At 35.3% G+C, this 64,821-nt stretch overlaps 1 long non-coding RNA gene and 5 other non-coding genes across 7 annotated transcripts; 2 read left to right on the top strand and 4 right to left on the bottom strand.

Moving 5' to 3' along the window:
• The first annotated feature begins 15,974 nt into the window (after positions 1 to 15,974).
• On the top strand, positions 15,975 to 16,046 carry Trnae-cuc (transfer RNA glutamic acid (anticodon CUC)). Its single transcript has one exon. It is a non-coding gene; the product is annotated as a tRNA-Glu (tRNA).
• A 9,551-nt stretch (positions 16,047 to 25,597) lies between these two features.
• LOC135202083 (uncharacterized) lies at positions 25,598 to 29,749 on the top strand. 2 transcript variants are annotated; one of them, XR_010311679.1, is made up of 3 exons: positions 25,598 to 26,193; positions 28,018 to 28,171; positions 29,694 to 29,749. It is a non-coding gene; the product is annotated as an uncharacterized LOC135202083 (long non-coding RNA). The 2 variants fall into 2 exon arrangements; XR_010311680.1 differs by lacking the exon at positions 25,598 to 26,193 and adding an exon at positions 26,452 to 27,753.
• Positions 26,066 to 26,137, bottom strand: Trnae-cuc (transfer RNA glutamic acid (anticodon CUC)). The gene has a single exon. It is a non-coding gene; the product is annotated as a tRNA-Glu (tRNA).
• Trnae-cuc (transfer RNA glutamic acid (anticodon CUC)) lies at positions 28,044 to 28,115 on the bottom strand. Its single transcript has one exon. It is a non-coding gene; the product is annotated as a tRNA-Glu (tRNA).
• Positions 29,750 to 32,832: 3,083 nt separating the features above from the next.
• On the bottom strand, positions 32,833 to 32,904 carry Trnae-cuc (transfer RNA glutamic acid (anticodon CUC)). Its single transcript has one exon. It is a non-coding gene; the product is annotated as a tRNA-Glu (tRNA).
• Positions 32,905 to 33,698: 794 nt separating this feature from the next.
• Positions 33,699 to 33,770, bottom strand: Trnae-cuc (transfer RNA glutamic acid (anticodon CUC)). The gene has a single exon. It is a non-coding gene; the product is annotated as a tRNA-Glu (tRNA).
• Between the last annotated feature and the right edge of the window lie 31,051 nt (positions 33,771 to 64,821).

Below are 64,821 nucleotides of genomic sequence, written 5' to 3'. Positions count from 1 at the left end.
CCTCTTCTTTATATCTCTAGATATTCCACCCAACCCATTCTTCTTAGGCTCTTTCACATGCATTCAACATCAACACTTCACTTACTAAAGGAGAGTTGATTTAACAGTGCCTCTGCTACAGTCATCTTTGTTGCAGACTCATCTTACACCAAACCGGTCACTCTCCCACCTGCACATTTTAATGCACTCTCCACTACCATGGAAACTTTCGATCAGATTCAACAATTTAATCTTCTACACCAATCACCCTCAAAACATGGATGGGATGGGAAAAGTGGGTGTTACATCACAAAACAAGGTCAGCCCAAAGGAGAGACGGCTGAAACACTGCGAACATCCTTATGTAAGTTTCTTTAATTATACTCACTTCACATGCATTTCAAACCGAGTTTACAACATCCTAGCCGTTTTACAGTTTTTTTTTTTTTTGGTGTCAATGTCCGACTGATGGATTAAAGATAGCCTGGCGTTGCCAACGCAAGAATCCTCTTATGTTCACACCAGCTCCAAAGACGTCGTTAAAACCATTTGTAGTGTGAACGTGGCCTTACATCATTTCCATTGCGCAACGAGATAACTTATGTAAGGCGCCTAAATATTACAATTACAACTTGTTAGAGACAGAAGCTACGAAAACTTGAAAATATAAAAAAAAATGGTTCTATAAAGAGGTCTTGAGTTATTCTATAAATTAGAGATCTTAATGGAAATTATGCCTGTTTAGTGTCTTTTCGGAAATTAGAGGAAATAAAAGACTGGAAAACCAAACAAAAACGTAAAAAAAAAAGAAACGGAAGATTTTTCAAGATTCCATTACTTGGTAAAATGTTCAAGAACATAAGTCTCCTTCATTGGCCAATACAACTTTTCAAGTGTTTCCATCACCTAGAATCCTTTCGTTTTCCAATCTTCGTTACCTCTTAAGCATTCCATGAACAATCGTAAATCAACGGGAGTAAGGTGTAATTACAAGACAAAAATGAAATTGTATCAAAATTACAATCAAACTTTTTTTTTTATTTTTCGATTTGGAGGAGAACAATATTTCAGGACCCTTAATGAAATATGGAGAAGCTCATCAGAATTAAAAGACACGGCACCTAAAGTGGTTATTTAATCGTCATTTTGCCATACAAAACTTTTTTCAACAAAGGAGAAGAATATAAATTAAGGTTTCAACTTGAAATAGTTTGAATCTGATTAAAAAAAAAACTAGCAAAGTTCTAGCGACTGAATAAATAAAGACCCCCCCCCCCTCTCTCTCTCTCTCTAACTGCTTACAGTTGGAATAAAATCGATGAACCTTCAAGGCTGTATTTATAGTGCATATTTAATCCCGGTAACAAACACATTATATGAACGTGCCTACTAACCAAACTCAGGGGAAAATCAGACCAAGCACATCGGATGGAAGCACCCTCAGAAGATTAATGGAAGGCACACACTCTAATAGAGCAAATAACACCTAAAAATAACGCTACAATAGCTAATGACTTCAAAGGAACAAACCTGCTCAAGAAAGAAGTTCAAAACAATTCAATTACGTGACCGTCATAAACAAAATTCTTTAGCTAATGACGCCTGACGCACGCCCATGTCTTAAATAATCGTTATATTTTTCATAGAGAGAGAGAGAGAGAGAGAGAGAGAGAGAATGTGATATGACACCCGAACGCCGATGTCTTAATAGTCGTTATATTTTTTCCTCGATCGAGAGAGAGAGAGAGAGAGAGAGAGAGAGAGAGAGAGAGAGAGAGTATGTGATTACAAACCGGAAGGCATTAGAAGCCACCTCATTTGGAGAAAAGGAAAAGAAACTAATATCACTAGTAATATTGTTACGACTGCTACTGATTACTAATATGCATAAAAAGCTAATTAACTTCCTAACTAATGCTACTCATATTTTTACAAATAATAATCGTAAACCTAATTACCACGTACGTAACAAACAAACCATAAAGTTTCTCAACACATAGAGGAACCTGTCAATATACCAAACACACAAACCACTAAAGCTGAAAGTGAGATTAAGGTCGCCACAATAAACTACTTGATAAAAAACTTGAAGTTCTAAAGTCAGGCCATAAAAGCGGTTTTAGCCTAAGCCGAAAATGGGCTAGATCACCGAATTCGTCTATCACCGTTCTGTCAAGTAGGCCCGTTAAACGGAGTGATGAACTCTACTGACTATGCAAAAAAAAGAAAGAAAAAAAAGTAACTGATTTTTGTCGGAAATATTCGAAAAATTTGTATGATGCATCACAAAATATGAGGAAATTCACTGTTATATCAGCATCTTTACAAAAAAGTATGAATTTTTATATGGTCAGTGCAAATGTTCTACATGATAGAATATTTCTTGAAGTTTTCATGCATTATGGTCCTACTAGATACGTCCTTTTAAACAACTGATACATCAGAACACATGATTGTCGCAGGGGAAGTGTCACACAATTAAGTCGATAACAATACGACATATGACAACATTAGCAATGCAGCTAATTGAAATCTTGAAAATAATACATGTAGTCAAAGACAATATTCCGATAGTATTCTTTTAGAAAAAAAGTCCAAATACATCGATGAAATGATTTAGTTATAAATTGGCATCAAAAGATGAATGATAGTGGACCACGAAATTCGCTTTGATAAAGTGAGGAAAATCACTTCCCAATAACAATTTCCAAACAAAAGTACGTTCATACAACACATGAATAAATAAATAACCCAAACCTGAAGTATAAATAATTCCTCAGTGAATAAGGCATACTTCCACACATCAACTTCAGCAAAACGAAAAAAAAGTGGAAAACAAATAAAAATCTTTTCTAGAGATTGTAAAAACAAGCCATAAATCCAAATACAGGAATTAAAAATAAATCCCCACACACACACACACTCAAATACACTCATTTTAAAAATATAAAAGCGATTTAACCACAGACCGAAACAACTGCGACGTCTATCGCAAATGTGCGACAGGCAAGCGATCCAGCTACTGACGTACTGACGAAGCGTTGTCCATCCGTCAAATGAAGTCAGCGGAAAGTTCCTTTAAGCTTGCTTGTGATATCTTGGCGCCTGGGCAACTTTCTCGCAACTGAATTTAGTTTAAAATATAAAGCAATCACTTTCTAAACAATGTCTAAGATTCCAAAATGATTAGCATTTGTTTTTGCGGGTATACATTGCCGGGAAAGGTTTTCACATAAGGAAGTGAACAAATTAATACCATCAGTCGTTATTTCGAAATATTTCATGTTCTGACGCTCTGACGCACCATGACGTTTCCGTAAATATGATTACGAAAACAGATTCCCTTCCCGGCTTTTGCTCTCACTTTTTTTTTTTTTTTTTTTTTTTTTTTTTTTTACACAAGGCAAATATTTCCACTTAATATGCAAAGCAAAGGAATATCAACACCAGCTATTTAATAATATTTTGACCTGCACAAGACCAATTAATCACAGCAAATGAGACGGAAGCTATTACAAGTAAGTCTAACACCGAACATTAAAATCCCAAAACGGGAAAATATAATATTCTTGCGACGTTCAAAATACGAAAATTTACTCATACTATAATTTGTCAAAAATAATTACTTACCCTTAATGAGTATGCATAGAAATGGCAATAAAGTAATTACAATATTAAAAAAAAACTTGAAATCGTGACTTACCCGTAATGAGTATACACAGAAATTACAACAAAAGTAACAATAATATAAAAAAAATAAAAAAACAATAAATCTAAATATCATTACTCACAAAATATGAAGTTTCGCTATGAATCAGCGCCACTTTAAAACACAAAAAGAAAGCAAAAAATATAATATTACATGGGTGAACACACACATCCTTCACAGTTAACCACAATATCAGTAATATTCACCAAAAAGGTACCCAAATACATATATCAACATCACTAATCCGCTTACGTCCAGTGAAATTCGCTCAACGCTCAAAGTGAAACAAATCCACAGCGAGAGACAATGAGACAGACAGCGTCTCAGACACCAACCGAAAGACAAATGGTGTCAGAGGAAAAGATGCCGAGAGAGAGAGAGAGAGAGAGAGAGAGAGAGAGAGGAAGGGGGGAGGGGAGGGAGAAGTGCAGTTAAACAGAGCAGTAGGGAAAGGACCGAATCAGCTCCGGCGTTCATAAAAAACACGAAGGGAGGAGAGATACTCCTTAAAGTACTCCGCCTCTCAACCCTAAAATGTCAACTGCCGTCAAGTGAAATGGGGTTTGACGAATGGTGGACTCTGCGATGGTGGACACACCATAAAAATGATAAGAAAAATAAAAAGTAATTTATATATAAATAAACAGGTTCTTAGGTAATTAGTGAGTAGAGCCAATTATGATCTAGCCCTCGATGAATACTAAAATCGACTATCTGTGGAACATGAGACAGTTTTTATTGTTCGCGGTTAAATGAAGCTAAATGTAAATAAAAAACCAACAAAACAAAATCAATACTGAAAAGTCACATAAATATGTGAACCGCTAAGTAAAATGTAAAAGCAATATCGTATAAAAAGACATTAAAAAAAACATCAGCTGTCAACCTTGCTCCAGATTCAAAACCTACCACTACCAAATAAACTGTTTTCCGAGCACAAGCCTTTCAGATCTCAACCTACAAACAAATATTGGAATTAACTCTATTACGACCTTCATGCAGAACTGAGTTTATTCAGGCAAGATCTTTGTATAGAAATGAAAATAAGATGTTTGCAAATGCAAAGTGGCGAAGAGAATAGGGAAACGTTTAATGTTGAAGCCTTATAACTAGAGAGAGAGAGAGAGAGAGGAGAAGAGAATAGGGAGAGAGAGGAGAGAAGAAGAGAGAGAGAGAGAGAGAGAGAGAGAGAGAATGAAACTAAATGCGATTCCGTACTCTCTACGATGTAATATTTCTAGGTAATCTTCCCGGAAAAACATCACTTACAAACATGGAAATAAACAAAACTTTGAAATTGGAGAAAAAGCAATCCCCCCCCCCCTCAACCCCCACACATTTCTTCGACCTCCAGTGACATTGGAAAAGCTAAGTTATTGTAAGGATTCATAAGCAAAATCACGACTCGGCACGAGTACGGGTGTAGTCAACATACATGGTACAGAATTAAGCAGGGTGTTGAGTGAAAGAGCTGAGAGTTGATGCTGTAGCATTAAACAATACAAGAGAGAGAGAGAGAGAGAGAGAGAGAGAGAGAGAGAGAGAGAGAGAGAGAGAGAGAATGATGGTAAATGATTAATAAGGGAGAAAAGAGTGAATGTTAAAGAATTAAGCATGCTACTCGTATGAGTGAGTGTTAAGGCTTAAATGAGAGAGAGAGAGAGAGAGAGAGAGAGAGAGAGAGAGAGAGAGAGCCACCGTAACCTGTAATTTGGCCTTGACCCTTCCGGTGCCGGATGGAATGCTATTTCCAGTCTATGCTTCAATATATTGCCCTTTTACTCTTCTTACGCCTACTTGCCGCTCAGTACCAAGAAAGCCAGTTAAAACCATATTCACCAACCACGCTCAAGAAGTGTCAAGGATAAACATTCGCTCTCACTGGTTGAGACTCTTTGCCTAGCTTCGGAAGGAGTTTTAACGACCGTGAATTTTATTCTTATTATGATTTTAAATTGTGCAATGTAAAGTTAAAGATGTTTGATCGCCAAATCGAAATAGACAGATGGAAACGGATAAACTGATGCATAGTTAGAGCAATGCAGATTGGTAAGGTGCAGGGCAAACAATAACACCCTCGATGGATTGCATAACGATGAAAAGTAACTATTTTCAACAGTAAGAAACTATCTTATTATCTACGAAGTAGTCACTTTATTTCAGTACTAGAACAGAATAAATAGACTGTATGTTAAAGGCACTGGAAATGTTAGTACTTAAAATAAGGGTTCAACGGACTTTGTCGCCAACAGATTGGAATGTGTAGCAACACAGTCGCAAGTGTTTGGGAAACTTTAAGACACCAGCGACAATTTATATCAAAGGCCAAGCGCTGTGACCTATGAGGTCAATAAGCACTGAAAGGGAACTTGAGAGTAAAAAGGTTGTAAAGGTGCAACAGGATGAAAGACCTCGCAGTTGCACATGGAACAATTGTCAGGAGAGGGTGAAATGAATGACAGAAGAATATATGAATAAATGGAGGCATAGTGAAATAATTGAAAGGGATTGCAGCTAAGGACCAAAAGGACTTTGCGGGGAACCTTAATTAATGACTGCAGGGCCCCGCATGAGGGGCACTGACGGCGCTAACCACCCCACCCCCCCACCCGGCCCCAACGGGAAGTGCAGTTATAGGACTGCTAGTTTGGAGTCAACGGTAAGTATCCAAGGTCGATATCACTGAACCTAATCGTGATTGGTAATATGAACACTCGTCACAGAATGGTGTATGATTCTTTACTTGCTTTACCACTTCATAATGTTTACCATCGTTGATTTTACTGTTAGTCTGACAATTATACACGATAGTAATACTAGGATGACATGTTTGGATAATTATCACGATAACAAAATTTCTGAAAATATGGAAATGAGTGTATTTACTTTCTACCACCGCAATACATCTGCGGGCCGGAAGCAAGCTAGAAACTTAAATGATATCGGCTGCGAATATTTATCGTCAGTTCCAAAACAAAATGGACCATAGCTATGGCTGAATGTAGCAACCATACTGCCATTCAACCTGATCACAGTTTAATACAATGGAAACGAAGCCTGGCGGTATATATCTATTACCTTATTCCATTTTTCTGTCTATCTATATTTATTGTGATTCTTCTAAACTCAATGTTTGATTAAACAAGAAAAACAAGATAACCAGCATTTCCTCTGTTGCTTCAATACTTTGATCATTTAACAAGTGCAAAACTAGGTAATGTAGATTTTAAAATTCTCTCATTGGTATGAAATTAGGTTAGAAACCACTCTAGGTAAAACAAATGAACCAGACTTTCGTAGCATTTTATATGCAGCTGGTGAAATGTTATGGAGGTCGGCACCAAGAACATAAAGATTTCTGTCAAAGCGACGGCCTTCTGGATGAGTGAGTAATAACTGTAACTGAGAATGAAGAAACTGAAAATGCATCTTTGAACTCATACTCTGTTATGCATGACATAATTTTATCAAACTGGGACCATTTACTGAGAAGGCTATTCTTTTGCAGACAACCAGCTTTAGAAAAATATGTCTTAGGTATTTCCTTTCCATTTTTCTCAACGCATTTAAGATACAAAAACCCAAATGACGATTTCACATGTTGCAAATGGAGAAATTGGATAACGGAACGGCCCTTTGCATCAGTTTTAGAAATGTAAATATCATCACTATCACAAACAATACGATAATCCTTTGAGATATGCTCCTGGATGTCATTACAAAATGAATAAAAGTCGCCGATCTTATCCACAACTTATTTCGGAGTCTTTCGTTTTCAGCTCGGGTCTCTGCTGAAGCAGTTGTAATTCTGGGTGCTGAGGGGACCTGCTTTAAGCATGACTTTGAAACTCCAGGGAAAATGGATGGTGGATGACTTGGTCTTTTCCCTCCTTTAACTGTAATCCATTCACAGTCAAAATGATGAGCACAGGCATAGATCTGCTTCAGCTGTAGCAAACTGGAACGCTCATTTGGCATAGCATCGATCCAACGGTTTCGCTCCACTTCATCAGTTGGAAATGATACTACTTTGGTGTATGGTTCATCCATGTAATTTCCTCGACATCCGTAGACATTACACTTCTTAGGCATTGTGCGTTGTTAGTAGAAACCCCTGAAACAAAATTAAATAAATTATATCAATTATGGTCTAAGACAGTTTTGGCAATTAGTTTATCAATATGTTGCTAGATTACATTCCTTTTTCGACTAAAACATAAACTCCTTAAATAGGCCCATTTTATGACTAACATACGGCACTAAAAGTGAATAAATGTAAAAAATGTTTACATACATTCAAATCATTGTTTACATACATTCAAATAATTGTTTACATACATACAAATCATTGTTTACATACATTCAAATAATTGTTTACATACATACAAATCATTGTTTACATACAGTGAACATATTACGTCATAAAATAGTGGGACCCAAGTTTCGCAACCCGAGAGTGCAAGATACTAGTCCTTCTATTTAAGGGGTCTATGTTAGAAACTATGCTACCGTAATAAGGCAACAAAATTTCAATTAAAAACTACGATCAAAGGAAGTTCCCAACTTTGTTCCTTAAGTGATAATCACTAAACAAAACATCTAATTCACAGAGAGTGAAAGCATGTGTGTACGCGCGCGCGCGCGCGCGCGAGAGAGAGAGAGAGAGAGAGAGAGAGAGAGAGAGAGAATGTAGATGCTCTGGTATTCTGCAACCAAACAACTGTAGCACTTTTTTTATAACCAGTCCTGACCCATAAGTACAAGTTCACCCCAGGGAATGTACTTCAGGAGAAGCAGTCCCTTTTAACATATGTAACATTTCCTGAGAGGGGCAATCGCTATATGGACCCAACCCACTACCACTTTCAGAAACGGATACTGATTTACTTTCGTTCCTTTACTGTTTACATCTGACATGGATAAACATTTCTAGAAACTTTTTTTTGTTTTGTTTTACTCTTTTATTTTTTTGGGGGGTGGGGGAGAAGGTAAAGTAAAAATCACCAATCGGATTAAAAACTTTATAGTGTTAAATAATCAATACGAAAACAAATTTTCATGTAGGTTTACAAAATGTATGCAGGCCACATTTACTTCTCTGAGTCCTACGACAAAAAAGAAGGGTAAAAAATAAAATCATTATTTCAAAATCACTTTAACGACCTTGACACAGATCATGTTGACAGCGTTCGATCCTCCAAGGGCAAGAGAGACTAGGATAAATAACAAAAGGAGGTGAAAGATATCGAATGCAATGCCTGAGAATGGCAATGAGGGCATTATAACGTGATCTAAGGACAAAACACCGGATGACCTGTGAAGTGTGAAGGTGCAGCTGATCAAAAAACAATAAACAATACACGTGTACAGGTAAAAAAAGGGAAAGGACAAGCACTGAAAGATAAAAAGCTAACTAGTACATCAAATGGGTTGAAATGGTGAACAACAACATTGGGACAAGTAATTCGTTAGTCTCTCCCTCGCAGGCAATATAGGCCTACCTGGACGCTTACTCCCCAGTATCACACACATACAGCATATATATATATATAATATATATATATATATATATATATATATATATATATATATATATATATATATATATACAGGTATATATAACACACACACATATTTATACATGTGCTTACGTTTGTTTACATATACGTACATAGAAGTAGATATATGCGTGCGAGCACGAACTGTTTACAAGAAGGTTAACCTCAGATACGGGCGAAAAGCTCAAGTCGTTGAAGATTAGAGGAGACAGAGCAGAACCAGTCAGTCACTAGGCTCTCTGGATGGAGACACTGGTTCAGAAGTGATGAGGGATGGAAAGCGTGAAAACAAACATACACAACAGAGGCGACGTTGCTAACACACGAGGAATTGAGCACCTATGAAAAGGAGCCAGAACACTGAAGGGTATAAAGTGTGTAAAAGGTGATGGTAAAAAATTAGATGATCAAAGCAGCATCAACTTCTTCAACATCATGCACTTCAACATAACAGTGAAGTTGTTTGAATATTAAAAATATGGGTAGGGCAGTTGTATTGTCAACGATAACAATGCCCGCCACCATCCTTGTAACTGAGCATCGTACATTCAACGGTACCGTCTGTTTCTCAATGTCTTTGTTGCATCGTAGCGCTTGTCACTGTCTCCATGTACTTTACCTTTCAGTGATAAACCTATGCAGAATATCTTTTGCATAATTAATTTTGTTCGTCGAGATACAAGTCAGAACACATACTGAATCCCACCTTCCTTTAACAGGTCAAACTTATTAAGGAAGTGTGTAACTACATCCCGTTGGAATTTGTTTTCCAACCCTGCAACTTGGTAGACCATTATGGAGACAGTTATAGTAGTCTGCCTTATCGATTTATTCCCCTATTTCTTCATGAAGTTAGATTGGTTAGGTGGCTCAATTCTAATTTCACCATATCTAATATTCGATCTGTTGTATTTAGGCGTTTCTCCATGATTACTTCAAAGTTCATATCGGTTTTGAACATTTCTAATTCTGAATTTCCTATTATTTTGCTATCTTAATATCAAGCACTTTAGTGGACTAGCTGTTTGCATTAATATCTTCAATCTCAAGCACCCATATTGTGAAAGGAAACGTCTGCATGTGAAAGTCATAGTTTCAAACAAGGTGTGTGTCAATATAGAATAAAATCTGCAGTCATATACACTGTCGGGTGCATTACCATTAATCAAACATGACTCTCCAATCGAATGTTATTCAAAATATTTATGTGATGTCAACGCGTAGTTAGCAAGAGTGCCAATCAAGATGTAAGTGTAGCGTGAGACAGTGACCACGTAGCAACGGAATAAAATATGTTGAAGTCGCTTGGGCATAGAAAATAAATGGGAGATCGGGACTGATGCCATTTTAAGAAAGGGTAGCGAATTAGCATAAAAAAAAATCTATATTAGGTTTTGAACCGTCGAGAAGAAAATACTAGGCTATTCAGTTCATAGTTGAAGGGTGACTAAAACAGGGGAAAATATCTTGTCCTTTTATACATACATACACATACACGCACGCGCACACACACACACACACACACACACACACACACACACACACACATATATATATATATATATATATATATATATATAATATATAGTCTATATATGATATATATACATATATATATATATTACTATATAATATATATTATGTATTAATATATTATATATCTATATATATATATATATATATATATATAAGCGAATACACACGAAAATAATAGGCTGAAATCCAAGCGCTTTCGTCTTGACAATGTCCTACTAAAGACGGAGGCGCTTTGATTTCTGCCTATTATTTTCCTGTGGTATTCGCTTATTTAATGAAGTACCGTGCATCTACTGTGATTTTTATATATATGTACATATAAAATAAAATAAAATAATGTGAGAGAGAGAGAGAGAGAGAGAGAGAGAGAGAGAGAGAGAGAGAGAGAGAGGTGTTTATGAAACTGAATCCATTAGCGCTGGAGTAGGAATAAGCACCTTTCCTTTATAATCACCAACCCATTATTCACCTGAACACAAGTCGCATATACTCCGGTATGTGACCTCGATCTCAATTAATATTTAATTACAAGTCTTATTTCCTTACTGATTCTAAAAGTTTTTTTTTCTGAATTTTTTTGTTAAAAATTACTTTTGATGCCCGACCCTGACAACCCTGGCGGTAGATCCGGCTTTAGTGATGGGAAAGACCTGTGGGGTAATCTCTCTCTCTCTCTCTCTCTATGAATATCAACTTATATATATCCAAAATCCGTTAAAAGAGTGATTTCTCTCTCATCACATCACCAACTTTTTATAAAAATATTTTTTTCTTGAAAGATTAACGAAAGCAAGTAATTTTACTCATCCAATAGAAATGATTGAAATCAACATAGCAGAAGGACAAAGTAGGTAGAATATGTTATCTAAACTTCAGTGTTTTACATTGGTTAAGCCACGATAATCTATAAATGTAGATAAAAAACATGCTTAATAACATAACAGGCCTCAAAGCGATAATTCTCTAATAGCGGTAACTGAATTCGCTTTGTAAGGATTGTAATTTATTTTCGAACTGGTTCTTACTGAAACTAACGGGAGAACAATAACTGATATCTCGGAAAGGATTAAAAATAAATAATTAAAACTATTTTCTTAATCAAACTATTATTTTTTTTTTTACTCACCCGTTAAAGGGTATGACCTAAACGCAGTTATAATACTAAGGGAATCAGTGCCACCAAATCAAGCAATGGCCCGATAACAAATGATACTGGATTTTTATCATTTGGTGAATTCATGAAAGAGGTAAGCTTCTATTTATAGATTACCACTTCGCAAGGGCTGACATTTGTAATATACCTTTCCCCATTTTATAAGAAATGTACAGCTGCAAGTTTAATGAAAAATATAGCTGCAAGTATTAATAAACAAAGAACATAAGTGGCCATAAAAGTCACAACTGGGTATCTCCCTTATCTTACTCATCGAAAGCATCTGATTTTCCTAAATTTCCCCCTCTTAATTCTAACCCAGAATCTCCTTTTTACTCCGACTGCGAACTGCTTCTGTTGCACACCAATTATTCTTCGCCTTCATTATTAATTTGGTATGCACTGTTTTTCGTGTTTTTCCTATTCGTGCACGAAGGAAAATTCCATGTGTTAGAGAGAGAGAGAGAGAGAGAGAGAGAGAGAGAGAGAGAGGGGAGAGATTAGCTGACACGCACATAACGAAAAAAAGGGCAGCTTAATCTAGATAATCATCCTAAAAAAAAGGCGAACAAATTTTCATCAGCAGAGCGATAACATAGTAATTACTTAAATGAATGTAAGTGGTCTTGACGTCAAAGACTGCATTACAACGCAACCAAGAGTCCACTGAGGTAATATCTGTTCCCCAGTGTTGTTAACTGTTAGTTTGAATAGATTCCTTAAAATATGCTAATATACTCTAAAATAACATTACATTTTTCTGATGCTTAGTTCAGAGCTTTTTTCCTTTCTTGGCTAAACAAGCAACTTTTATTTTAATGACCGCACTCAAAAGTGAATCGATTACTAAATTATGCCTCAATTAATGTACATTTACGAAATAGTACAACACTGGTATTAACCACATCACTAATTCAGAAAAAGAACTCCATAAGGAACAGTAATATAACACACACACATCACACACATACCACACACACACACACACACACATACACACACACACACACACACACACATAGACATATATATATATATATATATATATATATATATATATATATATATATATATATATACATATATACGATACACACACACACTCACACACACACACACACACACACACATATATATATATTATATAATTATATATATATATATAGGATATATATATATATATATATATATATATTCAGTTAACCTTCTTGACCCATTAAAAGGATTCCCTCCGGCTGTCAACCTTCTCTTCCTGTGCGTTTGGGATAAGGCTGCTACTCCCATACACCCCCATACACTTGGTATAAGGCATCTCTGGTTGATCACCCACCCGGGTACTGAGCCCACAAAGGTTGATTGACTTAGCTTACAGGAAAACCTACGGTAATCAGAACTAAATAATACTCGTCAAGACTGAATACGTATTATTCTATAATAATGGTAGGTTTCAAGGTAGTTATGAAAGTATTTGTCCCTGTACCATTAGCGAATGATCTTTCTCCTGGACTAGTGACGTATTTTTTTTTTTTTTTCATCTGAATAACTTCTAAACACCTTGGCTTGAAACGAGCACCATTGATAATAACAACAAAAACACCGGCAACACGTATTATGATCTGTAAATACATCTTGACAGTAAAGACAGTAAACGGAAAGGCTGATAGAACACAATAATGAATTACAAACTGGAAGAAAATCATACGACTAGCGGACTATATATGCATTTATAATATTAGCTAAAACCAGGTCTCCATGAAGATATCGATTTGCTATTAAATTCCAAAGTATTAGACTCCCGTTTTCTCTCTGGCACATGGTGCCATATGGTCGTTTTCTGTAATGGAGCAAACTTCATTTCTACTAATTTTATCTCGTGTGGCCTATTGGTTAGGCTAGTCGCCTCTCACTTGCGAGGCCCGAGTTCGTTTTAGCGTACGTGTAGTCGTTTTCCCTAATGGGCCACTTCTATAAAATGATGCCATCGCATATGGGTTTCAATATTCTGTAACAAGGATGAACTTTCATATAAATGTTGAGTTTTCTAAGCAGACATTCTGATTACTGGGTAGTTAATAATTAAGGATATTACTATAAGAATTATGGCTCTATCTGTTATCCGTAAATTTTACTAAAAGCTCACTAGGAAACACCATAAACAATAAAATTATTGACTATGGAAACCTTACAACATTCACATGAAAAACGTGATTTTCATCTTTACAAAAAATGAATAATATGATTATAAGCAATCCTGAGCAACGTATATACTTTGATCCTGAACTTCATAATGGTTAGGTTAGAAAAATTAAGCAATCTAACAACATTAGACACAGAGAATGACAATAAAATTTTGAGTTCTACATACAAATATTCATAGACTCAGTGAGTCTCTTCATCCAGAGTTCAATTAATAAATATTCATCTTACGAAAGAGAGAGAGGCTTAAAAATATTAATTTCTAGAGAGTAGCGTTCCAACTGCTGTCAGTGACTGACAAAAGTATTTATCCAAGTATCTACTAAACCCACGACGATTCCATAAATTAAACATTAAATAATAGTAGTATAAAATTCTAACAAATTCTCTGTCAGCAAAAACTCATGATACCATATTAATACCATTTCGGCGCCAATAAAGATGTTGACATCACCAACAACTTTTTATCTGCATTGTGGTCACAAGGCTTCATCCCAGAGGAGCCTCTACGTAAAATGACATTTAGGATAACATACAATTCCGACCTTCAAATCAAACAGCAAAACTGCTAAAATATATACATCACACTGAATTACGAGCCCGACAAAAAGAAATATGAGCTACGATCGATAAACCTTTCCATTTCCAATACTGTTTCTTCTCTCAGAGTTCAACCCGTACAATATTCATGAAATGAATGTGAAAGCTGTCCAAAAGCTGATCTCTCAATTAAAAAACAAGGTCCATGGAATAACTCTGTATCTACTGTCAGCGACTGATTAACTGCATTTATTTACTCTGAAAAATTATAAAACATTGTCTAAAAAGTAACTTTTATAACTATAAAGTGCCCAAAAAATATAAAATAGAAAAGCATTGACTTAAAAATCTGCTGTTTTCTAACTACAAAGCATCCCGGTTCCCGTTTTCTCCCCCAGCACAAGGTAGCCGTAACACTTTCTATTTTGGCATCAATTGGCACGAGGATCTCTGCGTCACTTGGAGTCTGACATTTCCCACGTGGTCTACTGGCTACGATATGTGGACCACGTTCGATTCCCGACATGGGAATTCTATCGCTTTAAAAATAACTCAAAAGCAGACTGTTTTCACACCCATTTCCAAGTCTATCTTAGACGGAAAGTTTTTTTTTCTTTCTTTCTTTTTATGCAGCCTGTCAAGAAATTATTGTTAAGTATTATACCATACTGAGACCAAGGCTCTCTTTTACCTTGACTAAGACGAGTTTCCAAGAACTGAGAAAATGCGGTCCCTTCATTAATGCTAATGACTAATCATCCATTTTTCTGGTTGTTATTACTTTAATAACGAATTCGACGGCCTTTTTAAATGATCCCACAAGGGAACATCAAAATGATAATGAAAATTACTTCGAACTGGGCGATTTGCGTGTGGAAAATGCATTTTTAAAGTGCATATTGTACAAGAAGTGTTACAAATTTATTATTGAATTCTAAATGAAATAACACGAGATTCCTAAAAACTATATTGAATGCAGAGCAAGAGAAACTCGCAACCCTTACTCTTACATGGAAGGACTCCTGGATTCATTTATGAAATTTTCTTCACATTACTTGTACAAGAATAAATACATTAATAACCAATTCCTTCACAGTGAATGTATAAAAAAACCATAGAAGTAAAATCAACTGTTCTCTAACAGCACACAAAAACAATTATTCTCTAACGGCACAATTAATTATTCATTTACTATGAAAGTACTGAAGGCCTAATTTCCCATTTCCTATTTCAAACAAGATGCCCGGATGGTCGTTTTCTCTGTTGGCAACATTTAAATTCTGGGCGTCTAAGCATGATTATCTCCCGTGTGGTCTAGTGGCTAGGATACGCGGCTCTCACCCGCGAGGCCCGGGTTCGATTCCCGGCACGGGAAAAGTTTTGTTCTAACAAGTATAATTATTATACTACTAAAAATGTATATTGGTTTTGCTACTATGGTAGATTCACAACAACCATGCATTTGATGTCTATGCCAGTACCTTACGATGCTCCTGATTGGCTGTTGATAAGACAAACATAGGGCTGGAAACTCTCAGTCTCTCGAGAGTGTTCACGTGGTAGGATCTATGTTCCACTTCTCCTGAGGGATACGTCTTTCAGGCGATGGAGAACATACATCCTACCTGTGTAAACTCTCGAGAGGGACTAAGTTTCCAGCCCTGTGATTGGTTTATCAACAGCCAATCAGAAGCGTCGTAAGTGACTGGCCTAGACATCAAATGCACGGTTGATGTGAATCTACTATAGTAGGCACACTCGCCTTTCACTCACTTTAAGCTGTCAAAATAGTAGTTCTGCAAAATTTGTTAGGTTTATGGATGTTACCATAAATATGAAATGTTTGTAGGAATAACTTCACTGGAAAAGTCAATTCTGGTACTTTAAATAGATACATGACAAATACACAATCCTTAAGGGCGGCACACTAAACGAGAGGCAATGTAAAAAAATGCAGACAAGATATGAAAAAACATTTAACTCCAGTTAAATGAAAAAGAGGATAAAATTTCAAAAGTATCCACGAGACAGAATGATGAAATGACGAAACCACAATCTTGGACTCTATCTTATATCAGTGAGTCTGTCACAAATACTGAAGACATCAAAACTTATCAGTTAAGAATGGAGTTTAACTTTTTCATGCAAAGCTTCAAAGTAACGGGAACTGGAAGATACTTTTTCATGCAAAGCTTCAAAGTAACGGGAACTGGAAGATACTTTTTCATGCAAAGCTTCAAAGTAACGAGAACTGGAAGATTAGAAGACAATGGCAAAGGTTGAGAGCAGAATGACAGAACCATACATCAGTAGACCCAGCTATCCCTTAATTGCATAATTCCAAAGAATAAAAGAAAGCAAAGAGTTATGTGGCAACCAGAAAGGGCGAAGAAATCTCCCTAATCATCTTAGAGAAGAAGTGATTAAATAGTACCTGCAGCAAAAGAAACAAGGCGCAATCCGACCACCTGCTTACTCAGGAAGAGTGCAAGATTTTCCTCTCATGCTGTAAACATTATACTCCTAACTTAACGTGAAGTGGTCTTCGTAATTAATAAACATAATTAGTCTACTCATAATATTAACAACAGGGATAAAATAAAAAGGACACAAATTAAACATGTTCATATATTTTCAGTTATAAGTGGAAACACAAAATAGTTGAACAGAAATACAGCATCTAAATTCAGTAATTCAAATAAATTAAAACGTGCTAAAATTTACGGACAAAAAGCCCCCTTATTTCACCAACGAATGTTTCAAGTGTTATATTTTATTATAAATAATTTTCTGTACTGTTTAACATGCACATTATTTATCTTTTACATTTTTATTCTAATAAATAAATCATAAATATCTTTAATTCCTGTCCCTTTTACTCAGACCATTTAGGCTTTTTTATCCCCCAACAAGGACAACAAACTACAAAGTAGTTTGTAGGCTTATTCCCAAAGTAAGGGAAAAAATGGAGAGCCAACTACCAGAGAAAGGACTATAGTTCGAAGTTGTACTGGCCATACATATACGGTATAAATTATTTATCTATACACTTTACCAAAACGTTTATGAGAACATGGATTTAGAGCTCCCTTCCCGCAGTCTCAAACTCTTCCTAAGAACACGCAATGAAGTCCCAAACTGGATTTCTGAACTCTTACTCATGCGTTGACTACAAGTAGTTACGAAATGTAATCACTTAAGATTCTATTATGATAGTTTTTTTCTCTTTATTAAGGGAATGTATTAGATCCCGTCAGTTTTTGTTGTAGAATTACTATTTATTATATAGTTTACATTTTTAAGGACATCTTGTTCCAGATTATATCGAGGTCATACAAAGTTTTGGATGAGAATGTCAATAAGTCATTGATGCTCCTACGTATTTTCTTAAATGCATAAGCATGAGGAAAACATTTTTTTAAAATGTCTCCCTCTGAGAAGTCTTGAGGGACCTTTGCTCAATACGTCCTCCCTCCTTATTCGACGGATCTGCGAGGAGTAACTGCGTCATTATTTCTATTTGGAGGTTTGAATTTAGTCATTACAACACTTGTGCATCATTACTGGCCTTGACTGGAATGTTTTTACAATAGTATCTATAAGTTTGGGCCAGTAATGCTACTTTTGGAGACATTCAGAGGCTTTTAATGAAGTTAGCCCATGAAGCAAAATCCCTCATGAAACTTGAAGCATTTCGAGAGGTAAATAAGTTAAAACAAATCTATTAGTATTTAGACATCTATTGCATTATGGAATTCAGTAATCTTAACTTTGCACTCACAATCTGCTTTTGGTTTTTCCATAAAGTAAGTAAAATCTTGATGTGCAGCAGCACCATCTGAGAGAATATTGCAAACATCAAAGTGTTTATGATCAGATGTAACTTTAACTTAATCCTTTGCACTAAGTCATAAATTTTCATGCTATCAAACAAAGCTTCATAGTCCAAGGACTTGGGATACATGTGCTATACCAAACATATATATTTCCTTTTGAATACTTTTTTTATCAATCTAGCATCCCGGGGTTTGGGTTTAGTCACGTCAATAATAGTGTAGATAAAATACCTGGGCCTTGACCTCTTGACAGGGGTTAGGACCATCTACAGAATGAACACAGGTCCAGAGCTGAGCAGGGGAAGAGACAGTGGATCCATAACAAGTTGAAATAAGAAAAATGTAAAGGATAACTTAATGAGAATATTTAAAATGTCATTAGGTATTCTGGAAATTCGCTGGGTCTACAATGGGCAGCGAGAGTTCACTATACCCTGATGGTCCACTCCATACCCTACCTGTAATTGGTAGCACTAAAACAGAGGAGCACAGGTGTACGCCAAACCTGCCTGGTAGGTCAAAGACCATGTGAACATGTAATCCTTCTCCCTTTATGCTATGATGTAATGGGCTTTTTCCCCCTTTGCTAGAGGAGATGCTAGAAAACAACAGACGTGACTCTATAAAGAATGAAAAGTTATAACTGTCAAGGAAAACTCATGAGAACGGGTGTTATGAGTAGTCTGATATGTTATGTTATTCAACCTGCGAGCAAGGAGCACAAACAGGAATAGTACTTAAGGAGATTAGGAAAAAAGGAGCCACCTGGTGAAAGTGAAAATGTATCGAGAATAAGGGAAAGCCAAAGTTATTGAGCAAAGAATTGCCTTTGATTCAATGTAGTCGAGCTAAGAGACAGATGATGAAGAATCCCATTTATGAAAGTAAGATTTACAATAACAAATCAGGCAAACATATCACTAGGATGAAGAGAACTTGTGGCATCTAAACAATGCAAGATTTTCTAAGAAGCAGATATAGCAATTTGAAAGAAGAGAAGTGGGTCCTGAAAGTCGTATAAATCTGATTTTCAACTAGTATTTTGGAAGATGCTGGTAGCCTCATGTCCATATTGGCTATGACTTACTAGTATATTCAACTAAGTATCAGGTACAAATTCACTGCTTAGATTAACGGAAGTCCAATAAATTTTAACGAAATGCTCCTATATAAGAGCCAGATACAGGCAAGACAGACAAACACTTAGAACATGTAGTCATAAGAAGATGAACTTACACTTCTAAGAGCAAGCACGAAGATTCAAAGACAATAAAAGCACCACTGCCATTTATACTCTAACTGGTTCACTTAAGGTAGATTCTTGGGTGATCCCTATGCCTACGAGACGTTAGTTTGGCGGCCGCTGATTGGCTGGAAGCTGCCTACCTCCCGGTACCAGCCAATCAGCAGCCATCAAACAAACGTCTCGTAAGAATAAGGCTCATCCGAGAATCTACCTTAAGTGAATCAGTTATCGTTGATAGAACATTTCCTGCTCCTTGTCCTTGGTACAGCACGATACTTACTTTTTTATTTTCTTTTGCTTGTTTGTTTTTGTTTTTGTTTGCAAGTAGACCTCAACCACTTGATAATGTCCCATCGAATTCATACAAATGGCAAATAAATAAGGCAAGCATCTATAGATGGTTCACTTAAGGTAGATTCTTAGATGAACCCTATGCTTAAGAGACCTTTGTTTGGTGACAGTTGATTGGCTGGTACCGGGAGGTAGGCAGCTCCCAGCCAATCAGCGGCCGCCAAACAAACGTCTCGTAGGCATAGGAATCACCCAAGGATCCTCCTTAAGTAAACCAGCTATAGTATAAGAAATTACAAATGTTCAAGATAAACAAAAATAGAAACAAAGGAAACAAAGTTTTTCCCGTAAACTATTTACATAAATAAAACCGAGAACTATCAACGCCCCCTTGTTCACTTCTTCCATTATCTTAATGCGCCCAGTAGTTGCCTGCCCTTGTCCTCTTAAAAGGATTACGCCCCGTGAATGATCTCCATTAATTAGCCCAATCATCAATTTGACACAAGGTCAAAAGATGATAGACGTTCAATGGAAGTGTATACAAGTTCTTCACAATGAAGCTGCACGGGGTCGGTAGTCGCAAATTGCAAGCAAATGAAGATAGAAAGTATATAATAAGTGTAACTATTACTCACTGGAAGACAACTATATTGCAGTATGGACCGAAAAGACGCTATGAACGAACCCATGGTTTTTACAGAAGACTTACGATTTGATACGTAATATTAACCCCAGTTACAGCAGGACATCTTAGCTAAGTTCATACACACACACAGTCAGCTGATAACCGAAATGAACTTACAATGAAACATGTATCCAACACTTTAATAATCTGTTCTACCAGGCCAGCTACTTGTTGAACCACCCCTCTAAAATTTGGTATATAACTTTTTTCATCCTTTCATAAAATATAAACTGTCTAAACAAATAATGACTGCAGAAACCTCTGACAGGGCAAGAGTTGTATAGTGAGTGGCTAAACATCTGTCATTAAATCTGAACTATAATAAATACTTGTTAATAAAACAAAATTAGGTCGTGGGAGGTATACTCTGTCCACTTCAACATGCAAGATGTACTGTAACAAGGCGTGATCCGACCTCCGGCTTACTCTGGGAACGTGCTAAAATCTAGGTAAATAGCGCCTTGTTTCACCAACGAAAATTAAAATAAATAAGCTATATTTTACTAGAAATAATTGTTCTGCACTGTTTAACATACTCATTATTTTTGACATTTTCAGTCTGATAAATATCATAAATATCCTATCCTAAAATTCCTGTGTCTTTAACTCAACTCGAAACACCTTTTTCATGTCTTTTTAGGCTTTCCTATCCCCCCAACAAGAACAAAAACGACAAGAAAAGCAACACCAAAGTAGTTTGTATGGAGTAGTACAATGCATCTCGCATGCATTGTACTACTCCATAAATAAGAGAGAATTACTGAACTGGTTTAGCATTATAAACGTCTCCAATGAAATACAAAAAAAACAAAAATTTTCTTTTTAGAATTAAGACTTGTAATTAGAATGCTTCAATAAAAATAGTCATACCTTAGGAGTGTTTTGCGCAATTGGGACGCGAAACAAATTCCATTACTATACCTCTTATGAAAGGTATAACGATATGCGAATGTAACATCTACTTGTGACAATATGGTATAAGCATCTGCTGTAAACGCTGTAAGTCCCCCAGCCTATATACAAAATGTTAAAACAACTACGCCATTAAAGGCTGCTCTAAATCGTGCTAGTAGCTGAAAATTTATGCTCTGGTCCCACATGGGTTGATTACAGCTGGACGCCCCCTCATTACGAGAAGAAGAGCGAGAGAGAAGGAGAGAAGAGAGAAGAAGAGGAGAGAGAGAGAGAGAGAGAGAGCGGCTGCAGTTATAAAGATGTTGACATTACTATTTAAACTATTATTTACATAACTGATCATAATACTTACTTTTACTCTAGTATACCCTGCTGCTAGAAGCTACTATTGCTGATATCACAACCTCCTGGTAATAAAACTAGAATTGTAGTAATGACAAGACTTTTAAGATTCGTTGACTTTTTATTTTAATTTCCTATATGTTGTAACAACAGGCTTCTTTGTAGTCCCAATTTCTCAGACCCAGCAGACAGATGACGTTTATGGGGATATTCGAGTCTGCACAGTTGCTTTCACTTAACTCGGTGTCCCATGAGAAAGACAACATTTGCATGAAACCCTGGCTTCACGGAGAGAGGAGAGAGAGAGAGAGAGAGAGAGAGAGAGAGAGAGAGAGGGCACGTTATCGTCAGCTTTCGTACAGTAACCATGTATTATCAAGAAGAATAACCGAGACTTAGCTTTAACAAGGAAGCAAATGGCATTTTTTACCTTGACACGTAAACAGATAAAGAATCATATTGATAAATTTGAAAGACTACTTAGGGGAATTACCTATCAGCATTCCTATACTATACTATAACATCTAATTCTAATTTCGAAGATACTGGCTACATCCTTATTTATGGTACTTGTGCTACTTCTAGTATATATGTACGTATTCACTAACTGCCCAAAGAAATTGTCTGAAATAAAGTTTGTAATTACTACTATAAATCTACTTGCTCTAAAACAGGCTTAACTAGTATATATGAGAGAGAGAGAGAGAGAGAGAGAGAGAGAGAGAGAGAGAGAGAGAGGATCTACCACTGAACCACATGCTTCACGATTACGAAAACAGACGGCTCAACAGAAGGAATTTGGTGCCACACCGCAGGGCGACCACTCTGTGCTATTTTGGCTCTGGCTCCAAGTGCAGAGGCACCAGAAGGAGCCCAAGGGTACTTTGACAAATAAATGCCAAAATACTTTATGAATAAGAGTCGTTTAGTTACTGGGATAGGCGGCTTTCATCTGCTAGAGAGCGGTTCGAGACCCTGCACAGGAATAAATTTTTAGTTAAGCTATCTGGATAAGAACACAATACATAACAAAAGGCAGTAGTATTTCACCTTGACGTTAACTTTCAATATCACTAAAAAACAACTCTTAAAAAAAAAGAAAAAAAAATTCGTTTTACTCTAACACTGAAAACGTTCTATCAACCAAACAAACTTTTTTCTTGTTTTCTTTAATTTTCTTTGTATATTAAAACGAAGTCTAGGGTATGAGACGGCACGAGATTAGTTTGGCAATAAGAGTTGTAAGTTTGTCAAAAAGATCATTCTTTTCCAAAAGATAGGGTTCAATCTACACAAGAGAGATCAAAGAAACACGATACAACTGAGCCGTTAAAATTCTTTAAATACAAAATGCACTGTTTCATTGCTGTAGACCAAGGGTCCCCAACCTTTTTCTTCTTCTGTACCCACTTAGGAATTTTTATAGATTCCTGTGTACAAATAAAAATTAAGGATGAAAAAGACAAACAATGAAATTGATGTAGTGATATAGTCACACCATTTACTAGGCGTCAGGGTCGGTAGGACTGAGTGACTCAAGCCAGTCATCATGCAGTCCGCCAAGGGTACAGATTACAGCCACGGGAAGTACCATAATAGTAAAAAATAAATGGCAGTCACACTACTCTTGATATATATTAAGTGAAAGCTTTGCTTACTAAAATGAGGAAATAGAGAAAAACAAACAAAGAAAAGACAAACTAATCTACCCACCTAAAAAGAAGAACAAAGAAGTTTGTACTTACTCCCCGAATAAGCGACAATTCTTTCCTTTAATTAACCAACAAAATTTCACTTTAACAAGGACTTTAACAATATTTAATAATACTAACTCTGAAATACTAAATCCTACTTTCTGGAGTTGTCAAAATTAGGCTGTACTTTGTAATTGGACTGTTTGGTTTATAATATGTATGAAAAATACTTTGATTTCTATTTCTCCCAATGGCTTAGTGTTCAGTTACAACTTGGTTTCTTGTCAGTCATAAGAGTATAGGCTGTAATTTAGTCCACTTTGTTCATTTTAGATTAAGCTAGCTGTGCGCTATCACAGGTATTGCTTCAGAGCATCTCTTGATTTTATTGTAGCTCATTCATGTCATAGGTGAGACGATATTCATAGCAGTTACATTCCTCTTTTATGTTATTAATGTACTTTCCACATCTGGATTTAGATCAGGTTCAAGTTTTATTACTTCCAGTACAGAAAGAAATGAAGGAAAAGATTTTCCAGTACCGGGAATTGAGCCAGGGCCTCACGGGTGAGAGCTGCGTATTCTAGCCACTAGACCACATGTAATAACGGGGCCACCGGCCCCCGTTATTCACTTAGGTAGCGATAAGCCAAAAGCGGTAGGCACTGGCAATACCTTGTCCCTCCCCCCCCCCTCTCTCTCTCTCCTGATACCCAACTCTGGCAATAGCCTTCCTCTCTCTCTCTCTCTCTCTCTCTCTCTCTCCTTCATTATCTAAGGTCACCAAATCAGAGTCGGAACTACAAAAATAGACATTTATTGGAAGCAGAGTATTAATTGAATAACTCAGATTCTTACAGGATAATTAAATGGAATGATAACTCAAAATTCAGATACTCAGAGAACCCCCGGTATTTTAACAGTCTTAATCAGTAATTAGTCACACCATTTATCCCTTCTCCAAAATATAGTTCCCCTACCAGAATACAGTCCCCTCCACTAGATCTGCCTGTTAAAAAGACAGGAGGGACAAACTGATAAGCACACACAGTTGTAAAGACAAAGTGAAAAGATTAAATGAAATAGAACATCTTTACAAAATATCAAAAATACAGTTAAGCCACATCTGAGTCTAAAGCAAAGTAATTCTTACCCATCTCAGCCCAGAATCTCACAAGCAGAAATAAAAACACGTTGTAGAGCCATCCAGGCTCTTTCTCTCCAAGGCAACCGTCTCCATCCTTCTGGCTAATTACCTGCCATTCTGAATGGACATAGCTTGTACCTACATACGAACTCACACTCAAAAGTTCGGAATGCACACGCCCCAGGTAACTGGTTGCAGCCAGTTTTCAAAGGCCCCTTGGACAAGCTCCCATGGTACTGATTTGCTAGGTAGAAACTTTGACATCACGCCACCAAAAAAGATACATCAGCATTCTTAACCTGTCGCTCAGACTCTCTGTCTCCAGGGAAGTTGAATGATGAATCACCAATTTCTAAGGAATGTCAAGGCACGACATACAACAATATCTCATACATCAGTCTTTATATAACACATGGAACTTGCGCGTTAACATTTAACACAAAAATTCTTTCCTTTTATTAACATACTCAATTTCTCTTTTCCTTTGGTACCAAAACTATTAACAATATTTAATGATACTAACACTGAAAAACTAAAGTCTACTTGCTAGTGTTGACAAAACTAAGTTGAATTTTATAAGTGTACAGTTAATTACAAAATGTTAAATAGATAGTTGCGAATTACAAAATAATTAATGTTCAAAAAGGATATAATATTCCTTAATGGTAGAAACCTGTTTTGTAAATTTCTTGTTATAACTCAATTTATAAATTTAACAGGCTAGTATAATAGGGCTCCTAATTCTTAGTCCCGATTTCCAGGACAAGTTCGAAGGCCACAGACTCCAACCCCTAGATTGTTTAATGTCATAACTTAGGCCATGAAGCTCTCCAACTCTCTTCGAAGAAGCCAAGACCAACAGGAAAAATGTATTCAGTCATATTCTTGACTGACGATTGTAGTAGTGGCTCTAATGGCGCTCAAGTGAGACTACTCAGGACCAGAGTAAGATCCCCCATCAGTGGGGCAGAACCAACCACATGGCAGCCCTACAACTTGTTTTCTTGTTATTCATAATATAGTATAGTCTGAAATTTACATCAATTTATTCAGTGTGCTAGCAAAGGTAGTAATTTAGAATATTAACTGATTTTATCTCTTTCATGTCAAAGTTGAGAAGATATTGATAGAAATTACATTATTCTTCAATGTTTTTAATGTAATTTCCACATCTGGAATTACTTAAGCATCATACTTCATTACTTCCAGTATGCACTTTAGTGAATGAAAAGGCTTTCCCGTACCGGGAATCGAACCCGGGCCTCGCGGGTGAGAGCCGCGTATCCTAGCCACTAGACCACACGGGACATGCTCATTAACATTTATCACAAAATAAATCGTGATCCGACCTCCAGCTTAGTCGGTAAGTGTGCAACATTATTCTCTCAAGCATAAGTTGTAAACAATATATTCCAAACTTAACATAATTGAAAACGTCCTCGAATGTACAAATAGATCTTTGTTTCAAATACAAAAATTAAAATATATAAATAAAATCTTATAAATAATTTCTCGGTAATGATTAACATTAACATTATTTATTTTTTACTTTTATATTCTTATAAACAGGTCATAAATATCCTATCCACAAAATCCTGCATCTTAAAATCAGTGCTAAACACATTTTTCACAACTTTTTAGGGTGTTCCTCAGACCTTTTCTACCCAACTAACAAGAACAAAAAACAACGACAACAAAGTAGTTTGTAGGCTTACTCCCCAATAAGCAACAATTCTTTCCTTTAATTAACCTATTCACTTTCTCTTTTCCTTTGGTACCAAAGACTTTAACAATATCTAATAATACTAACTCTGAAATGGTAAACCCTACTTGCTGGTGTTGACAAAATTAGGCTGTATTTTGAAATTGCACTGTTATCCAAAGTGATACAGTGATACAGCTTTACCTTAACAATCTTTCTCTTAAAAAGTTATGAAATATTACTTAATGGCATAAATTGTTTAGAAAATTCCCTGTTATAACTTATCAACGTAAAAGGAGTTTGATAATATATCTCAAAAATGCTTTGATTTCCATTTTTACCACTGGATTAAGGTATTCAGTTACAACTTGTTTTCTTGTCAATCATAAAAGAATAGTTTTAATTTTATTCCAGTTTGTTCATTTTAGATTAAGCTAAATTTGTGCTAGCACAGGTATTGCTTCAGAGCACCCTTAATTTTACTGTATCTCATCCGTGTCATAGTTGAGACGATGTTGATAGCGGTTACATTCCTCTTTTATGTTATTGATGTAAGTTCCACATCTGGAATTATCCCAGATTCAAATTTTATTATTTCCAGTACAGAAAGAAGGGAATGAAAAGCCTTTCCCGTACCGGGAATCGAACCTGGGCCTCGCAGGTGAGAGCCACGTATCCTAGCCACTAGACCACACAAGACTTGCTCATTAACATTTAACACAAAAAATTCTTTCCTTTTATTAACATACTCAATTCCTCTTTTCCTTTGGTACCAAAACTATAAACAATATTTAATGATACTAACTCTGAAAAGCTAATGTCTACTTGCTAGTGTTGACAATATTATGTTGAATTTTATAATTAGACAGTTATAAAAAATGTTATATAGATAGTTGTGAATTACAAAACATTCATGTTCAATAAGGATGTAATATTCCTTAATGGTAGAAAACTAATTTGCAAATGTCTTATGACTCAATTTATCAATTTAACAGGCTAGTTTGATAGGGCTTCTAATTCTTAGTCAAGAATTCCAGGATAAATTCAAAGACCACAGACCCCAACTTCTAGTTTGTTTACTGTCATAACTTAGGATATTAAGCTCTCCAATTCTCTTCGAAGAAGCCAAGACCATCAGGAAAAATGTATTCAGTCATATTCTTGACTGACGATTGTAGTAGTGGCTCTAATGGCGCTCAAGTGAGACTACTCAGGACCAGAGTAAGATCCCACATCAGTGGGGCAGAACCAACCACATGGCAGCCCTACAACTTGTTTTCTTCTTATTCATAATATAGTATAGTCTGAAATTTACATCAATTTATTCAGTGTGCTAGCAAAGGTAGTAATTTAGAATATTAACTGATTTTATCTCTTTCATGTCAAAGTTGAGAAGATATTGATAGAAATTACATTATTCTTCAATGTTTTTAATGTAATTTCCACATCTGGAATTACTTAAGCATCATACTTCATTACTTCCAGTATGCACTTTAGTGAATGAAAAGGCTTTCCCGTACCGGGAATCGAACCCGGGCCTCGCGGGTGAGAGCCGCGTATCCTAGCCACTAGACCACACGGGACATGCTCATTAACATTTAACACAAAATAAAGCGTGATCCGACCTCCAGCTTAGTCGGTAAGTGTGCAACGTTATTCTCTCAAGCATTAGTTGTAAACAATATATTCCAAACTTACCCCCAATAAGCAACAATTCTTTCCTTTAATTAACCTATTCACTTTCTCTTTTCCTTTGGTACCAAAGACTTTAACAATATCTATAATACTAACTCTGAAATGCTAAACCCTACTTGCTGGTGTTGACAAAATTAGGCTGTATTTTGAAATTGCACTGTTATCCAAAGTGATAAAGTGATACAGCTTTACCTTAACAATCTTTCTCTTAAAAAGTTATGAAATATTACTTAATGGCATAAATTGTTTAGAAAATTCCCTGTTATAACTTATCAACGTAAAAGGAGTTTGATAATATATCTCAAAAATGCTTTGATTTCCATTTTTATCATTGGATTAAGGTATTCAGTTACAACTTGTTTTCTTGTCAATCATAATAGAATAGTTTTAATTTTATTCCAGTTTGTTCATTTTAGATTAAGCTAACTGTGTGCTAGCACAGGTATTGCTTCAGAGCACCCTTAATTTTACTGTATCTCATCTGTGTCATAGGTGAGACGATGTTGATAGCGGTTACATTCCTCTTTTATGATTGATGTAAGTTCCACATCTGTAATTATCCCAGATTCAAATTTTATTATTTCCAGTACAGAGAGAAGGGAATGAAAAGCCTTTCCCGTACCGGCAATCGAACCTGGGCCTCGGGTGAGAGCCACGTTTCCTAGCCACTGGACCACAAGACTTAAGCATTAACATTTAACACAAAAAATTCTTTCCTTTTATTAACTTACACTCCTTCTTTTACTTTGGGTACCAAAACTATAAACAATATTTAATGATACTAACTCTGAAAAGCTAAAGTCTACTTGCTAGTGTTGACAATATTATGTTGAATTTTATAATTAGACAGTTATCAAAAATGTTATATAGATAGTTGTGAATTACAAAACATTCATGTTCAATAAGGATGTAATATTCCTTAATGGTAGAAAACCAATTTGCAAATGTCTTATGACTCAATTAATCAATTTAACAGGATAGTTTGATAGGGCTTCTAATTCTTAGTCAAGAATTCCAGGATAAATTCAAAGACCACAGACCCCAACTTCTAGTTTGTTTACTGTCATAACTTAGGATATTAAGCTCTCCAATTCTCTTCGAAGAAGCCAAGACCAACAGGAAAAATGTATTCAGTCATATTCTTGACTGACGATTGTAGTAGTGGATCTAATGGCGCTCAAGTGAGACTACTCAGGACCAGAGTAAGATCCCACATCAGTGGGGCAGAACCAACCACATTGCAGCACTACAACTTGTTTTCTTGTTATTCATAATATAGTATAGTCTGAAAATTACATCAATTTATTCAGTGTGCTAGCAAAGGTAGTAATTTAGAATATTAACTGATTTTATCTCTTTCATGTCAAAGTTGGGAAGATATTGATAGTAATTACATTATTCTTCAATGTTTTTAATGTAATTTCCACATCTGGAATTACTTAAGCATCATACTTCATTACTTCCAGTATGCACTTTAGTGAATGAAAAGGCTTTCCCGTACCGGGAATCGAACCCAGGCCTCTTTGCGGGTGAGAGCGAGTATCCTAGCCACTAGACCACACGGGACATGCTCATTATCATTTAACACAAAATAAAGCGTGATCCGACCTCCAGCTTAGTCGGTAAGTGTGCAACGTTATTCTCTCAAGCATAAGTTGTAAACACTATATTCCAAACTTAACATAAATGAAAACGTCCTCGAATCTACAAATAGAACTTTGTTTCACATATACAAAAATTAAAATATATAATTAAAATCTTATAAATAATTTCTCTGTAATGATTAACATTAACATTATTTATTTTTTACATTATAATTCTAATAAACAAGTCATAAATATCTATCCACAAAATCACGTTATCTTATAATCAATGCAAACACATTTTCACAAACCTTTTTGTTTAGTGTGTCAGACCTTGTACCCAATTAACAAGAACAAAAAACAATGACAACAAAGTAGTTTGTATGCTTACTCCCCAATAAGCAACAATTCTTTCCTTTAATTAACCTATTCACTTTCTCTTTTCCTTTGGTACCAAAGACTTTAACAATATCTAATAATACTAACTCTGAAATGGTATACCCTACTTGCTGGTGTTGACAAAATTAGGCTGTATTTTGAAATTGCACTGTTATCCAAAGTGATAAAGTGATACAGCTTTACCTTAACAATCTTTCTCTTAAAAAGTTAGGAAATATTACTTAATGCCATAAATTGTTTAGAAAATTCCATGTTATAACTTATCAACGTAAAAGGAGTTTGATAATATATCTCAAAAATGCTTTGATTTCCATTTTTACCACTGGATTAAGGTATTCAGTTACAACTTGTTTTCTTGTCAATCATAATAGAATAGTTTTAATTTTATTCCAGTTTGTTCATTTTAGATTTAGCTAACTGTGTGCTAGCACAGGTATTGCTTCAGAGCATCCTTAATTTTACTGTATCTCATCCGTGTCATAGGTGAGACGATGTTGATAGCGGTTACATTCCCCTTTTATGTTATTGATGTAAGTTCCACATCTGGAATTATCAGAGATTAAAAATTTTATATTCCAGTACAGAAAGAAGGGAATGAAAAGCCTTTCCCGTACCGGGAATCGAACCTGGGCCTCGCGGGTGAGAGCCACGTATCCTAGCCACTAGACCACACAAGACTTGCTCATTAACATTTAACACAAAAAATTCTTTCCTTTTATTAACTTACTCAATTCCACTTTTCCTTTGGTACCAACACTATAAACAATATTTAATGATACTAACTCTGAAAAGCTAAAGTCTACTTGCTAGTGTTGACAATATTATGTTGAATTTTATAATTAGACAGTTATCAAAAATGTTATATAGATAGTTGTGAATTACAAAACATTCATGTTCAATAAGGATTGTAATATTCCTAATGGTAGAAAAACTAATTTGCAAATGTCCTTTATGATTCAATTTATCAATTTTAACAGGCGAGTTTGATAGGGCTTCTAATTCTTTAGTCAGGAATTCCAGGATAAATTCAAAGACCACAGACCCCAAACCTTCTAGTTTGTTACTGTCATAACTTTAGGATATTAAGGGCTCTCCAATCTCTTCGAAGAAGCCAAGGACCATCAGGAAAAATGTATTCAGTCATATTCTTTGACTGACGATTGTAGTAGTGGCTCTAATGGCGCTCAAGTGAGACTACTCAGGGACCAGAGTTAAGATCCACATCAGTGGGAGGGGCAGAACAAACCACATGGCAGCACTACACCTTGTTTCTTCTTATTTCATAGTATAGTTATAGTCTGAAATTACATAAATTTATTCAGTGTGCTAGCAAAGGTAGTAATTTAGAATATAAACTGATTTTATCTCTTTCATGTCAAAGTGAGAAGATATTGATAGTAATTACATTATTCTTCAATGTTTTTAATGTAATATCCACATCTGGAATTACTTAAGCATCATACTTCATTACTTTCAGTATGCACTTTAGTGAATGAAAAGGCTTTCCCGTACCGGGAATCGAACCCGTTCCTCGGCGGGGTGAGAGCCGCGTATCCTAGCCACTAGACCACACGGGACATGCCTCATTAACATTTAACACAAAATAAAGCGTGATCCGACCGCCCCCAGCTAGTCGGTAAGTGATGCAACGTTATTCTCTCAAGCTAAGATGTAAAACAATATATTCCAAACTTAACATAAATGAAAACGTCCTCGAATCTACAAATAGAACTTTGTTTCACATACAAAAATTAAAATATATAATTAAAATCTTCTAAATAATTTCTCTGTAATGATTAACATTAACATTATTTATTTTTTACATTTATATTCTAATAAACAAGTCATAAATATCCTATCCACAAAATCCTGTATCTTAAAATCAGTGCTAAACACATTTTTCACAACTTTTTAGGGTGTTCCTCAGACCTTTTCTACCCAACTAACAAGAACAAAAAACAACGACAACAAAGTAGTTATAGGCTTACTCCCCAATAAGCAACAATTCTTTCCTTTAATTAACCTATTCACTTTCTCTTTTCCTTTGGTACCAAAGACTTTAACAATATCTAATAATACTAACTCTGAAATGCTAAACCCTACTTGCTGGTGTTGACAAAATTAGGCTGGTTGATTTTGAAAATTGCAATCTGTTTATCCAAAAGTGATAAAGTGATACAAGCTTTTACCTTAAACAGTCTTTTCCTTCTCTTGAAAAAATGTTTATGAAATATTACTTAAATGACATAAATTGTTTAGAAAATTCCCTGTTATAACTTATCAACGTAAAAGGAGTTTGATAATATATCTCAAAAATGCTTTGATTCCCATTTTTACCACTGGATTAAGGTATTCAGTTACAACTTGTTTTCTTGTCAATCATAATAGAATAGTTTTAATTTTATTCCAGTTTGTTCATTTTAGATTAAGCTAACTGTGTGCTAGCACAGGTATTGCTTCAGAGCACCCTTAATTTTACTGTATCTCATCCGTGTCATAGGTGAGACGATGTTGATAGCGGTTACATTCCTCTTTTATGTTATTGATGTAAGTTCCACATCTGGAATTATCCCAGATTCAAATTTTATTATTTCCAGTACAGAAAGAAGGGAATGAAAAGCCTTTCCCGTACCGGGAATCGAACCTGGGCCTCGCGGGTGAGAGCCACGTATCCTAGCCACTAGACCACACGGGACTTGCTCATTAACATTTAACACAAAAAATTCTTTCCTTTTATTAACATACTCAATTCCTCTTTTCCTTTGGTACCAAAACTATAAACAATATTTAATGATACTAACTCTGAAAAGCTAAAGTCTACTTGCTAGTGTTGACAATATTATGTTGAATTTTATTATTAGACAGTTATCAAAAATGTTATATAGATAGTTGTGAATTACAAAACATTCATGTTCTTTAATGGTAGAAAACTAATTTGCAAATGTCTTATGACTCAATTTATCAATTTAACAGGCTAGTTTGATAGGGCTTCTAATTCTTATTCAAGAATTCCAGGATAAATTCAAAGACCACAGACCACAACTTCTGGTTTGTTTAAGGTCATAACTTAGGCCATGAGGCTCTCCAATTCTCTTCGAAGAAGCCAAGACCAATAGGAAAAATATATTTAGTCATATTCTGGACTGACGATTGTAGTAGTGGCTCTAATGGCGCTCAAGTGAGACTACTCAGGACCAGAGTAAGATCCCACATCAGTGGGGCAGAACCAACCACAAGGCAGCCCTACAACTTGTTTTATTGTTATTCATAATATAGTATAGTCTGAAATTTACATCAATTTATTCAGTGTGCTAGCAAAGGTAGTAATTTAGAATATTAACTGAATTTATCTCTTTCATGTCAAAGTTGAGAAGATATTGATAGTAATTACATTATTCTTCAATGTTTTTAATGTAATTTCCACATCTGGAATTACTTCATTCTCATATTTCATTAATTCCAGTATGCATTTTCGTGAATGAAAAGGCTTTCCCATACCAGGAATCGAACCCGGGCCTCGCGGGTGAGAGCCGCGTATCCTAGCCACTATACCACACGGGACATGCTCATTAACATTTAACACAAAATAAAGCGTGATCCGACCTCCAGCTTAGTCGGTAAGTGTGCAACGTTATTCTCTCAAGCATAAGTTGTAAACACTATATTCCTAACTTAACATAAATGAAAACGTACTCAAATTAACAAATTCTACCCAACTAACAAGAACAAAAAACAACAACAAAGTAGTTTGTAGGCTTACTCCCCAAGTAAACAACAATTCTTTCCTTTAATTAACCTATTCACTTTCTCTTTTCCTTTGGTACTAAAGACTTTAACAATATCTAATAATACTAAATCTACAATGCTAAACCCTACTTGCTGGTGTTGACAAAATTAGGCTGTATTTTAAATTGCACTGTTATCCAAAGTGATAAAGTGATACAGCTTTACCTTAAAAAATCTCATTATCAAAAAGGTATGAAATATTAGTTAGTGGTATAAATTGTTTAGAAAATTCCCTGTTATAACTTACCAATGTAAAAGGAGTTTGATAATGTATCTCAAAAATGCTTTGATTTCCATTTTTTCCACTGGCTTATGGTGTTCAGTTACAACTTGTTTTCTTGTCAGTATAAGAGTATAGTTTAAAATTTAGTCCAGTTTGTTCATTTTAGATTAAGCTAATTGTGCACTAGCACAGGTATTGCTTCAGAGCTCCCTTAATTTTACTGCTTCTCATTCATGTCATAGGTGAGACGATGTTGGTAGCAGTTACATTCTTCTTTTGTGTTATTAATGTAAGTTCACACCAGGAATTAGCCCGGATTCAATTTTTACTATTTCCAGTTTGGAAAGAAGGGAATGAAAAGCTTTTTCTGTACCAGGAATTGAACCCGGGCCTGGCAGTTTAGAGCCGCGTATCCTACCCACTAGACCACATGGGACACTTTCATAATCATTTAACATAAATACAGGCGTGATCCGACCTACAACTTGCTTGGGGAGCGTACAAGTTTTTCACGTGAAACATGAGTTGTAAACATTATATTTCTTACTTAAGGTAAATGAAAACGTGCTAACATCTGCGGACAAATGAATATTTCTTTCATATACGAAAATTAAAATAAAGAAGGAATATCTTATAAATAATTTTTCTGTACCATTCAACATGCACATTATTTATTTTTTTCACATTTATATTCTTATAAATAAGTCATAAACACCCTATCCTCAAATTCCTGTAGCTTAAAATCAATGCAAAATACATTTTTCACACATTTTTAGGATCTTCCACAGAACCTTCCCACCCACCTAACAAGAGCAACAAGAAAGTACTTTGTACGCTTACTCCCACAACAAGCGTCAATTCTTGACTTTAATTAACCTATTCAGTTTCCCTTTACCTTTAGTACCAAGGACTTTAGCATTTTTTAATATTACTAACTCTGGAATATTAAACCCTATTTTTTGATGTTGACAAAATTAGGCTGCATTATGTAATTGGACTGTTATCCAAAGTCATAAAGTTATACAGTATTACATTATAAAATTTTACTGCTAAACATGTATGTAATATTACCTAATGGCATAAATTGTTTGGTAAATTTCTTGTTGTAACTTACATTCGTAAAAGGGTAGTTTATATGTATGAAAAATACTTTGAATTCTATTTTTCCCAATGGCTTACAGTGTTCAACTTGGTTTTTTGTCAGTCATGGGAGTACAGGCTGTAATTTAGTCCAGTTTGTTCATTTTAGATTAAGCAAACTGTGTGCTAGCACAGGTATTGCTTCAGAGCATCCCTTGATTTTACTGTATTTCATTCATGTCATAGGTGAGACGATACTGATAGCAGTTACATTCCTCTTTAATGTTATTGGTGTACTTTCCACATCTGGAATTATCTCAGGTTCAAGTTTCATTACTTCTAGTACGGAAAGAGGTGAATGAAAAGATTTCCCCGTATTAGGAATCGAACCCGGGCCTCGCAGGTGAGAGCCGTATATCCTAGCCACTAGACCACACGAGACTTGCTCATGAACATTTACCACAAAAAATTCTTTTCTTTTATTAACCTACTCAATTCCTCTTTTCCTTTGGTATCAAATATATTAACAATATTTAATGATACTAACTCTCAAAAGATAAAGTCTACTTGCTAGTGCTGACAAAATCAAGTTGAATTTTACAAGTGGATAGTTATCCAAAATGTTAAATAGATAGTTTTACCTTACAAAACATTAATGTTCAAAAAGTTGTAATGCTTTTTAATCGTAGAAAATATTTTGGTAATTTTCTTGTTATAACTTAATTTATCAATGTAAAATGTTAGTTTATCTTGAAAATGCTTTGAATTCTATTTTTTCAGAGTTTAAGAATTATGAAGGGGCACTCATAAGGAGGACTTTTACCCCGTCCTTGTCACCAATTAGGATATTCAGGAGTGGAATAACAAAAGTGTTCTTCCACCTAAGGATATATCACTAACAAAATTTATAAAGTTTTATTTTTTTTTTTCAATTTCACGATGAGCTTATTCCCTTACAGTGTTCACTTACAACTTGTTTATTTTTTTTTGTCTGTCACAATAGTATAGGTTGAACTTCAGTGCAGTTTTTTCATTTTACATTAAGCCAGTTGTGCTAGCTAAGGTATTGCTACAGAGCAATCCTAGATTTTATCTTATTCATTTTACAGGTGAGACGATATTGCTATCAGTTACATTCCTCTTTAATGTAATTTCCACATCTTGAATTAGCTCAGCTTCATTTTTCATTATTTCTAAATGAAAGAAATGGCTTTCCTGTACTGGGAATCGAACCAGGGCCTTGCGGGTGAGAGCCGCGTATCCTAGCCTCTAGACCACTCGGGACTTGCTCATTAACATCTAATACAAAAAAAATTCTTTCCTTTTATTAACCTATTAAATTTCTCTTTCCCTTTGGTACCAAACACTTGAGCAATATTTAATCATACTAAATCTGAAATGCTAAAGCCTTCTTTCTAGTGTTAACAAAATTAAGCTGCATTTTATAATTTGACCGTTATACAAAATGTTAAATATATAGTTTTACCTTACAAAACATTAATGTTCAAAAAGTATGTAATATTTCTTAATGGTAGAAAACGTTTTTGTGAATTTCTTGTTATAACTTAATAATGTAAAAAGGCTAGTTTGATATATCTTAAAAATGCTTTGATTTCCATTTTTTTTCCAGTCTGTGGACTATAAAAGGACACTCATATAGCAAGACTTTCGCCAGGTCCTTCTCGCCCATTAGGACACTCAGGAGTAGAATAAAAAAGTTATCTTCCACCACAGGAAATATCACTGACAAGATTTGTAGCCTTCTAATTTTATGATGTGACATTTCTCTTAGTGTTCACTTAAAACATGTTTTCTTGCCATTCACTATAGTACAGGCTGAACTTGAGGGCAGCTTGTTCATTTTAGATTAAGCCAGCTGTGTGATAGTAAAGGTATTGCTTCAGAATATCAATTGATTTTATCTCTTTCATGTCATAGGTGAGACGATATTAATAGCAGTTACATTCTTCTTTAATGTTATTAATGTACTTTCAACACCTGGAATTAGCCGAGTATCCTAGCCACTAGACCACAAAGTATATGTTCATTAACATAACACACACAAAATTCTCTCCTTTCATTAACCTATTCCATTTCTTTTGGCCTTTAGTACCAAGGACTTTGCCAATATTTAATTATACTAACTCTGAACTGCTACATCCTACTTACTGATGTTGACAAAATGAGGCTGTATTATGCAACTGGTCCGTTATCCAAAGTGTTAAAGTGATAGCTTTACCTAAGAAAATATTAGTGTTGAAAAGGTATGTAATATTTCTTAATAACTAAAAGTTGTATGATAAATTTCTTTTTATAACTTAATTTATCAACGTAAAAGGCTAGTTTGATATATCTCGAAAATGCTTTGATTTCCATTTTTCCCAGCTTGTGGACTATGAAGGGGCACTCATACAGCGGAACTTTAACCTGGTCCTTCTCAGCCATTTGAACTCTCAGAATATGAATAAGAAAGTTATCTTCCACCGTAGCAAATATCACTACCGAGACTAAAACCCTTTCTTTTTTATGATATGCTTATTTCTATAGTGTTCATTTGGATCTTGTTTAGTTGTCAGTCATAACATTCAAGGTTGAAATCTTTGTCTAGTTAATTCATTTTAGAAGAAGCCTACCTTGTTCTGGCACAGGGTCTTGCTTCAGACCATTTCTTGATTATATATCTCTCATGTCTTTGTTGAGGTGATGTATATAGCAGTGGCTAAGATAAGTGGATATCACCAAAAAGCACTGAGTTACAGTCCCATCCTAGTACCTGCTCTCAACAACTGCAAAAAAAATGGAACAAAGACCTTTTTCGAGATATTCTATCAAACTTTCTCAACCACAGAAAAGTACATGAAAAGCATAAGTCTACCATACAGACTCCTATAATTATGAGATTATACACACTTTAAAGGCAGAGAAATGTTTTGTAAAAGTTCATCATTTTCACCCTTAAAAACATGGCCATTATACAAACCAAGCCTAATTTTGGCAATACCAGCTGATAAACTTTCGCATTTCACATTTCATCATAAATTATTGTTAAAGTTTTGGTAGTTAAGATAAAGGCATTCAACATGGTAATGAAAGTGAATCTTTTTTGGTGATGATTGTTAATGATCTTATCCCATGTGGTCTAGTGGCTAGAATAAGCTGCTCTTACCAGCGAGGCGCCCAGGTTCGATCGCAGTATGGGAAGACTTCCTCAAGCTGTGCAGTGCAAATTGGTACGAACAGCAAACAGGGACTTATCTTCCTCAAGATCTCAGACGAACTAATGACTGAAAAGAGAGAGTTATCTATTCTTAACAAAGTCGCATCCATAAAATGAGAAAGATAAATTCAAAGAACAGACAAAATTTCATCTTTTAAAGCTATCATTGGGCGTTAAAACATGATCAACATGAACTTATTTTGAGAACAAGCATAACGTTAAAGTGTTAGCATTCTGTGTTGGGGGCTTATGATTAAGATTTGCTGTTTTTTTTTTCTTCAGAAAATTCACCTTACGCAAATTCACCTTCTTCACAATAATGCAAACACATTTGAAACCATCTCTCCCTTTTCCCTTTATGAAATCGCTCACTACCTTATCCAATCAAGAACTTCATTTATTCATTCTTCCTATTCGTCAATACCCTAAAGCGTTCGATCACTTTCACTTACTAACACATCAGTATATAAAAGCTTTACACATTTTTTAGTCATCCCACAGCAAGCTATTCTATTTTTTTTTTCTTTTTATCACGCTCCCTGGTTTTGCTTACATTCAAGCCATATTCTAAATCATTATTCGATATTAGCATTTTTAGCTCAGAAGTACAACAGTTACATATCTTGGCAAATTCATGTATCTACTGCTCTATTGTGCCATAAAAAAAATAGTAGAAGCCTATAATATTTCATGGAAAAATTAAAATATACGAAAATCATGTGATCATATCTTACCTCTACTAAGCAAGCAATAAACAGAAATCAATTAATATCGAGAAAATAAATGGTTGAAAATAGTAAGGAAAAATATGCCGTCCTTTTCCTTTAGGACTTAATGAAGAAATACCTACTTTGATAAAACGTTCTTTGATCAATATTGGACATCTCTCCTCTCTCTCTCTCTCTCTCTCTCTCTCTCTGACAGGGCCGATTTTTCTCCCAGATTTCCTCAGATCGGCATAGTTTCAGTAAGAGAAAAAAAAATGCGCCGAAATTTCTTCGGCGCAATTGAGTTTTCGTACATAGTATAATCAAGGCCAACGAAAATAGATCTATCTTTTGGTGGTCTCGGTATGGTGCTGTATGAGCCGCGGCCCATGAAACTTTAACCACGGTCCGGTGATGGCCTGGCCTATATTGTTGCCAGACGCACGATTATGGCTAACTTTAACCTTGAATAAAATAATAACTACTGGGGCTCGAGGGCTGCAATTTGGTATGTCTCATGATTGGAAGGTGGATGATCAACACTTACCAATTTGAAGCCCTCTAGCCTCAGGAGTTTTTAAGATCTGGGGGCGGACAGGAAAAAGTCCGGACGGACAGCCAAGGCCGACACAATAGTTTTCTCTTAAGAAAACAAAAACTACGAATCGTACCAATCACCACAATGAAACCTATTCAAATAAAACGAAGGTTATCGGAACCAAAGAACGCGCATAAAGAAAGGAATGAAACCCGAAGGGAAAAAACACAGAAGCATAGAAACAGGTGGGATAATTGTGTCCTGAAGGGGGGGGGGGGTCCCCCCTTTGATAAATGGGGGTCACCCCCCTCCTTGATAAATGGTTCGCACGACGTGCTATTTTCACAAGCGCCGCAATACGGCAAAGGTTGTTACACAATGGTGATTAGGGTAAAGGTTCTAGATGTATAAGTACATATAGATTATAACAACCCTCCTATAATTGTGTAATGTGCTGTTACTGGTTGTTATTTGCACGCTACATAATGGCTTATGAAATTCCTGCTTTTTTTTTCTTTTTTTTTTTTTTTGCTCTGTGTAATCTTTGGAAATGTTCATTTCCAAGCTATGTACAGCTAAGTCTTTTGAGTTCATTGTCCGGTGGCTTACGATTCTCTTGTTTACTGCAGTTAATGATTGACAATTAAAACTATTTTTATAAATATTCGTTCATAATTTGCATTAAGTAATGCTTTTTTTCTGAACTGTTCATTCAAATCGTAAATCTGACTTAGCTTCGCGAAGTGCTACCCTCATCATAGAGAATAAATGAATTATTCAAATGGAAAGTACAGGTCGTTCCATTTTACATACCAGATGGTATAATCATCGTCACCCCAGTATCTGCTGATGAAAGATACCTTCTGGAAGCGAATGAGGTTATGAACGTCATTAATCAAAGTCGGGCCACGGAACATTAACATTTTTTTTTATAGCGACGCATTAACCATGATTGATGTAGTGAGATGGCTTAATTGAGATATGTACGACGTACTCCGCTATTTACAAAATGATTCTGGGACTGCAATTACCAACAAGGAGGAAAAAACTAGGTCAGATAAGTCCACACACAATTAATAATGCAATTCACAGTAGGACAATAAAAATTCAGAACGTCAAAAATGATATGTATACATGAGAACAACTTACCAAAGGAACTCAAATGGTATATACACACACACAAATGCACACACACGCACGGACGCATGCACATATAGGCATGTGCACAGACGAGAGCACAGACACACACAAACACACAATGTTTATAATATATATATATATATATATATATATATATATATATATATATATATATATATATATATAACTATATATGCGCGTATGCGCGTGTGTGATTTACAAAAAATCGCCGTTAGGATAAGTTTCCTAAATCTTAATGTATTTCTAAAAACTGTCTGTAATTATATTTCGTCAAACCTAGCAAAGCGGAAGGGTTCGATGATTTGAAAACTATACGTATATATATATATATATATATATATATATATATATATATATATATATATATATAATAAAAAACTTATTCCTCAGCTAATGTAAACTCATGTTATATATAATATAATAAAAAACTAAAAAACTTATTCCTCAGCTAATGTAAACTCATGTTTGACTACGATACTTGAAGAAACTCGGTAAAATGAAACAATTAAGATAAAGATTAAAAGTGGTCATCCATTCAATAGTGCGTCTGAAATAACAGGAATAAAAGGTTTATTACACTGAAGTAACATCGCTATTCTCGTTTACTAACAAATCTGTACAAATAAACAGTTTTCATGAGTCAGTTATGGGCTAGATCAGACAAAACTGTCAAAGTACAAGAGAAACTTTTCGTATTTATAGCAATGGAATATCAATTACACACTATAACGGTTTAAGTTACAGTTCCGGAGCGAGAAGGTTTATGGCAGGATTTGTGTTGGTAGCCCAGACGGAGAAAGGTAAATTGGGGCTTGGACCTTGGGCCTTCAATTTAATCCTTGAACCTAAAGCAGTCGCTTAAATATAAGAAAAGAATTGAAATTTACTTCTGTTAATAAATTGAGTGAGATTTTACTTCCACGTAATTATGTGAACTACATAAACAAACCTTTCGAAAACTTATCTATAAGGTGTTTGAAGACAGTCCAAATTTTGCCAATATCTTCTTATAAGATCTCTAGATTACGTTTATGTATCAAACCTAACCAAAGTTCGCTCTCTGTATGGTGTTGGGACTGAAAATAATAGCAAGCCAAAGCTCTAGCCACCAAACATGCACCTCCTCTGGCGACAGACAAGAACATTTAGCCGAGGTAAATTTTAAAAGAGTGTTAAGAACATTTAGCTAAGGTAAATTTTAAAAGTGTTAAGAACATTTAGCTGAGATAAATTTTAAGTGTTAAGAACATTCAGCTGAGGTAAATTTTGAACATTCAGCTGAGGTAAATTTTAAAGGAGTTAAGAACATTTACCTGAGGTAAATTTTAAAAGAGAGTTAAGAACATTTAGCTGCGGTAAATTTTAAGAGTTAAAAACATTTACCAGAGGTAAATTTTAAAAGTGTTAAGAACATTCAGCTGAGGTAAATTTTGAACATTTAGCTGAGGTAAATTTTAAAAGAGAGTTAAAAACATTTACCCGAGGTAAATTTTAAAGGAGTTAAGAACATTTACCTGAGGTAAATTTTAAAAGAGAGTTAAGAACATTTAGCTGCGGTAAATTTTAAGAGTTAAAAACATTTACAAGAGGTAAATTTTAAAAGTGTGTTAAGAACATTCAGCTGCGGTAAATTTTGAACATTTAGCTGAGGTAAATTTTAAAAGAGAGTTAAAAACATTTACCCGAGGTAAATTTTAAAGGAGTTAAGAACATTTACCTGAGGTAAATTTTAAAAGAGAGTTAAGAACATTTAGCTGCGGTAAATTTTAAGAGTTAAAAACATTTACCAGAGGTAAATTTTAAAAGTGTGTTAAGAACATTCAGCTGAGGTAAATTTTGAACATTTAGCTGAGGTAAATTTTAAAAGCGTTAAAAACATTTACCTGAAGTAAATTTTAAAGGAGAGTTAAGAACATTTAGCTGAGGTAAATTTTAAAAGAGAATTAAGAACATTTAGCTGAGGTCAATTTTTTACTTTTATTTTCGCGACCGCTCCAGCTCCAGCTGACTTATATTGCTATATATAAGGTTCTTTATTTCAGAAAGAAGGCCAAGTCCACGATTTACCTTTCTCCATCTGTGCTACCAACACAAATCTGGCCACAAACCCTCCTCGCTCCGAAAACTGGACCCGGTGGAACTGTCCGGAAATTATACCGCGTGCAAGTATAATTTCACGTAAATCGAACAAGACCAACAAACAACGATCATTTTTTAATTCCCCAATCAGGCTCTTTACATTGGCTATTACGAATACAAGATTAATACTGCGCTATCTATGTTAAGAGATCGTTTCAATTGGTCAATTTTGGCAATTGGGTCAAACCGCCAGACGTACAAATGTTACCAAAATACCGAAGTAGTCAATTTCGAAATTATTTTGATAACTTACAATGGGATAATGGTCAAGTACAGCAATATGTTACTAAACTGAAGTGGACTGAAAAATCGTTAATATGCATAATTGAACTGATGATTTCTGAGAAGACCGCAATCACAAGAGAGAGAGAGAGAGAGAGAGAGAGAGAGAGAGAGAGAGAGAGAGAGAATATACATGAAAACCTAGGTATGTGAGAGAGGAGTTGAAAAGGAAAAGAGAGAGAGAGAGAGAGAGAATATACATGAAACACTAGGGATGTGAGAGTGGAATTGAAAGAACAAAAATTGAGAGAGAGAGAGAGAGAGAGAGAGAGAGAGAGAGAGAGAGAGAGAGAGATGAAAACGCATGAATATACAGTGTATCAGCCCTTAAAACAAAATAACATCAAGAATCACAGAGGCAATTTCTAATAAATTCTGGGTAATTCAGCAACACAGTCTACAGGGGTCATCAACCTTAGAAGGTAGAAGAACCATTTATTCAGAGAATCATAAAAATGCAATACTGTCAGAGCCGCAATGACAAAAATAGCCTTAGAAACAATTCATATCTCATTACAAAAATCAAACAAATTGATGCCTATATGCTTTTAAAACTGAATAAAATCTAACCAAATTCTGTCTTAAGTGTTACATAATTTCTTTGATTTAAATTAATAAAAAGGTATTTGTTCAGCGATTGTAGCCGTACAAGAGTCTTGAAAGAGCCGCAGTTTGGCGACCCCTGACCTAATACCATCGCAGACTTCGCTGCTGCAGACTTAAGAGGCATTAACTCATGAACTCTCTGACACAAAAAAAAAAAAAAAAGCATTTGCTTCCAAATCCATATTCTGATGGTATCGTAATCTTCATGAGCTATATAATAATATCCGCGTTCCCTCTGTAGAGGTTTTAATAAATAATTAATATTTCTTATGAATTCCGACCTCTCTAATCATTATCTCGTTAATTTTAGAATTTCGGTACGCAAGTCTGATATCGAATACTTCAAGTAGGGAAAAACTGAATTTTTTCTGTCAGTAAAGAAATCCAGCATTACTGATGGTTTGCTTGTCTTAAGATACCCCAGTATAAGTAAACTTTTTCAACTACTAGCTAAAATAAACTTGGAGAATATAAGTCAGCATATATTTATAAAGCACAGTTGTCATCATATGTATAATTATATATATATGTGTGTGTGTATGCAAGTCTGTATATATATATATATATATATATATATATATATATATATATATATATATATATATATATATGTGTGTGTGTGTGTGTGTGTGTGTGTGTGTGTGTGTGTGTGTAGAGGAAATCAAACGTTCTGCAGAGTCAAGAGAGGAAACAACACAAGTAAGCATGGTGTGGCCACACCTTCAATATTTCAAACTGACTACAATACTTCAAAAGATCTCGGAACCGAAATGCCGAAAAATGTAATCATTGTCGAGTAAGGTAAGATGAATTCATGCAGCCATATACAGGAAGTAACAACCTAACCACACAAACAATTGTATAGTCATTTCCGAGCCTCAGCATCAAAGCTACCATTACAGGAGTCTACTACTAATGCGAGAGTTGAAACCAAAACGTGGCCATAAAACTGTAGTTGGAATAGATATGGGCAAAGATACGAACCAGCTGTATCCCAAAGCGATTTTAGAGTTACAGACCTTACAATTAGGTAAAATGAAAATACCTTAATAACACTGGTAAACAAACCGTGCAGTTTATCAATCCTTGAGGTAGAAACGAACCATATTCAAATGAGCAAATTAAGGGTCACTATCGATGCTTAAGTAGATCCACAAGTCCTTGTTACCGGGTACTAAAATTAATCAACTGTGAAGTAACCCTCCAAAAATTAAAAGGCCTTGAAAGACAGGATGGTAAGACCTTCAGACATTTCTTTCCGCACTGTTCCCTTTCACTCTCCCTCTAACATACATACATTATTCATCAAGATTGGTGACACTCAAGTAATATTTAGATCAAATCCTGGCCATATTACCAGTAATATAGTTTTGGTTTTGCTTGGGGATATGAAAGGCAGACCAACAAACTATCAATTTCTAGTTGAATTACCTTTGCTCATTTTTTTAAAGTTGTCTAAAACAGTTGAATTTACTTTTTAATCCTTACCGGTACTTACTGTCATTTACCTTTCTCAGGTAAGACCTGCCTTTTGGCTAAGCCAGAACAGAAAATCTTGACAGATTTTTCCAAATGAAAACGGCATTTCCATGTAGTATGTTCGTCGTTAGTTTCTTCAGGTATGGTCTAAATAAACCAGAAATGTTGCTTATTGAATTTTACGAAAGTTCTGGTTCCCATGAGGTGTATTCTCAAACACAGTTGGGTAACACAGTCACAGTGTATACTACAGACAGACAGCACTAGCGGTGCAATACTACAGACAGTCTATACTCTACATTCTACACTACTCGCACGAGGTGCAGAATAGCTTTATTCCTTTTTTATTTATTTATTTATCTAGAATTTTAATCATCGTTAGCTTTATTTTCTAATACTTCAAAATATTTATTTTAATTCTTATCCATGAATGAAGAATCAATCTGAAATTTTAATTTGTAGACCTACAAAAAACGCTATTAACCCCCTAAGCATGGCTGGTCATAAAATAAATATAATAAAGAATGAACCAAACAAAAACTTCTTTCCATTTTCTTCTTAAGATTGAAAAAGAAACCCAAAAAATTACTGTGTATAATGTGTTTCCTTATAAGTATTTACATTTCATTTTTACTCAACACTCGAGTACTTTCAGGCCCTATCTGTGGCCCATTTTCAAGAGATGTGTAGGTTTTCAGCCTGAGTCAAATAAAATGTAAATACTTATAAGTAAACACGCTATACACAGTCATTTTGAGGGTTTCTTTTTCAATAATGAAGAATACAAGAAATGAAAAGGATATCTGAAATACTGAGCATTATCTTTCACCAAAAGGTCCAATGTCCTCGACTACTGACAAATGATAGGGTGTAAGATTCAGGAAAGTAATAAAGGCCCCTAAAGCAGGAGGAGAAACCTGCAAGAATGAAAAAAAAGCAGTCACTGACGCAACTGGTGCCTTCGAAATAATAAGTACGCTTTATGCAGAAAAAAAGGGTTTCATAGATAATTATGTAAGCTATTAGATCAGAATACAAAAAAATGTCCAAGTCGAAATCAAGACTAGGAATATCCAAGTACTTGATCTTTCGAATTGCCCACGATTCATGTATATCAATTTTGGACAATGGCCTGTTAATTTCAACAACTCGTTTGAATCAATATGTTAAAAACCATTAGACCACAAATATCGTTTAATATCAAACTAAACACCTATATATATATATATATATATATATATACTATATATATATATATATATATATATATATGATATATACATATGTATATGTATGCAATATATAATATATATATATATATATATATATATATATATATACATATATATATATATATATTATAGATATATACAGAGTATATGTAGGTGTGGCAGTAAGTCTCTGTTGGTATGCAGGTGACCGTTGACCCTTCCTGAGTCAACGGTCACCTGTCTACCAACAGAGACTTACTGCCATACCTATATATGCTTTGTATGTACAGTATACTCTTGTAAGACATCATCTGTCCATATTTTACCAATGAAAAGGGGCACAGAAGGAGGTGCTCTAAGTATATGGCTGCAAATAGTGCTTTATGGCCCTTTAATCTCCACATTATAGTGCTGTATTAGCGTAAAAAAGACATTTATATATATAATATATATATATATATATATATATATATATATATATATATGTATATATATATATATATCAACTACATACACACACATATATATATATATATTATATACTAATATATATATATATATATAATTCATAAAACTGTAGGCGAATGTATAATAATAAGGGAATATGGCAGTGGGCAGTATATGCGCAAAGAGAGTTAAGTTGCCTGCCCTTTGCAAACAATTTTTTCGTGAAAATTAGTGGAAACAACCAAACTATAATGCTCCTCTCTTCTCACTTTGTTTTTTTTAATCTCTTTATACGTATAAATACATATGTACAATACGCAGATACATATGCAAAATATATATATATATATATATATATATATATATATATAGATATATATATATATATATATATATATATATGAACAAGGTTTGCAAGTATAGTCTAAGTTTCCACCTTATACCTGTAATTATATGAACTTGAGTACTCTTTTAACAACTCCGTAAATGTTCACATGTACTACAAAATACAGCGTCTGATTAAGGCAACACAGAAGAGGCAAGGCACACTTGTCAAAATTCACATACTCCACGCAATTAGCGAATGAAAATAAGAATTTCTTTTACAATAAAAGGATGGGTGTCCACAGCTCAAATTCCTTTGGAACTTACTTAGTAACAACGTACTTCCTTGAAACCTCTTTTGGGCGTGACCTCTCTCTACCCGAACTCCAAACGGCATACCCTACTAATGCCTTCCGACTATACCCTAGAGACTTCCCATTTATCCTCTCCTTGACAGAGTCACGCCATTCGTATATATATGAGAGAGAATAATCCCCCTTCAACATCCCCCTAGGGATGAGTCTCATTTGTAAAAATTAAGTTGATGGGGCGACGCCCTCTTCCTCGAAAACCCCTGGGTAAAGCGGGAGATGGATGAGAAGGTCCCTTGGACGACTATTTCTTTCAGACCCCAATTTTTCTTCACGTTGAAAGGAATGTTGCCGGAGCCCCAGGTTGAAGTGATGTTACCTGCGTGATGCGCATTAGCCGACTGGGACAACTAAAGGCATCTGCGGCAAAGATAAGCTCATCAACGTTGCGCATATGAGTCAAATATACTTCTATCTCAACGCTACATGGAAGAAACTTATTTCCCTACATCTGTCTATAATTAACAACGATTATATCCATGAATGTAGATACTCGTTTTTCGAAGTTAGTTATCATACATAAATGATAGATTCACTGCCATTCGAATAATAACGCGAAGTTAAGAACTGATAACATTTCTCAACGTTCGGTATAAAAAATAAGTGATGAATAAAATCTTATAAGAAGAACAAGTGCAAGGTTAAAAACAGTTATATAACAATACCATTCAAGAACGCTGGGAAGTCAACGTAGAAAACCTTCACTATTTTTGATAGCTTAAAAAACTAAAACCTTCAATCTATCAACACTCGATCATCGGTGGTATCAAAAAGCCCGGTCAAAAGATAGTAAAAAACAAAGCTTCTATAGTCTACTCGTATTTCCGCTGCGTTGCTATGCACAAAATGATAATTGGGAGTGTATTCAAGTCACGAAGTCATATGGTCGTAAATAGAAGGTTAATGAAGTACTAGGGCTGAGTATCTCCTTCATCTTACTTTTTTAATTACCTTTAAGAGGAATTCACCCGTGAATGATGATGAAGTTATACGGAGTACAATCGTCTAATTGCACTTACGAGGAATTCTCGCGCTAATAACTAGGAAATACAATGAACTCATTTCTTTATTTGTTATTTTCTAATTATTCATCTGGACAGTAATCTATGAAAATCTTTTAGCAGCTAGTTATCTCTTCATTAAATTGCCTACATAGATTTCATTTAAAGGTCAACAGTCTTCTCATTATTTCCATGTCATGTGACTATCAAATATAAGTTACCCGTAAATCCTGCCCGCAGACTCTTCAAATTACTTTTATACAAATTTCTCCAATAAAGCGGCAACGACGTGGTACCTACATCTTGATTACTGTTTTTAGCAGCACTTGTAAGGAATTCTTCAACTCACTAGATTCAAGGGTAATATATATATATATATATATATATATATATATATATATATATATATAATATATATTATATATATATATATATATATATATATATATATATATATATATATATATATATATATATATATTATATATATACATATATTCATATATACATATAACTATATGTATACATTTAGGTGTGTGTGTGTGTCTGTGTGTGTGTGTGTAACAAAGGTATTTGTGTTATGTTCATACCTTCAATGTCTACTATTACTCTTCTCATTGTCAAACGACTACAGATGTTTTATTACGACTGAACTATGTATTTGAAGTACCATTGGTGGAATATTGAAGAAATTGGTCATGGTACACATTGAGTAAACGAGCAAGAAGAATAGTACACCCGCAGAGTCATGCTTAACATTCCCAAGAGCCAAACCTTGATTTTTAATGTTTTCTATTTCCAAGCTGAATCAAGAGATGCAATCAACAATGAAATTTGCAGCTTTTGATACTGAGTAATGGGGCTTTACATAATAAACTTCGCAAAGTTCTAATGATGTCCTCATTCAGAATTCAGTCAAGAATATTTATCTCACCCTAATATGAATAAAAACAGAATAAACAACACCGGGAAATATTACAACTCACAAAAGGAGCACGTCGTCACTCCGTGAGCCAGTGTGTAACTCCATGCTGTACAGAAATTCGAATTCACTCTTAAATAACAAGAGCAACATAACGCGTCCATATGTCAAGAAAAATTAGCAAAGTGAGGAAGCTATAGAAGTATAATAAAATAACGATGAATACATATAATCAGTGCAATTGAGAGCATAAAATTCAGCTTAACCTACTTATTACCAAAGGAATAAATCATTCAATGAGAGCCATAAAGCTCAGGACAATAAAAAGGGGAGTTGGACGATATGATAATGAGGTCGAGACAATAAATGAAATGCAATGCAAGGACCTTAAGATGACAAGACCAATAAGCCGGTCTTTATGCAAATTTGTTTGAACAATGGAACTGTAAAAGAAAAAACAAAAACTAAAAACGACGGAAAAAACAACAACAACCAAATATAAGCAGTCTTAATATTATGCAATTATCACTGATACTTAAAGAAAGGAATTACATAAAAAATTATGTAACCATTACTGCTTTGCATACTGTTCTGTTCGCAGTGTGTGTGTGTGTGTGTGTGAGAGAGAGAGAGAGAGAGAGAGAGAGAGAGAGAAAAGGGGGGTGGGGCACGAACTCATCTCCATACCTTCACATACAAAGGTTTCTTGGGATGAACCATCCCCTATAATTGGAGGCAATATAAAATTACTTCCTTATGGCCTCAGGTAAGTGGTGAAGGATGACCTCCTTTCGAGATTAACTTTAACATGTTCATAACAACTTCATTACTAACTGGTGCACAGACGCACACACACACACACACACACTCTCTCTCTCTCTCTCTTTCTCTCTCTCTCTCTCTAGATACACACATGTATATATATATATATATATATATATAATATATATATATATATATATATATATATATATATATATATATATATACGAATAACTTGATCACGAGTATGTAAAACGTGATGCTATGTTTAGATAAAGGTGGCAAAAACTTATATACACATATATATATATATATATATATATATATTATATATATATATATATATATATATATATATATATATATATACACAAACAATTATCTAATAGAATATTCCAAACAAGCTTTTAACGTCCTGTTAAATAGTGTTTAATATATTATTTTAATAAACATCTGGGTTATACGCCAATCTTTGTGACTTTGTTATTCATTCAGTAAAGAGCTTTCCTAAAATCATATAACAATAACGTTACATTTTCATACATATTTTCAATCGACATCGAGAAGGTTCTTAAAAATTACGAGTTCTTGATGCAGCGGTCATTAAATTCAAACAAGACCGTCAAGGACTGACAAACACTTTTTATAAAAATGATACGACACCAAATCCCGGTTTTTATTCTAGAAAATTGCAAAGAACTCTGTTTGCGTAATCACATTCACAGAATTTTCCCAAATAACAACGCAGAAAGGTGGTAGGCGAACGAGGAAAAAATATATAGAAATAAAATAAAAATAGATAAATAAAATAAAATAAAATAATGACATAAATAGATTTGTTAATATCATTCACTAGTCGTAATTTTCAGGCAAAGACACCAAACAAATTACGAAGAGACGCACATTTACGAGCAAGTCAAAATATTCCACAGGGTAAAAGAGCAATTAGCCGTTGTTCTGCACACCTGGGATCCAAGCTGTATGTTTTATTTATTTATTCAACTCGTACTCAAAGCGTTACTTCATTACGTTCTGGCTTACAATTAGGAAGTTTTGCACAGATGGACTCTCATGAATTACGTATACGAATGCACTCATTCTAAATTTCAATTCTTGGCTTCTGTTTTAGTTACGGTTGTACAATGAATCGAATTTAGATACAATGAAAACATTAAAATTAGTCAACCAGCTAATATTTCTTTTATTCCATTAATATCAACAAAATAACAAAATACAAAAGAAATAAACAAAATTCAGAGGGGCCCCTTCAGGGTGTTATACTGCAGCAAGTTTTAGCAACGCCTCGATGCCTTAATACTGAGTTGAGTTGAATATAGAATTTAGGCCAAAGGCCAAGCACTGAGACCTATGAGGTCATTCAGCGCTGAAATGGATATTGACAATAAAGGGTTTGAAAGGTGTAACAGGAGGAAAACCTCGCAGTGGCACTACGAATCAAGTGTTAGGAGAGGGTGGAAAGTAAGATGAAGAAAGAGAATATGAAAGGAGGTACAGTAAAAGGAACGAAAGTGATTGCAGCTAGGGGCCGAAGGCACGGGGCAAAGGACCTTAAATGATGCTTACAGTGCACCGCATGAGATCCTCTGACGGCATTAAACCCCCTACGGGAAATGCCGTTATAGGGCTATCCCTCAAGATCTAAAGGAAAGTTTTCATTTGCGATTGCACATAACAATAAATACAATAACAATACTGAACTTGAGTTATTGTATGGCCAAGGAGACACAGCAAAGGCACAAACATGCAATGTTCGCTCATGATACAAAGTATAGGAAAATGGAATGATTTCGAAAAATAGCGGTAAAATTAAATCTTTCATTTTCGGTAGGTAACTTGAAAAATGGAAATAGGTGTTGACTATAGTAGATTCATATCAACCGTGCATTTGACGTCTAGGTCAGTCCCTTACCACGCTCCTGATTGGCTGTTGATAAGCCAATCACAGGGCTAGAAAGCTCTCAGTCTCTCGAGAGAGTTCACAGTAGGCAGGATGTATGTTCCACCTCTCCAGAAAAACGTATCCCTCAGGAAAAGTGGAACATACATCCTGCTTATGTGGACTCTCTCTGTGTGGAACATACATCCTGCCTATGTGGACTCTCTCTCGAGAGTCCTGTGACTGGCTTATCAACGCCAATCAGGAGCGTCATAAGGAACTGGGCTAGACGTCAAATGCACAGTTGATGTGAATCTACTATAGTGGACTCAAAGTAAACTACAATTGTTTGCCCATTGATGGTTGGAAGGTTACAAGGGGCAGAGAAAACGGGAATACGCAAAGAGATAAATTGAAAGGATCTTAGAAACATAGGTAACAGGAGTATGTATTTTATATATATATATATATATATATATATAGATAGATATATATATATATATATATATAGTATATATATCTATATATATATATATATATGTTATATAGGTATGTATCTATATATATATCATATATAAATATATCTATATACATATATATATATATAGATATATATATATATATATTATATATATATATATATATATGATAGAATATATATATGGTAGATATAGGATGTACTATATATAGATATATATATATAATATATATATATATATATATATATATATATATATATATATGTATAATATATATATATAATATATATATATATATACAATCTACATTATTATATATCTATGATATATATATATATATATATACATATATATATATATATATATATATATATATATATACGGGACTGGTTAAAAAATGTTCTGTAACAACAGAATTCCATCTAATAAAAGGAGCCCATAAAAACACCAAAATGTAGAGAGGAAAAGTACTATATTTCAGAGACTGCTGTCTCTCTCTTCATATTATGAATGAGAAAAGTTTACCAGAAAAAGGTTGGTATTTATACCAGAAGAGATCCGTCCACAAGTAAGCCAATTTAGGTCACCCCCGCTGATAATTTTCCTTTAATCTTCTTAAGCGTTGGTTGAATGAAAACTGCGTCAACGACATCTGAGATCCACCCTCCTTTTGAGATGTTCATTACCTGCTTCTCTTTTATTAAGGCCGATTCCATCATTTGACTCTTGTACCGGCAGTTGCTGCTATAAATTACACGTGACAAATTCCAGTTTATTCTATGGTTATGTTAATTTATATGGTTGAAAATAGCCGAGTTCTGTTGTCCATACCTAACTGACCGTTTGTGTTGTATTAATCTCTGGGAAGTGATTTACCTGTAAATCCGATGTAAGATTGGTCACAGTCCTGGCATGGGATCTCATAGACCCCAGAGTCTTTGGGAGCTGTCTTTTGTTGGACGTTTAATCAGGGATTTGGCTAAAGTATTTTGGGTAGGTAAATGCTAAGGTATTTGGGTAGTTAATGCAAAAGGTTGAGAAAGTAATTCAAAAGCAAACGTAATTTTCTACTGACCCCCTAAAGACAAGACCAGAGACACACCCAACAATAAATAAAAATTCCTCACCTGGAGACGATTAAGAGAATAACCCACACCCTTGGGAAATCCAACCCTTTGCATTTTACCTACCCAAATACCTTAGCCAAATCCCTGATTAACGTCCAACAAAAGACATCTCCCAAAGACTCTGGGGTCTATGAGATCCCATGCCAGGACTGTGACCAATCTTACATTGGATTTACAGGTAAATCACTTCCCCAGAGATTAATACAACACAAACGGTCAGTTAGGTATGGACAACAGAACTCGGCCTATTTTCAACCATATAAATTAACCCTCTTACGCCGGGGCCTAAAAACAAAAATCAAAACGTCTCCCGTATGCCGGGCCTGGTTTGGAGTGAGCGCGGAAGTGGAAAAAATAATTTTTCAAAAATTTACAGCGCGCGTACTTTTTAAGATTAAGAGTTAATTTTTGGCTCCTTTTTTGTGTCATTGCCTGAAGTTTAGAATGCAATCATCAGAAATGAAAAAATAAAAATATCATTATCATATATAAAATAATGCGATATATGGTAGCTGAAAAAAAAAAAAATTCATACATAAGTTGTATTCAAATCGCGCTGTGCGCCAAACGGTTAGAGGTAACAAGTTACTTTTTTTTTCGTTGTAATGTGCACTAAATTGCGATCATTTTGATATATAAACACATTGTAAAACGATAAAAGCAACACAGAAAAGATTATCACAAATGATGCATGAATTCGTAGCGCGCGGATGTAAACAAATAATTTTTTTTAAAAAATTTTTTTTTAAAATTCACCATAAATCGAAAATATTGTTATAGAGACTTGCAATTTGTTTTCGAAATGAAGGAAAATGATTGAATATTACGATACTGTAAGAGTTTTAGCTTACAAATGCAGTTTTTTACCATTTCGAACGAGTTAAAGTTGACCGAATGTCGAATTTTTGTTAATTTAAAGTTTTTTTTTTATATGCAAATATAAAAAATATGAGAAATGCTACACCTTCCCAATAATTTTTGTTATATTGTTCATGTTTTGCGCACATTTTCATATATAAAAACTTTAAAAAAAGCGTATATAAAGGCTCAAATATTAGGAGACTTTTACCTACCGTTTCCGAGATTTTCGGTCCGAGAATCGGCGCGCGGACGAATAAAAATATTTTTTCAAATATTCACCATAAATCGAGATATTGTTCTAGAGACTTGCAATATGTTTTAAAATGAAGATAAATGATTGAATATTACTAGACTGTAAGATTTATATGTTATAATGCGTTTTTTTACCTTTTCGGTTGAGTCAAAGTTGACCGATCGTAGTTTTTTTTTCGTACTATCGACCTATATGCAATAAATAAAATAAAAAAAAAATGAGAAATGCTACAACCTTCCAATAATTTTTGTTATATTGTGCATGTTTTTGCGCACATTTTCATATATAAACCTTTAAAAAAAGCGTAATATGAAAAGGCACAAATATTAGGAGAATGTGACCTACGCGTTTCCGAGATTTTCGGCGAGAATCGCGCGCGACGGAATAAAAATATTTTTTTTTCAATATTCACAATAAATCGAGATATTGTTCTAGAGACTTGCAATATGTTTTAAAATGAAGATAAATGATTGAATATTACTAGACTGTAAGATTTCTAATGTTATAAATCGTTTTTTTTACCTTTTGTCGGTTTGAGTCAAAGTTGACCCGATCGTAGTTTTTTTTCGTACTTATCGTACTTTATATGCAAATATAAAAAAAATGAGAAATGCTACAACCTTCCAATAATTTTTGTTATATTGTGCATGTTTTTGCGCACATTTTCATATATAAAACTTTAAAAAAGCGTATATGAAAAGGCACAAATATTAGGAGAATGTGACCTACGCGTTTCCGAGATTTTCGGCCGAGAATCGGCGCGCGGACGGAATAAAACAAAAAATATTTTTTTCAAATATTCACCATAAATCGAGATATTGTTGTAGAGACTTGCAATATGTTTTAAAATGAAGATAAATGATTGAATATTACGAGACTGTAAGATTTTTATGTTATAAATGCGTTTTTTGACCTTTTCGGTTGAGTCAAGTTGACCGATCGTAGTTTTTTTCGTACTTATCGTACTTTATATGCAAATATTTCAAAAATGATAAATGCTACAACCTTCCAATATTTTTTGTTATATTGTGCATGTTTTTGCGCACATTTCCATATATAAACCTTTAAAAAAAGCGTAATATGAAAAGGCACAAATATTAGGAGAATGTGACCTACGCGTTTCCGAGATTTTCGGCCGAAAATCGTCGCGCGGAGGGGAAAAAATTATTTTTTTCAAAAATTCACCATAAATCGAGATATTGTTCTAGAGACTTGCAATATGTTTTAAAATGAAGATAAATGATTGAATATTACTAGACTGTAAGATTTTTATGTTATAAATGCGTTTTTTTTACCTTTTCGGTTGAGTCAAAGTTGACCGATCGTAGTTTTTTTCGTACTTATCGTACTTTATATGCAAATATTTCAAAAATGATAAATGCTACAACCTTCCAATATTTTTGTTATATTGTGCATGTTTTTGCGCACATTTCCATATATAACCTTTAAAAAAAGCGTAATATGAAAAGGCACAAATATTAGGAGAATGTGACCTACGCGTTTCCGAGATTTTTCGGCCGAAAATCGTCGCGCGGAGGGGAAAAAATTATTTTTTTCAAAAATTCACCATAAATCGAGATATTGTTCTAGAGACTTGCAATATGTTTTAAAATGAAGATAAATGATTGAATATTACTAGACTGTAAGATTTTTATGTTATAAATGCGTTTTTTTTACCTTTTCGGTTGAGTCAAAGTTGACCGATCGTAGTTTTTTTCGTACTTATCGTACTTTATATGCAAATATTTCAAAAATGATAAATGCTACAACCTTCCAATATTTTTTTTTATATTGTGCATGTTTTTGCGCACATTTCCATATATAAAACTATTAAATAAGCGTAATATGAAAAGGCACAAATATTAGGAGAATGTGACCTACGCGTTTCCGAGATTTTCGGCAGAGAATCGGCGCGCGGACGGAATAAAAAATATTTTTTTCAAATATTCACCATAAATCGAGATATTGTTCTAGAGACTTGCAATATGTTTTTAAAATGAAGATAAATGATTGAATATTTACTAGACTGTAAGTAATTTGCTTACCCCCCAAAAAAAAAATATATATAAATATATATAATATATATATATATATATATATATATATATATATAATATATATATATATATATATATATATATATATATATATATATATATATACGTATATATATAATTTTTTGTTTTTTTTATACGTAAAATATATATATTACATTCTTCGATTCTGGTACCAATACATAAATAAAAGGAATGCAGGTGACACTTCTCTTTTCGCATACAATGAAATGTCTTATTATTATTTTATCATGCACACATTCAGATATATAAAAAATTGTAATAAATATAAAACTAAATATAAAATAAATGCAGAATACTCACTCGTAATCCTGACTCTTCGTTCTATTCTTGTTTTCTCCCTCCTCCATTGAAGAGTCTTGCATTTTTTTCCTCTCGACATGACGAGGTACAGGTGGAGGAGGGAGACGCGCGCCCTTACGGCCGCTGGGATAGGGCGCGTTCCGTGCGCCCTCCCTTGACCGCCGCTGAGTCGCACTCTACCAATACAAGGCCACACTGTGGTATTTGCGGTCACACTCCCCGAACCTGCATAGAGCTATCTTGCAGGTGCGACAGAAGAACCGGGTTGGGGTCTCTCCTTCTGCCATTCTATGGCACACCCGGCAACCGTTTCTGCCTGCGCCCTTCTAGGAGATCCAGTGTGTGATCCCCTGGCATTAGCCGACACGGAGGGTCCACTACCCGACGAGAAGGGGCGCGGGTGGGGGCGTCAGCAGGGGCGGCGGCAGCAGGGGCGTCAGCAGCAGGGGCGGCGGCAGCAGGGGCGGCGGCAGCAGGGGGCGGCGGCAGACAGGGGCGTCAGCAGCAGGGGCGTCGGCAGAAGGATGACCGAAGTTGGCACCCCGAAGGTCTGCCCTTTCCTCTATGGGTAGATCTACAGCTCGGGGCGAGGGGGCAGACATGGAAGGCCACTCATTGGGATCAAAGTTGATGAGGGCTTCCCCGGCTGCCTCAAGGAACTGTAAGTGGCTCATCCTCCGTAGATCGGGACCGTAGTACCCACAGTAGAGTACGTAGGCATTTTGGAGGGCCAACTGAAGGATGTATTTGAGGAGCTTCTGTGTCCACCTTCTGGTTCTCCTGGCGAAGGATAATATTGGATGAGTTGATCAAAGAGATCAACTCCTCCCATGTGCCTATTGTAGTGCCCAATGACGGTAGGGCGCTCAACACGAAACTGCTCATACACAACTCGGCCCTGTCGACGCGTCTTCTTCCGCTGCAACGATCTCCTCTTGGACAGGTTCATGGCTCGTCGTAATCATGGGGACGAGTCGGACACCCTTCCAACAGATGACGAAGACAGCTCCCTTCCGCCGCCACTGTGTCTCTCCTCTTGCCAGATGTTGCTGATGGCTAGCGTAACCTCTTGAGGGAATTCGGGGCCCCACGCACCAACCGAAGGGTACCACTGACGTGAACACCTGCATCATACAGTTCCTGGGCCAGGGATACCGAGTTATAATAATTATCCATAAACAGGTGGTATCCCTGGTTACGGAAACGATCCACAAGCTCGAAAACAGTGTCACGCATCGTGGAGAAGACCCGGAATACACCGAAAAGTCCACGACGTAGCCAGTGTTGGCCTCGGTAATAAAAAAAAATTTCACGCCATATTTCTTCGGCTTCTTGGGGTTATACACTTTGATGCTTAGACGTCCTTTGTAAGGCATCATCCCCTCATCTAAAGAAAGGTTCTTTCCAGGAATCACGAGAGTTTTACAGCGTTCACGAATATATTCCAACACTGGGCGCACTAAAATGAGGCGATCAGAGTTATTCCGGGGTATGGCCCTTCGGTTGAAGGCGTTAAAACTATCTGTCCAACGCCAGGAAAGTATCACGGGGCATAATGCCGGGCACATAGGGCGTACATAAAAGAAAATTACGCCTCCAATACATCCTGACGTCGGCAGCAGGAATCAATCCAAAAAAAACGTGGAGCCCCAAAAAATGCGCCATGTCAGAGAGGGTCGCAGCCTCGCCAGTGATAAGATAATGTCGTGCGTAGTTCATCACGGCAATACCTGGCGTAGTCCACCGTCTCTGCTACCAGGTACTCCAGCAATTCCCGCGTAAGGAAAAGCTGAACAAAACCCAGAGCAGTCAGGGGAACAGGTACGGTGAGGCCAGGATTTGCCGTAAATGGAGCATGGTAGGTGGTGTGGGGTCCTCTGTCCACCCATCGTCGCTCTCGGACGACCCTAGGCTAGCACGACTATCCGACCTTCTACGTGCCCCTGCCGCGCGCGCGCGCGCGGGCACGAGCGCGGGCACGAGCGCGGGCACGATTTCCCACACGAACCCCCCTCACTGGCCCATCTCCCTCACTCAAGCCTTCGCTTTCTGTATCCCCATCATCATCACCAACAAAACTTGATCCTAAATCATCGTCCTCCCCCTCCTCAGATTCCCCCTCATAAGCACTATAACTACTAAATTCTAGTTCACTTTCGGGATGTGACCCTCGAACGGACATTGGGGGCAAATAATCCTCGTCATCACTATGATCGGGAGTAATGTCCTCGTCACTGGATGACCAACCGCCATCAAAATGAGGACTTGCCAAATGCTCTCGATCGAGCTCCGATAAATAATCGTCAATGTCTCTTTGTTTGAGCCCTCCCAAATTCCTACGAATGCCCCTAAGGATGGCACGATGTTTCCTTGGGGTTACTAACGGCAAAATGAGACACATTCGAAGCACTTTCATCGACACGTGGTCGCACAGAACGGCGTTGAGGACCGAGGTCAGGTTGGGTGCTGGGTCCTTCGCCAGCATCCAAGTCCAAAACTCTTCTAACACGATCCCTTCCGACGGGTAAAACGCGCCTTTCGCGTGTCATACGACGGTCAGACATCTCTATGAACGTTCTGTACCAACACAAATGTTCAAAGTCTCGCACAAGCTCAGTCAAACACGATTGCGGCAAAAGATCGCTGACGGATGATGCTACGATGATGCTGGCTGGAGCGAGAAGGAAGGCAAGGAAGGACATTCCGCGCATGCGCACTTGGGTCACGCTTCAAAACAAAACAAGGCCTTGATCCGTGATCTCCCAGCATCCCCCAAGGCGCGTGATTCAAAAGTTTTCGGCTGGTAGGCCTATAAGTATTTTTTTCCGCGAATTTTAAAAAAAACTTTTTGAGTCGACGTATGGTACGTCCAATCGGCATACGGGAGACATTTTGACTCGACGTTTAATACGTCCAATCGGCGTAAGAGGGGTTAAACATAACCATAGAATAAACTGGAATTTGTCACGTGTAATTTATAGCAGCAACTGCCGGTACAAGAGTCAAATGATGGAATCGGCCTTAATAAAAGAGAAGCAGGTAATGAACATCTCAAAAGGAGGGTGGATCTCAGATGTCGTCAACGCAGTTTTCATTCAACCAACGCTTAAGAAGATTAAAGGAAGATTATCAGCGGGGGTGACCTAAATTGGCTTACTTGTGGACGGATCTCTTGTATAAATACCACCTTTTCTGTAAACTTTTCTCATTCATATACCTGAGAGAGAGACAGCAGTCTCTGAAATATAGTACTTTCCTCTCTAAATTTTGGTATTTTTTATGGGCTCCTTTTATTAGATATTATATACCATATATATATATATATATATATCTATATATATATATATATAATATATATGATATATATAATATATATATATATATATATATATATATATTTATATATATATATGGATATATATATATATAATAATATATAGATATATATATATATATATATATATATATATATATATATTGCTACTGTCAAAATGTATATTTCCCCTCTTTGACTGTATAAAGTATTGTGTATAAGATTTTGCAACATTTTTTCAGATTCCAAGATAGCTTAGAGATAGGATGTTTTAAATGTGTGTTCAGATTTCGCATAACATAATGTAAAAGAATATATATAACGTAGAATGTAGAAAGAGAGAGATTTTCTTTGTCCATTCGAAACTTGGACTGTTTCCCTATTATGTCAGCGCTGTGAGATTAGAGGAACTCCGAGATCTCCGTTTGCTTTCCTAATCTGTCAACATGTTTGATAAGAGAGCTCGAGTCTTCATTGTGTTTTGAGATTCTGTCATCACATATGATAAGGGACTTCTGCTTCGATCGGTCTAGTCGGGTACGTGTCTTTTTTCAACAGACTGGTCTCGTACGTGTATGTCTTTGCCACCACCGGAGTGCCACATACACATTTCACATTTCTTTGTAAAGTTGCGTCAGATTTCGTAACTTCTGGAAGAATTGTGTCCCGAAACGTTTTGTGTCATCTCCCTGTCCAGCTTCCATAAGGGAGAAGTTTTTTTATTCGGGCGTAGATTCTCAAATTGATCACATCTCTCTCTCTGTCTCTCTCCCTCTCTCTCCATTGCATAGCACTTTTGATTTTAAAGTAACGTAACAATTTCGTACTTATTGAATGGCCACTCGTAACTTGTAAAATCAGATTTGATATTTCTTAGAGTTTATTTAGTGTTAGTTAGTGTTTTTTGTGGAATCTGAACAAAAATGGTTGTGTAACGGCGCCTTGTTTTGTGAAAGTGTGAAACAAGATGCTGCAATGGTATACCAAAAAGGTAAAGTGTGTTATATTTTTATTAGTTGCAACTAATAACTGATAGGAACAGTGGTTAGGTAAAAACTAATAACTGATGGTTATAAAGGTTTGGAAAAACTGATAACTAATAGTTACAATGGTTTGAGTGAAATTTACATTTTTACACATTTCAAATTTTTGTGTTTAGTGTTTGTTTATTTTTTGTGCATTTATTCATTTTCTTTTTAAAGTGTGTCTTTTTATTTCATGTTCTGTGTGATTAATACTTTTTAAATTTTGCTATTTTCCACATTTTTCTGTATTTTCATTTGCATTCACAATTTAATTGACTTAGTTATTTTCATTAATTAATCGTTACACATTAAATTAAGTTCAACACTTGTGAATTAATTTGCATTTACTTAGAATTCTTTTCAAGTTTTATTATTGTTTAGCACTTGTGAATTAATTTCCAAATTTCAATTATTGCCTAAAACTTTTGAATTTCATTGAATTAATTTTCTTGAATTTTGTGATAAATTAATTTTGATTTAATTTTACTTAATTGATTCAAGAATTAATTAAACTTTACTTTGTTTTCAAGTAACAGTAATTTTCCCTGATATTGTGAATTTCACCTTTATAAATTTTGAATTTAATAATAAATTTTTTGTATTTAAAATTTTTTATAAATGTTTTCATTTCTGATCAGTATATTTGCATTTAATTATATTGATGTTAGGTAGAAACATAGAGTGGTAATTCCTTCAATTAACTTGAAGTGACTTAGAACCAGGGAAGTACTTAGACTTCTGAAATCAGGGAAATACTTGGACTTTAAAAGTTGTTGATGGAGTGATGGATGCCCTTTGATTAATTTAGTTACTTACAAGATTACCTCACACCTGTTTTGATGAACCTAGCCTGATTTTCTGCAATACTGGTAAGTTGTTAAGGGATCACTGTTGCCTTCAGAGTATTCAGTCGTTTAGTACCTGTGATGAGGGTTCAGGTGTCTGGCTTTTGTGAGGTAACAATAAATGAATGGTAAGCATAGTAACCAGATACTTGGCACATCGTCACAATATATATATATATATATATATATATATATATATATATATATATTATATATATATATATATACAAACACACACATATAATATCGACACATACACACACACACACACACACACACACACACACACATATATATATATATATATATATATATATATATATATATATATATATATATATATATATATGTATTTTGTATGTATGTATATATACGCATATAGTATATATGTAGCTTCTAGTCCCTACGGTTCACTTAATAACTGGAGATTTTCTTGAATTAATAGAATATAGAATTTAGGCCAAAGACCAAGCGCTAGGACCTGTGAGGTCATTCAGCGCTGAAACTGAAATATACAGAAAAAAGGTTAGAAAGGTGCAACAGGAGGAGCACCTCGCAGTTGCACTATGAATCAACTGATAATCGCTAAGAGGGGATGGAAAGTAAGATATAAGAAAAAGAATATGAACGGAGGTACAGAAAAAAAAAAAATGAAAAAGGTTGCAGCTATGGGCCGAGGGGACGCTGCAACGAACCTATGCTGACGGAACTACCCTCATACAGAGAATTTTCTTGAATGGATAATATATGTAATTTTACACGGGTAAAATGCCTAGTAGTACCGTAAGTATTGTGTACCCTAATTGTGCTTTGCCTTAATACATTATCATGCCGAACTAATCGACAATTCGCCATACCAGATTGTTTTGTGAAGTCAAAATTATGTGGTTGAATACCTCTTATTCATGTCAATACGCAACGACCTTTGAACCCGGGATTACTGAAAACCAAGGAAAAAAAAAATACAAAAAAGGAACTTTTCTTCTATTATTTGTTTTACCTATAAACAAATACCTATTACAATGAACCCAATTATAACACCTTATCACGCTTATTAATAAAAAGATTAAGATGCGCTGAGCCAAAACAGACAAATTCAATTCCGACAGCAAGGGGGACCTAACACCACAGTCATTATAAGTTGAAATAACAAACCCAAAACGAAAATACAATCTATCGCAAACAAAGAGATTGATTATCAACCATTAGTCCCTTTAATCTTCTCATCCAACGCTATAAATAGAGACGAGGATGATGATGAGCGAGAAGAAATTAATGAGCTTATGAAAATGCTAATGACTCCTCTTAAAGTTCCTTGGAAACTTACCAAATCGCAACAACTACCCACTCTCTCTCTCTCTCCTCTCTCTCTCTCTCTCTGCCTAAGGAGATTTTTCTCCCCCTTTAGTCTCGATGGCCTCGACGAGGTAATCATCATCACCATTAATGTGAAACCATTCATCATAATTATGTTCTCTCTCTCTCTCTCTCTCTCTCACTCTCTCTCTCTCTCTCTCTCTCTCTCTCTCTCTCTCTCAATAAAAGTTAAGAGATAAATCTGATTTCATTGTTCAGATGATAAAATATTCTTAATATTCGCAAAACACAAAACTATTGTATAAAAAACACCATAAAGCATATACATATAAACATTTTAGCCACAATTTCAATTACAAAATTATCATAAATAAAAGAATGGAGTCAATAAACAACTTCGACACGCATGAAAACTAATCGAGAGAGAGAGAGAGAGAGAGCGAGGAAGTAAATTAAAATACTGAAGAAAGTAACAAAGGGGACCCCTTTTATTCCTCCGATTCCTCTTCATATTTTCCTTCCTTTTCATTATTTTCCTTCAAATCAGGCCTAGATAAAGGTTATGGCTTCCCAGTACTATAACAAGACCAAAAAAGAGTAACAGACACAAAGGAGACCTCACTCGCAATATTACTAGAAAGCCGATACGAATAGAGCATCGTATTCTCTTGCTTCTTGAACAAGTTAGGAACGATAGGTTGGAATTCTAAAGGTTCGCAATTCCCATTCCCTAAAGTGAACGAGCAACAGTCTATCGGGATGGAAAGGTGGTTGAAGGAAGGAGTGACGAAGGCATTGCAATACTCCGCACTTGCTTCGATTTCCGTTAGAAAGCGGTGCAGATACTGCACGGAACAGCAG

This window comes from Macrobrachium nipponense, chromosome 30, assembly GCF_015104395.2.
Source record: "Macrobrachium nipponense isolate FS-2020 chromosome 30, ASM1510439v2, whole genome shotgun sequence".
Taxonomy (NCBI): domain Eukaryota; kingdom Metazoa; phylum Arthropoda; class Malacostraca; order Decapoda; family Palaemonidae; genus Macrobrachium; species Macrobrachium nipponense.
Note: the sequence above shows the minus strand (reverse complement) of the source record. Positions and strands in the feature narration are given on the sequence as shown.